The sequence below is a fragment of the Ailuropoda melanoleuca genome, chromosome 8, assembly GCF_002007445.2.
Source record: "Ailuropoda melanoleuca isolate Jingjing chromosome 8, ASM200744v2, whole genome shotgun sequence".
Taxonomy (NCBI): Eukaryota; Metazoa; Chordata; class Mammalia; order Carnivora; family Ursidae; genus Ailuropoda; species Ailuropoda melanoleuca.
In genome coordinates this window covers 57,519,663-57,575,264 of record NC_048225.1, presented here as the reverse complement: position 1 = coordinate 57,575,264, position 55,602 = coordinate 57,519,663, and the positions used below count along the sequence as shown (strand labels likewise).

At 41.6% G+C, this 55,602-nt stretch overlaps 7 protein-coding genes across 7 annotated transcripts; all 7 read left to right on the top strand.

Moving 5' to 3' along the window:
• The first annotated feature begins 3,627 nt into the window (after positions 1-3,627).
• On the top strand, positions 3,628-5,252 carry HBE1 (hemoglobin subunit epsilon 1). The gene is made up of 3 exons (XM_002926084.4): positions 3,628-3,804; positions 3,928-4,150; positions 5,009-5,252. The coding sequence occupies exons 1-3, from the start codon at positions 3,713-3,715 to the stop codon at positions 5,135-5,137; spliced, it is 444 nt and encodes a 147-aa protein (XP_002926130.1). The 5' UTR covers positions 3,628-3,712; the 3' UTR covers positions 5,138-5,252.
• An 8,725-nt stretch (positions 5,253-13,977) lies between these two features.
• Positions 13,978-14,274, top strand: LOC109490681 (hemoglobin subunit epsilon-like). The gene has a single exon (XM_019806770.1). It carries the CDS (start codon positions 13,978-13,980, stop codon positions 14,272-14,274), a length of 297 nt encoding a protein of 98 aa, XP_019662329.1.
• Positions 14,275-19,320: 5,046 nt separating this feature from the next.
• On the top strand, positions 19,321-20,701 carry LOC100482027 (hemoglobin subunit epsilon-2). The gene is made up of 3 exons (XM_011233432.2): positions 19,321-19,412; positions 19,524-19,746; positions 20,573-20,701. The coding sequence occupies exons 1-3, from the start codon at positions 19,321-19,323 to the stop codon at positions 20,699-20,701; spliced, it is 444 nt and encodes a 147-aa protein (XP_011231734.1).
• A 4,378-nt stretch (positions 20,702-25,079) lies between these two features.
• On the top strand, positions 25,080-26,696 carry LOC100499574 (hemoglobin subunit beta). The gene is given in 4 exon segments (NM_001304885.1): positions 25,080-25,221; positions 25,349-25,409; positions 25,411-25,569; positions 26,441-26,696. Coding segments are annotated over 4 exon segments (441 nt in total). The 5' UTR covers positions 25,080-25,129; the 3' UTR covers positions 26,570-26,696.
• Positions 26,697-31,361: 4,665 nt separating this feature from the next.
• LOC100499573 (hemoglobin subunit beta-like) lies at positions 31,362-32,712 on the top strand. The gene is given in 4 exon segments (NM_001304883.1): positions 31,362-31,504; positions 31,632-31,691; positions 31,693-31,852; positions 32,461-32,712. Coding segments are annotated over 4 exon segments (441 nt in total). The 5' UTR covers positions 31,362-31,412; the 3' UTR covers positions 32,590-32,712.
• Positions 32,713-47,750: 15,038 nt separating this feature from the next.
• LOC100472954 (olfactory receptor 52A1) lies at positions 47,751-48,690 on the top strand. The gene is given in 2 exon segments (XM_002926085.4): positions 47,751-48,434; positions 48,436-48,690. Coding segments are annotated over 2 exon segments (939 nt in total).
• A 5,519-nt stretch (positions 48,691-54,209) lies between these two features.
• LOC100475029 (olfactory receptor 52Z1-like) lies at positions 54,210-55,122 on the top strand. The gene is given in 2 exon segments (XM_034665611.1): positions 54,210-54,380; positions 54,382-55,122. Coding segments are annotated over 2 exon segments (858 nt in total). The 5' UTR covers positions 54,210-54,263.
• Positions 55,123-55,602: the final 480 nt, after the last annotated feature.

The following is a 55,602-nucleotide window of genomic DNA, read 5'->3' as shown; positions in this document are numbered from 1 at the left end:
GGAGAAGAGGAAGAAGAAGAAGGGGAAGGAGAGGGGGATGAGGACAAGGAAGAGGAGAATGAAGAGGGGGAGAGGATGAGGAGGAGAAACAAAAACAAAAACAAAACAAAACATGAAAAAATCAATTAGTCAAACAGGGACAGGGAGAGGTTGGTGACCTTAGGGTCTGAATCGGCTGGAATACAGAGAAGTGCAACAGTAGCTCGTTGGTCCAGGAATCTAGGAGAAATTCCTCTCCCTCACAGATGCCTCAAACTCAGTAAAATAGGGGCTGTGGGAACTTTGTTTCAGAAAGAACCCTCCTGGGGGTAGAATTCCTAAGGGCTACAAATGGGTTAGGGGAGGAGTTACCACTAGCTGCCCCCACTAGGTCTACAAAACAAATTGTGCTTGTTTCTCATAATTTCTTGCGGTGGGTGATCTTGTTAATGGATGGGGTCCAACCATAACCATTATCGCTTCCATTTAAGCCCTGCTTACTTATCAAACCTCAAATTTATACTTTTCCAGAGAGATGTAAATTTTCTATTCAGGAAACATGCTATGCCATAGCTTCAATACTGAATACCCAAAGTCCTGAAGATAGTAGCATGCCCAGTTTAAAAAAAAAAAAAAAGTTTAATGTTTCGTAGAATTCAAAAGTCACCAAGTCTAAGACTTCCCAATCTTCTAGTAGCAGACATGGAAGCTTAGCATAAAATTGGATCTTTTCCATCACTTCTATATACAAGACTCTAAGCCCTATACCTAGAAGAGTCCCATTTGAGTCAACCCTAGGTAGAAATCTAAATACTGGGTTTATGCATGCTTCAGAGGTACTCGAACAAAGTTTATTAAATCATTACTCTACTTAGGTCTCAGGTCAGAGCCATGGGATACGGACCAGTAACCCATGGTAGTGCAGTAAACTGAAGGGAAGGAAGATTGGAAAACACTGGCTCTAATAATAGAGTCACTCCTTCACAATATTTTTTCCTGTTTTTCTTAATTCACAGAGTACATTAGGCAATATTATTTGCAATAAACAGGAAAAAAACCCCAAGAATTCCCTGTTTTTGAAAACAAATCACAAAAATAGATGAAGGCAACTTCAGTTAAGGTGAAAAAGCATCAAGGAAAGCAAGAAAATAGACCTACATTTCTGAGGAAATGGGAAATTTATGACTGTCTAAGCTGCCAGATTCAAGTTTTAACCTTCCTGTCTATCATGTAGAAAAGTGTGCAGTAACTGGATGGTTCCGGCTCTCCATTTCCTCTCCCTCTTGCTTAATTAACATTCACACACCTCTTTGGCTATGCCTTAGGCACAGTTATCCCAGAGGCCAGTCAAACTGCTGATGTCCATGTCAGGAGCTGCCAAGTGGGAGGAATCACTCTGAGGAAAAAACCCAGCTCTGGTTGACTAACCTACAGTCTTTGTGAGAGATGGTGCCAAGAAGGTGGCGCGGGACTTAAAAAGCAGCCATATTGCCTGACACCAGTATGGTCTATTCTCTCATTCCTCCCGTGAACAGAAAATGTTCAGCTGGCTTCCTGCATGACAGCCACAAGAATCTCCTGCTATTCATGGTAACCAACTTATTCCAGGCGGATGACAACTCAGGGAACCTTTGATAGATACCATCTTTTTCTGTTATGAGACTGTAAATTCAGATGCATAATGGAAGCAGGCTGATAGCCTCTCTAATAAAGAGTCCTACATAACTTTTGATAGCTTCAGTGGTTTATAAACCCTGTCTATGGTTTTCCACTTTTAAAACTCAAAAATTGAAAAAAAAAACCTCATTTGTGGTAAAGAATAATTTTTGGAGTAATTTTTCTCAGATAATACTATGAAAACCATGTAGTGAGGCCAAAGACCTAGTTTACCTACCAACAGCATGACTTCTATAATCCATAAGAATGGCCTAAAGATACAATATTTGACTCATAGGATTTATACGTGTCATAAATTAACTAGCAAGATTTAAGAAAATATTTTATTCTTCCTTGCCGAAAAGAGACATCTTAAATTTCTTCAAATCCTTCAGAGAGCTTACAAAGGTGCAAATGCCACAGAAACCCTGAGAGGCAGGAATTAATGTTTATCATAATTTGGAATTTCTTTTTAAAAATCCTTTTAATTTAAATACCTCAAGACATAACATGTTTTTTTATCTTATTAATTTTTAATTTTATATATAAAAAAATATTCTTACTGTTTACTTTTTCTGATGAGTTAATCTTTCTGATCTCTCTGGGTAATCATGTCACTTATCTCTACCCTTTGGGTTTTTCCTCCAGGAAAGGGAGATAATAAAGACATTTCATAGAAGAAATAAGTAAAATACTTCAAAATGAGCAGCTAAGATAATTTAGCTTAAATTCAACAAGCACCTAAGCAGTAAGAGACTACACTCAGCCAACCTGACTGACTTCAGAATCAGAATTCATAAGCCTTGCACTGAGCTACAAATACGCTGTCTTTCAACCTTGTAATATATACAGTCTAGCCCAGGGAGGTTTTCCTGACTTTCTTAGGAAGGGAGATGCTAGTCCATTAAAGACTGAAACTTAACTATACAATTATAGAATGCCTCTCCTCCAGCATTCCTTATCACCATACCAACAGGATTCCAGACTAATAACTAGGAATTGCAATTGAAAAAGTTGCAAGGTGCAGACTCTATTTCATGCTGAGTTTTTAGGGAAGCCCAAAGATAAGAGCGGCATCAACAAACAAACGAACACTAGAAGCATTAGAAGCCTCTGGCACCTGTGGTGGCCGTAAACATTAAACATACTCCAGCCTCTAGCCTGATTAACCTAACAGTTCATCTATTTCTCAGCTTGATCACAAGTCCTGGTTTTAAATAATGGCAGACTCCTTGGCTGTCTCGCTGATTAAAGAAGCACAGTGGACAGAAAATCAAAAGGAGAGCTCAGGGAAATCTCCCCAAAGTAGCCAGTTTCCCCCAAAGTCGCAGAGAAATGGACAGAGAGAGGGTTCCAGGGAAGCATAGTATGTAAGTTTATTCTTTGTGTCCTGTCTATGAAATTGCCCTCGGGTATTGTACTTTGGGACTGAGGTCTTAGTCCTTTTGTGGATTGCTTGTCACCCTGTCCAGCTGCCTCAAGGAACCATGTATGTGTTTTGTCTCCTTTGGAAAACTAAGAACCAGAGGCTTGGTTATAATCCACTCCTCAAGTGAGTTAAACCTGGCTGAGAGTCTGTGTCAACAATTGTAATTTTTTTTTTTTTCTTCTTGGCTCTGTTCTTGTCCCTGTCACCATCTTTAACCCAAATATTAAAACTGTTTTGGCTGGAACTCTTGCCCTGTCTTGGGCTTAGCTCCTCTCTACAGGTCTTTCTTGGAGAAGAAGAAAGGGAGACATGGAAATCATCTTGGAGGGACACATGGGGGGAGAAGAGGGTGAAAAGGAGAATGAATGGAAAATTGTGTTGAGGACAGAGGAGGAGCGAACAAAGGAAGGCTGTCTCTGGAACCAACACACATTATCACAAGTTCAGTGAACATTCTTCATTGCTGACCCTTTCCTGACCTGACTCCACCCCTGAGGGACACAGCTCAGCTTGACCAATGACTTCAAAGAACTTGGAGGAACAAGGGGCCAGAAGGTCAGCAGTAAAGGATAAAAGGGGACGGCTTCCCTGCAGCAGCACACACCTGCTTCTCTCTCTGATCGCCTGTAAGCTCCCAGACCTGACATCATGGTGCATTTTAGTCCTGAGGAGAAGGCTGCTATCACTAGCCTGTGGGGCAAAGTGAATGTGGAAGAGGCTGGAGGCGAGGCCCTGGGCAGGTAAGCACTGGGTTTCAAGGCATGGGAAAGGGTGGTGAATAAGAGTCTGGCCAATTGACCAGATAATTCCTCAAGATTTTTGGAAGTCTTTGATTTTCCATCTGCTATGGTCCCATCACATAGGCTCCTGGTCGTTTACCCCTGGACCCAGAGGTTCTTTGACAACTTTGGCAACCTGTCCTCTGCCTCTGCCATATTGGGCAACCCCAAGGTCAAGGCCCATGGCAAGAAGGTGCTGACTTCCTTCGGAGAGGCTATTAAGAACATGGACAACCTCAAGGGCACCTTTGCTAAGCTGAGTGAGCTGCACTGTGACAAGTTGCATGTGGATCCCGAGAACTTCAGGGTGAGTCAGGAAATGCTCATGTGCTCTTTCATTACTTTTCACTTCAGGATAATAATGGAAGTTGAGTCTTTGATTGGAAAGACTAACCAAAATTTCAAAAATTATGGGTCGAACTTGGCGTTAGAAGGACAGACCTCCAATGGGCGTAACCAGGACCACCTTGATTCGGGACTAGTGACGGAAAAGGGCTATTAGCAGCCAGAGTTTGCTTAAAACTTTTCAAGAACTTTTGTCAGAGCTGGATGTTTTCATCCTAGAGAATGATATCAGAGAATAGCAGACTTGTTCAAGGAGGAACGGAACTTGGCATTTGGTAAATAAAGGCCTGTCTCAAGGAAGGAGAAATATTTTATGTGGGTCCTGATGACTGAAGTTTAGGGAGAGACTTGGGGGAAAATATTTTAGACAGACTGTCTCAAAGGAATATACAACAAGTTCTCTAAAATATATTAAATTACCTGTCAGTATTGTTATCAAATAGAGGCTTGTTCTTGCACTGATTGGAGACTTTAAATAAACTCACTCTGAGGACACATGCAGCCCTAAAATCCCATTATTACAGGAATTAGTCAATTGGTAGATAAGAGAGAGAGAGGGAGGAGGGAGAGATGCAAATAAAAACGGTGGACATGGGAGAGAGGATGGGAATATAGGGAGGCAGGGAGTTGAATGGAGAGCTCAGAATCATTACATTGAATTTAGGGACTAGCCGATCTGAGCTTTTTGCAGGCACACCCTTGAGACCAGTTGAAGGTGTGGAGTTGGCAGGGAGTATAGGTATTGAGCCATTTTTTCTGCAATTCTTTTTGAGAACTTCTACTCAACATGCTACTTGTCATTTTGTCTTTCACCTAACAGCTCCTGGGCAACGTATTGGTGATCATTCTGGCTTCTCATTTCGGCAAGGAATTCACCCCCAGTGTGCAGGCCGCTTGGCAGAAGCTGATGGCTGGTGTTGCCACTGCTCTGGCCCACAAGTACCACTGAGTCCTCTTTCCCGTTCAGCAGTAGCCTTCTGTGTCCCCAGTGTCCTCCTTCTGCATATGGGGATTTGGGTTTGGCCTTGAGAGCACAGCTTCTGTTCAATAAAGTTCATTCTATTCAGGAATCAGAAATTAATATTGTGTCTTCTCCATCTTTCGCTCTTATGTTAAAGGAGAGAAGTTTCATTGGCCAAGGGGTGGGGGGAGACTTAGGAAGACATAAGAACTCCTTTGGGAAGACAGACATTATGGGAGGATCCTAGAGGATCTGGGTGGATGCTAGAATGGGGAAGTTTTCTGGGTTGGGGAAAGGGTTAGTTAAGCAGGCAGGGATTTACAGGGCAGTGTGGCAAAAACTTACTGTAGAGGGGAAGGAAGGAGGTGCTAAACAGTGCCTCAGGAAAAACAAGATAGTTTTGTGGTCCATGTCTCAGCTTTAAAACCTTTGCAGGGATCTAAGGTCCAGGGTAGGGTTACTTTTTCATTTGCTTTAATGTACATATTGAATCATCTAACTTATCCTATATCTTGTGAGGCTGAGTTGGACATAAGAGGATAAGTTGAGAGATGGCTGGGAGCTTTCCAGAGAAATCTCCATTAACCAACAATAACCTCTTCTTTCCCAAAGGGTTCCACAGTCTCAATGGGGAGCCACGGCTAAGACACAGGAAACCACTGTGTGTTATTTTATAATCGAATGCAACATGCACTAAAATAAAATTGGAGTTAGGATACTGTATGGATTTGGGGGTGGGGAGAATGAGCAAGACTTCAGGTAGCAGATGAGTACTANATACTAACAAAGGTTCATAGTCTAAAACCAGTAAGCTGGGGCTTAGTGACTTGCAGGAAAATGGTTTTATGGAAACAAAGGAGATAATAAGACATAGTAGANTACTAACAAAGGCTCATAGTCTAAAACTAGTAAGCTGGGGCTTAGTGACTTGCAGGAAAATGGTTTTATGGAAACAAAGGAGATAATAAGACATAGTAGAGCACTAGGGAAGACAAAATAACATTAGGCCTTGAATATAAAAATAAAAACTATTACTATGCTTTTCTCAAGAGTAAACAATAAATATCCTTAGAACTATAATGACTCAAGGAATAGTAGTTAGAGGGTCAGTAATCAATTCACACACAATGAATTCAAAATTGCAGAGACTAGACATGGATGTTATTTCAAAGCAACAGACATAATGGTCTAAACCAGAGAAGAGCAGTGAGATCTGCAAAAACATGAAGGATAAGCAGAGGTAGAGTGAGGAAAAGATGGTATCTGGCGGCTGGAGTGGATGACAAGAAGGAGCTGGGAGTCGATGATGGAAATCTCCCAGCCTGGGGTGGGGGGCTGAGAGGGGTGGAATCTAAGAAGAGGCCTTGCACTGACTTGGGGACACTCATGAGGAAGTGGCATGAAGTGAATCACTCTTGAGGGAGTCATTCCTAGGTTGCTTAGGGAATCTTGACCTCCAGGCCTTGAGTCAAACTCACATCAAGGCTCAAGACCTTCATACTTTATAAGTTAAAGCGTTGTATCTTGGCAAATTCAACTCTCAGGCATTTCATTGTCCCTGCGCTTTGATCAGAATTTGTCCTGTGAATTACCTTGTGATTTGGGCTCATGTTTCCACAATAGCGATGAGAGGCAAATGATTACTTAGTTGCAGGCTGTCCACTACACTGGTCTCTGAGCCCTGTAGCCTCTCTTTACGCCCCTCAGCAAAGGAAACAGAAGCTATTCCCAGCATTACACCTTTTACCCAGTCAGTCAGTCAGTCAGTCAGTCAGTGTCTCAGTCAATAACAAACATGTATTTTTAATAGATCAATCTCATTGCCTCTTTCTTGCCTTCAACTCTGACTCTGGCTCTGCCTATCACGGGGTCAAGGACAGTGTTGATGGAGTGGTGGGCAGAAGATAACATTCTTTATCCCTTAAGGGACTGAATTTCAATGTTACCAGTCCAAGACCATTTAAATGATACCAACTTCATAATTAACACACACAGGTGCATATGCACATGCAGGCACAGGTCTAGATGACTCAAATTATTTTTTTTAAGCTTTATTTATTTAGTTTAGAGAGAGAGTGAGCACAGGAGGGAGGGACAGAGGGAGAAGGAGAAAAAGTCCCAGGGAGACTCCCCAGGGAGTGCAGAGCCCAACACAGGGCTCGGTCTCAAAATCTGAGATCAAGACCTGAGCTGAAACCAAGAGTCACAGACGCTTAACCAGCTGAGTCCCCCAGGAGCTCCTCCAACTTTTAGTAGATGAAAAAAGGACTAATTGTTGTTGATAGGCAATAAGAGCCATGTGAGCAAAATAACGTGCTGATGAACAGGATATTCTTGGAATATTAAGAGTACAGGGGTTTAGAGATGATGTCATTACCAGGATGAAAATCCTGTAATGGCTTCTCACTCTAGCACTGAAGACAAATTGCGAGTTACTAGGTTTCTGCTTCCTGCAGCCACATTTCCTGCCTATCCGCATCCTTACCTTTACATGTCACCCGTATCAGCCCATTATTCGTGTCCCCACCATACCAAGGGTTTGTCATACCTCCCTCAGAGGTGTGGATTCCCTATTCCAGCTTTTAGACCTTTCACCCCAATATCTCTCCATGACAAATTCCTTCCTTTCATTCTCACTCCAGCTCAAATACTACCGCCTGAGAGGGACTAATCCTGATGTGATCATGTCCCTCCCTCATTAAGTCCAGATATTAATTTCTTCATAGCAAATGATAGTAACTGAAGTTATTTTGTAGATTGGCTTAATTTTTCATTTTTGATATGTTCCACGTCCACATTATAAAGGTTAAGAAGAAAGTTTTCTTCTCTGCCTCATTTATCTTAAATCTCTAGTACTTAGAACAATTATCCAACAAATAGATTTTAAATGAGGGTCTCAGAACACATGAGGAGTGTTTAAAAAAAATCTGTGGATGACTTCTGTAATGACATGACTTTAGAGGTGAGGATTTAGGCAACGCCAAAAGCAATGGCTTGGGAGAAAAGGGAAGGATAAAACAGCAATGGACAAGGAGAAATCAATGAACCTTTGGAAGATACTGCCTTCAAAGCATTAAGAGAAAAGCAGGAGTTACAGAGAACTATTGGAAAACTATTTGGGTTTCTGGAAAAGTGGGGAGGCTGTTTACAGACATGAGGGGTCATAGAAATCCATTCGTCTGAGGAAGAATATTTAAACTTTCTCACTTGTTAAAGACTTCAGAGGCTTGGAAACCAGCCTCTGATTCATTCTCTATGGCCAGGTTCTACAAACTGAACCCAAAGGATTATAAAATATAATCAAGGTCTACATACACTCATCTCACAGACTTCCTATCTTACGGACTAAAATCTGGCTCCTTATACCTCCTTCCAATCCAAGCATGCCCTTAAATTAAGACTGATGACAAATTATTATGGCTATAACTGGAAAATAACTACTGATTTCATAACGAATCTCATCTTCCTGGACTTTTAGTTATCCTCATCTATGAGCAGGCTTTATGTGAGGTCACGAAGACTGACAAGATTTCACTTATGCTATTATAATTTCAGGCAACCTGATAAGTTAGAGGATAAATTAATTCGGAGACAGACACATCCTGAAATAAAATGGCTACAGAGGAAAATAATCAAGCCAGGTTTCCAGAGGTTCAGGGATCAGGATTTGGCAAGTATCAGGCTTTGGCTGTGCTCAAAGTTGCCTCTTGTCTTCCTTCATTTCACTGATCTCTGATCTTAAAGAGAATCCTCTTGGTTTTGCCTCAAATTCTTATTCTTCTTTATATTGTCTTCACCATTTCCCCAAGAACAGATATCAGTCTCTCAACAATATCAAGTTGAAAGGATGAATTCTCCAAGGGCAGGAATTCAGCTTTCATGTATTGGATTGAGCTCTTTAAGTTTTAGAGTTTCCTGTAAGTAACACGGAGATGGATTCTCAATGTTATTTTTTTAAGGAGTGATCTCAGGGAGAAACAGACAAGCCCATCTCCTAAAGCTCTAAGTGCAGGAGTAATAGACTCTGACAGAGAAAAAAACAAAGCAAAACAAAAAACAAACCATTCCTCTTCTCCCTGGAAGTGTGTCCTGTCCTGTCCTATAAAAATGCCTGTTTGAGATGCTCAAGACCAAAGTACTGTAGGTGACAGGGACAGTAGTGGGTGGAATACTGTCAGTGAAGATGGCTTCAGCCTGATCAGAAATGAAGTGAAACAGCAAGGGAGTATGGTTCCAACACGTCAGAGACAACTCCCTTAATCTGCAGCCCGTGCCATGGAATCTTCTGCTACTCTCTGGACTGAACATATGCTAGCACCCTTCTCCCCCAACCTGCCAAACACCTGTATTTCTTGAGACAAATTAGTAGATACATGAAATTTGCCAGAGTGTTGTCTGATGACTCTGAGGAAATATCTTTTGCTTAGGTAAATACGCTATTAAGTGGATTAAAAAACACTGAAGGAACATCCACTCCTGCCCTGATTCACTTACTTTGTTCCTTGTGATGTTGAATAGAGGCATTATTACTATTTTAAGATATATTAAATTGTGTGCCCAGTATAATTTTTTTTTAGATTTTAAAATTTATTTTTTAATTTAAATTCAACTAGCCAATATATAGTACAATCTTAACAGAATTGAGAAACAAAAAGGGCTGTGGCTTCTTCCCTATGAAGACTGGCTGAACAACAGAATGATACATTGTCACAACTCCTCACTCAATGCCTAGGACATTTACAATTCTTCCTTTTTACAGTTTCAATCCATGCTTCATCTTTAGTCTTCAAGACATTGCAGGCTGGGGAGTGGGGGGCTTGAATGTGAATTGCATACTGGCTGGGGGATGAGGATGGGTGGGCGCAGGAGGGAAGAGGGGAAAGAAATGGAGTATCAAATTTCACAGGAAGAGCAGAGTCCCTCGGAGGGATGGGTTTTTTAAAAACAGAGAGGTGATATAGTCATTTTGGAAAGCAGTTGGAGAGACCAGATGATGCAGAGAAGGGAGTTAGTGTCATTTTATATGCAGGAAACCAGTCAAAATTACTGTTCAGGAGACTAAATAGGAATAGAATGTTTTAAGAAAATTGATACATATGTGGGTGCAAACCTGATCAGAGAAGGAGTATAGACTTGGGTGTGGTCAAAGCAGCTTGGTGTGATTTTGAAGAAGTGATTGGGAAAAGGACAATTGGGGCAAAGATTCAGCAGGACTTGAAAAATAATTGACAGATAGTGGGGAAGTCACAGATAATAGCCGGTTTCCTGTCTAGTGAGTAAGAAAGAAAGGCATCTACTAACAGAAAAAAATGCCTAGATGTCCCTTACTTTGGAGCTGGGAATGAGCATAACCAGTCTCATGGCAATCATGTCATTGAAAAAGTCTCTAGAATGCTCAAACTGACTCAAGAAATAGTTAATAGGTTTTAAAAGACTGAACCTCCTTTCTAGTCCCATTTCACTGATGTTTACTACTAACACTTCCTCCTCAGAATCTTTCCCATATGTGTCCACACCAAAGAGTTTCCCAAATGCAGTCTTCTTGGGTAGAGCATGTAGGATGATGGCTGCTTTGATTGAACAGCATTTGCGAGTTCCTCAGTCACTTATAACACACTAAGCAGTATAAACAGGAGTCGCTCACACACCATTAGCATGCAGTCGCTCACACACTGTAAACACATTAATTGCGCACCTTCTGTAAACAGTTATAGTAGCCAACACTTTTGAATTCCAAATTTGCCCTATTCTCTGCCTATCTAAGACATCACTCTATTTTCTAAATTAAGGTGGCAGGATTTTTTTTTTCTTTTCCTGTGTTGTTTGTTACTCATTTCTCACCTGAGCAATCTCTTCCTTCCATTGGCCCTTCTCCCATGTTGTCCTCATTGATTATCTATGAACACGCACACACACACACACACACACACACACACACACGCCCTCAGGATCAGAGTATTTAATATTTAAATAGGCTCTAATATTTCTCAATAGTTGATAAAAGCCACTTGAGCAAAATAGTTTCGTAATGAACAAGATATTCTTGCAATATTAATCTAGACAAGAGTACAAATGGATTAGAAATGGTGTCATTATCACAGTTAAAACTCTGTAATGGCTTCTTACTCAAGATAATGAAGATAATCCTGAAGAGATTTAAGCAGGTGCTACCTCCACCGTCCTCTTTGATCACCCTCTTCTTTACTATTTCCATATCAACCGCAGTGATCCAGTGTTTGTCTGTCTACATACCTGTATGTGCAGGCTGTATATGTGTGTGAGTGTGTGCGTTTGCCTGCCTTGGAGCTTTAAATTTGCTATTCCAACTTCCAGAACTTTCTTTCTTAATATTTTTCCATGGGAACCTCTTCATGTCATTATGGTCTCAGCTCAAATACTGTCCGTCTCAAGAGATCATTGCTAACATAATTGTATATTGCTCACATCAAGATATGAATTTTCCTCATAGCAAATAATAATATATGAAATGGTTTTGCTGTTTGATTAATTTACTTATTCTATGTATGTTCCCCTTTATAGAATAAAGTTCCAAGAAAGCAGTTTTCCTCTCTGAATTGTTTATCTTAGATCACCAGTACATAGAACGATCAATGGTGCATAGAAGTTCAAAGTATTCATCAAAAGGATATTTGAAAACTCCTTAGGGGGCTTTTGTGAAAAACCAGCTTCATAGGTGAGAACTTAGGCAATGTCAGCAGGAGTGACACGGGGCACCTGGGTGGCTTTGTTGGTGGAACATGCACCTCTTGATTTTGTGGTTGTGAGTTCGAGTCTCATGTAGGGTGTAGAGATTACTTGAAAAAATAAACTCTTGAAAAACAACAACAAAAAGAAAGAAATGGGAAGGTTGGAAGTGTGGAAGAGCTGCGGACAGGGAGGAGTCAGCAAGCCTTGGAAAGCGGTTGCCCTGAAAACAAAGAGAGAAGCCGTGGTACCAGATGACTGTTGGACTCACTGTCTGTGTTTCTGGGAGCACGGGGCGGCTGTTCACAGACATGAGGGATCACAGAAATGCACCAGCCTGAAGGAGAGTGACTGAGAATCACATTCACTTCTTAAGGCTTTCAGAGGCTTGAACACCAGCCTTTAAGTCGTGCTTCTAAGAGAGGCTCTGCACTGAATACATCAGATGTGGTCAAATATCTGCCCACACTCAACCCACAAAGTTGGGTTGAAGAGTTTGAAGAGCTTGAAGAGCTTCTAATCTGAGTTTCCCTTAGACTCTGTGCACTAAACATTTATTCCAACAGAAAAGTTCCCATCTCATCAATAGGGTGTGAGAATTCACAAATTTTTGCTTATTGCTCTAAAGCAGCTATTGAGTTGTGGATAAATTTCATTCTCCTGGCCTTTAAACGTTTCCTGAGTCTCCATCAATGAACAGATATAGGCTTTGCATGAGATCATCAGGACTGTAAAGATTTTACAATTTTATAATAATACAATTTCAGGCGATCTGTTATGTTAGGAGAAAAATAATTCAAAGATAGAGATTTTCTCAAATCCAATTCACAGGTAACTTTTGATCTGCATTTTTATTCCATCAGCAGGTATCTAGTCTCAGGGGTAAATAATCAAGCCAGATTTACGAAGTTTCAAGACTCCTGATCAGATAGCATCTGAGGTCATGCATCACTTTCAGAGAATAAACAATTAGGATGAACTCTGTCACGTTGGAAGTGTGTCCTGTCAAAAACTGGAGTGAATTAGAAATAAAATTATCTAAAGTGCAGTGATGTCTGGGACTATTAGAGAAAAAAGAATTTCTGCCCTTTTAGAGGTTTTTTAAATTAAATTAAATTTATTTATTTGACAGAGAGAGAGAGAACACAAGTAGAGGGAGCGGCAGAGGAAGAGGGAGAAGCAGACTTCCTGCTGAGCAGGGAGCCTGATGTGGGGCTCGATGCCAGGACCCCCGGATCATGGCCCAAGTGGAAGGAGGATGCTTAACCAACTGAGCCACCCAGGTGCCCCTACAGTAGTTTTACAACACATGAGAGAAAGCAAAGGAAGTGCTTCCTGATGTAAATTCTCAGACTAACACCAGCTGAAAAGTGGACCCAACATTTATCAGAATTGGCTCTTTAAAATCAGCGTGACCTGCCAGTGAACCTTCTACCATTATTTTCACCGAGATGGAAGAGCTACACCAAACCAAAACCCTGGGCCCCCAGCCAGAACACACCCTTGCGCTGTGGGAAATATACATAGTCCGTTGTAGACACAAATACAGAGGTAAACCATTTTTCCAGACAAGCAGACACGCTTTACTTTAAATGGGCACATAGATAATAAGATGTGTGGTCCAATAGATCACTATGCCTGTGGCAGTCACTCCTAACTGAAGGAGACTTCCACTGAAACCGTCACAGCTCCTGTACTGGTAACCAAAGAAATCTAAACTCTCCGAACTTTCCAGATTCGTGCCCGTGCTTCATCTTTAATCGAAGGACATGTCTGGGAGAGTGACAAGAATTTCAGGGAAGACTGGCAAAGACCACTGAAATTTTCTGTCATGGGGTGGAGAAAGAACAGCTAAAAGAAAAAGTGAATAGAGAAATTTTTCATAACTGAGTTGAACAAGGAACAACACATATTCAGTGGTGTGGGGGGACTCCAAGACGCTTCTGTGCCTAGATACCCCAACTGTATTCAGAGTCTAGGCTTAATCCATAGCCTCGTGGAATCAGGGGAAGCAAGGGGACAATAACTCATGCATGGAGAATAAAAGGCCACACATTCTAGCAGCAGGAAATAGTTACTTTTGACACATCTGTGATTACCAGTAAGCTCCCATACCAGACACCATGGTTCATGCTGCGGCTGAGGAGAAGGATATCTTTGCAAGCCCATGGGGCAAGGTGCATGTGGAAGAGGTTGGGCAGACGTGTTCTCGGGAACATTTGCTCTGCCTCTGCCATCATGAGAAACTCCAAGTGAAGTTCCGTGGCAAGGTGTTGACTTCCTTCGGAGAAGCTACAAGGAACCTGGACGATCTCAAGGCCACTTTTGTCCAGTTGAGTGGGCTACCCTGGGATATGCTACAGGCGGACCCTGAGACCTTCAGGATGAATCCAGGAGATGCTCAGATCCTCTTGTTCTGAACCTCGGGGCGCCTCAGACAGCTGAGCACCGACCTGACTGCAGCCAAGGATGGCTGTGGGAGGGGGGATATTTGAAAATACTGGCGTTGAGAGGATGGAAGTAAGACCAAAGGGCCTAAGGAGTGCTTCTCAAGAATCTAGAGGGACTCGTTTGAACTCTTTTGGCTTTTAGAAGAGACTTGTATAGACTATTGGTAAGTGCAATGGTCTGGAAGGAACTTCAACTTTACTTTTTATTTTTCACTTTTTTCCCTCCGGGAGGCAGAAAAAAACAAAACCAAGGAGAAATATCTATGCAGGCATATGCTGGCTGCATATAAAGAAGGAACCTAGGGTTCACGAATCTATTGCTAAGGTTATTCACATATTGGCTGGATATTGGTACAAAATTGCCCCCAGAGACCCATTTCAACCTTACATCCTATAAATCCTGAAGTGGGGCAGAGTGTCCCTGAAGGAGGGAAATGGCAAGAACATGGGGCTTGGAGTGCATATGGAAAGAAACCCGTGAATTTTTGCTTTTTAGCCCACAAAATACGAGGTTGGTGGTGGTGAGAAGAAAGAAAAAATGAAATCATGGCCACGTACTAATCTTGCAGGGCGAACACACTTGTGTTAGTGACCACGCAAGATGCCAGGCTTGAGGGAAATTGACATTGGTGCGGTTCTGAATGGGAGCTGGGTGGCCGTGGGGCACTCTGTTCATTGTACCCATCTATGTCCTCTTGCCGCCTCCACAGCTCCTGGGAAACACGCTCGTGACTGTTTTGTCAGACTATTTTGGTGAGGAATTCACCCCCTAGGTGCAGGCTGCCTGGCAGAAGATGGTGACTGGAGCAGCTAATGCCCTGGCCCATAGAGATCCAATGGTGTAGAGTCACCAGGAACAGCTTTATTTTTAAACAATAGCAATGGCAGTGGTAGTACTAGTAACAGTAATAATCATAATGGTAATAATAGTGCTCTGCTAAAGAATTCTTCAGTAATCGTTTTCAGTTCTACTTTTCCCATTGCTGTTAAACTTGTAGGAACCCCAGGAATTATATGTTGAATTCTAAGTGTGAGTGTGTGTGTGTGTGTGTGTGTGTGTGCAATTTCCCCATTCAATTTTTGTATGAAGTAAAGATTTTGGCAAGAAAATAAAAAACAACAAGGCAATGAAAGGAACATGTGCCTGGGACATAAACCTGGGGAGAACATACACTTGGGGGCTCTGATGAGAGAGGCCTGGTGTCATGGGACAAGAACTCCTCCAAACCAGATGATTATATGGGCCTGAGTGAAGATGCCAGTGAAAACCAAGGACGTGGATGGAGGTTGAGTACCAGTGTGGGGATTCTTCGGAGGAAAATTAACCCAGGTCTGAAAAGGGCAGGGTCCAGGCAAGGACTGTAATTCCATTCTCCTGATAAGAGGGAAGCGTTTTCTAAAAGCAGCTGGTTTGTCACAAGCCCTTGTGAGGGTAGATTAGGGATGGGAGGGGTTGGAGGTCCGAGCAGGGGGTGACTCTTTTTGAAATCATCCCTAAAGAACTGGCCTTGGGCTTTACGGAAGAACTTCGTGGTGTACGTGGTCAGAGCTGCTGGGGAACGGTATATTGCTTACGTGTCATCAGGAGAGACCGTGTCCCAGGGGCCAGATTTGCTGCAGNTGGTATATTGCTTACGTGTCATCAAGAGAGACTGTGTCCCAGGGGGCAGATTTGCTGCAGTGTTTCAGAGAAGGGACTTCCCTGTGAAGCACTCAGAGAGGAGGGGGTTTAGGTGGGAAGATGAGCCGGAAGAGGCTGAGAAGGCAGCTCAGTGAAGCAGATGAGCTCTTCAAGATCAAAAGGAAAAGGAAAGGAATTGCATAGAGCCACTGGGGCGGCTAGATCACAGGCATATCCGATGGGCTGGAGGTTAATTCGGGGTTATAAGCAAGGCTGTAGCGTGGTAAGCCTCGCTGTGGGTGCTGAGTAGATTAGCGATCATGCTCACATTTACAAATATCTACTGGTTTCCATGCCTTCGTGTAAAATACCCACTCCACCCGCATGTGCCCAAACAGCGAGGCCAGGGCCAGTCGCTCCAACTCTGCTCCCTCCCACTCTTCCCTTAACACCTCTCTCTCAGACCTTGTAATGTCTTTCTCTAAAGGACATTTTTTTTTCTCCTTCTTTCTTTTTCCTTTTCTCTCCAGCCTTCGAGTTTTGCACCTGCCCTTCCCCGCTTCTGGGAGCTTGTTTCACCAAACGACGTATGCCTGGCTCCCTCTTGTCATTAAGGTCCCTCTTCAAATGTAACTTCCTTTAGAACTGCTATCCTTATATTATTTTTCTCTAGTCACTTGCTACCATGTCATCAGATGCATTTTTTTCTTGTCATATAACACACATCTGAAATTCTCTTCTTCGCTGATTTAATTCTCAGTGTCAGTCTCCTCTGCCCCCTAGAATGTGAGCATGACACTATATACACTTTTTATTTTTCAAGATCCCCAGTTTTTAGAACAATCCATGGCATGATTGGACTCAGTAGATATTTGGTTTTTATTTCTTTTTACGTTTTTATTTTTAGATTTTATTTATTTGTTGGAGAAGGAGAGAGTGAGAGAGAGAACGTGAGCCCGGGAGGAGGGGCAGCAGGTGAGGGAGAAGCAGGCCCCCCGCTGAGCAGGGACTCCCCACCCCCCATGCAAGACTCAATCCCAGGACCCTGAGATCGTGAACCGAGCTGAAGGCAGACACTTAACCAAATGAACCATCCAGGTGCCCCAATATTTGCTTTTTAAATATGTGATAAATGACTGTAAAACTGTTAGATGACCATGATGATGGGTTAACATTGATGTGATAAGCTTCTACTCAACAGTGGGAACAGTGAGCGTGGAAGTCAAGTGAAAGTGTGGAACAGCCATGAAGGAGAGAAATCAAAAAGTCTTGGAAAGTAATTGTCTAGAGAAGATGAGAAAAAAACAAGAGTTAGAGGTAATTGCCAGAATCACTGTCTGGTTTGCTGGGAAGATGGGAGGCTGTTTGCCAACATTCAGAGTTGCAAATGTCCCTGAGTCTAAGGGGTTGCAGTGTGTGCACACTGGGGAGACAAGCACCAGGGCCATGGGAGAGTGGGGACCCTGAGACCATTCCCTCAGACCATGCCCATGGCTGAGGGGAGGTGGGATTCCTGGCTGTGGCCAAAGTTTCCTTGTTTTTCTTTCATTTCATTGACTTCTCCCCTTGAAGAAATCTTTTTGGGATTGAGTCACACTTTTTTTTTTTTTTTAATATCTCTGTACCAAAGTGTTCACATCATCATAGTTTGGGACTGAGANAGTGTTCACATCATCATAGTTTGGGACTGAGAGCAATCCTGTCATGGTAAACTAGCTCTGGCACCTTACCAATTCTTATCCAGATTGTATTACTTTTGTTTTGTTTTGTTTTTCTACATTTTATTCTTTTGATCATTTTGCTACTTTTAAAAGATATTTTTCAAAGGCATTTCTCAAATGCTGCAAATTCAATTAGCCCTTTATGAATGACATAGGTGGTGGTAATAAGAAAAACCCTGTATTTCAGAAGGCACCACAGTAAACTGCCAAGCATGGTGAGGGCAGAACAATCCACATTTTAAGTGTAAGTTTTTTCCAAGATGAATTGATAAAAATTCTCACTGTCTCAAAGGATTTCTTTTTTTTCTTTTTTTTAGAGATTTTATTTATTTATTCGACAGAGATAGAGACAGCCAGCAAGCGGGGAGTGGGAGAGGAAGAAGCAGGCTCATAACGGAGGAGCCTGATGTGGGGCTCGATCCCATAACACCGAGATCACACCCTGAGCTGAAGGCAGATGCTTAACGACTGCACCACCAAGGCGCCCCAAAGGATTTCTTTTCTAATAGCTGAAATTCAACACTAATACATTGAGTTGAACTTTTTAAATTTTAGAGTACCTTTGTAAATACACATGGAGATTATTTCTTAAACTGGCTTTTTTTGGTGAAATTGGTCTTGGGGAGAAACAAACCAGCTTCCTGGAGCTCAAAATGTGGGAGTAATAAACTCTGAGAGAGAAAAAACAAAAAACAAAAAACAAAAAACAAGCCATTCTCTCTCCCTCTGGAAGTGTGCCTCGTTTAGACCGATAAATGCTTGTCTGAGATGCACGAGACCAAAGCACCTTAGGTGACAGGGACAGCAGTGTGTGGAATACTGTCAGTGAAGTTTGCCTCTGCCTCATTAGATATGAGGAACAGTTAAGCACAACAAGGGAGTGTGGATCCAGCAAAGACACCTGCCTTAATCAATCACTATTGCCAGAGTCAATATTCCCTCCACTGAACAAGCAATTTTCCCCAGTACTCAATTGTGTATTTTCTGACATAGATGAGTGGATACATGGTATCGGCCAGAGACACTGCTGTGTAGTCAGAGTGAAAAAATGTACTCAAACAAGTACATATATTTTAATAGAACTCAACGACAATAGTGCAATACTAGTTCTCTAAATTACCCAGTTTTTACCTGTCTTGTATCTGAACTGAGGCTAGATTGGAATCTTTTCTTCTTACAAACACTATAAAACTATGAGCCTTGTCTAAGTTTTAGAAAAAAAATGATGACCAAGAAAAGCTGTGGCTTCCTTTATACCCAAGGTGAACAATGAATGGTATCTTGTAATCATCCGATATAATGCCCAACAGATTTCTAATTCTTACTCCTTTTAATTCTAGTTGTCCCTCATGGTCAGCCAACAAGGTCACCTCAGGGATAATGGGGTGGGGAGCTTGAGATAGGAAATGCCTAGTAGACAGTGGGGAAAGGACAGCAGAATCCCCCTGATAGAGCCACCCAGTGCTATCAGAGACCCAGATGTCCATCCTGCTGACCCTCCCTTGTCCAAACCCCACCCCTGGTGTGACAACCCACCCTTGACCAATGGTCTCATTTCATTGGGAGAAGCGAGGGCCTAGAAACTAGAAATGAGGAATAAAAGGCCACACAGAGAAGTAACAACACAGACTCGCTTCTGGCACATTACTGGTCACCAGTAAGCTACCAGACACCATGGTGCATTTTACTGCCGAGGAGAAGGCTGCTGTTGTTAGCCTGTGGGCCAGGGTGAATGTGGAGTTGGTTGGAGGCGAGGTCCTGGGAAGGTAGGCGCTGGAGGGGGGCAGAAAGGCAGAAAGTATTCCTGAAGGGGTATTGGTCAGGTCTCTTACCTGCTCTGACTTCCCATCTCGTCTGTGACTGTGATCGTCCCATAGGCTCCTGGTTGTTTATCCATGGACCCAGAGGTTCTTTGACAGTTTTGGGAACTTGTCCTCTGAGTCTGCAATAATGGGCAACCCCAAGGTCAAGGCCCATGGAAAGAAGGTGCTGACCTCCTTTGGAAATGCTGTTAAACATATGGATGACCTCAAGGACACGTTTGCTGAGCTGAGCGAGCTGCACTGTGACAAGCTGCACGTGGATCCCGAGAACTTCAAGGTGAGTTCTGGGCATGCCTGAGCTTTGTCCTTTCATCCTAGATATTCGCAGTGTGGATATGTTAGAAAACACAGGTAGTTAAGTCTGATCCCATATTTTGGGACATTCTATTTCAAGGAGGGGCTTGATTTTGGTAGGTAGGTTGTTCCAAAGGTCATAGGTAAGACCGATTAGGGTAAATACCATGACCAGTGGAGGCCACTAGCCATCTTACATTTCTGAAAAAATGCATGCGTGAAGAACACTGGCCAAATCGAGTTAAATGTTTTTGGCTGGGACAGTGCAATTATAGCAAGAACATCTTACTTTTGGTAACTGACATTTTCTCTAAAAATGATGAATACATTTCTGCATGATTCTTGAGTTTAGAACCAGGACTAAGCAAGACAAAATAAGAGCAATCTTTTCAATGGACAATCTGACCCCTCGTCCCCTTTAGCAGTGATGAAATGCGCTTGTGTACTTGGCTCAGGATTCTTTGTCATCTGAGTGTCCAAACGATTTGAAAGAATGTATTATCTGGGGACGGAGACTATACATATTAAGGCCCCTTGCAGTCCTATAATCCCTCTAGAAAAGAGAAGCCGTCCATGGCAATGTTTTGGGCTCAGAAGTTGACAGGGCAAAGGAGAGAAGGATAGAACACAATGGGAGGTACAGGGCTGGGAGTCATATTGACTCCAGTGTCCAGCATATGATGGTAAACTTTTGTGGGAGCATGGCCCCGAACGTTGCTCAACTTCCTATCAGGAAGAAAATCGATGTGGCCAGCTTGAGGTTTTCTGTTCACTCGGCACTATTTCTTTGTATCCTACTCTTTCTCCAGCTTCTAGGCAACATGATATTGATTGTCTTGGCGACCCACTTTACCAAGGAGTTCACCCCCCAGGTGCAGGCTGCTTGGCAGAAGCTGACAACTGCCGTGGCTAACGCTCTGACCCGCAAGTACCACTGAGGTGCCTGCCGGAGGGACCTGTGTTCCAAGAGTCCCTCTCCTGAAGATGGGCAGGGTGCCCTGCCTCCACACCTAACTGCTATATAATCAAGTAAAATAAAAATTGTGCTCTGTAATGAATATCCTTATCTCCTCTCTTGGTTTTTATCTTTTACGTCGATTCAGCTAAAAGAAAGCACTTCTTCAGGGAAGGAGGCTATTTGGGGAGAATAGAGAAGAGCTGCATAAGATTCTGCAAGATAAGAGTGGCTTCAGGGGCGCCTGGGTGGCGTAGTCGTTAAGTGTCTGCCTTTGGCTCAGGGCGTGATCCCAGGGTCCTGAGATCGAGCCCCGCATCGGGCTCCTCTGCTGGGAGGCTGCTTCTTCCTCTCCCACTCCCCCTGCTTGTGTTCCCTCTCTCGCTGGCTGTTCTCTCTCTCTGTCATCTAAATAAATAAAATCTTAAAAAAAAAAAAGAGTGGCTTCAAGGGGCAGTTACTTCTAGGAAGGGAAAGTGGACTCTTGAGCTGAATAGTGGCTCCAGAGCAAGGGAGNTCTAAATAAATAAAATCTTAAAAAAAAAAGAGTGCCTTCAAGGGGCAGTTACTTCTAGGAAGGGAAAGTGGACTCTTGAGCTGAATAGTGGCTCCAGAGCAAGGGAGCAAATGGAGGTTTTCTTGGGAAATGCAAGAAGACTGTTGATATAGTGAGTAGAGGCACATTAGAGCTCCAAGTAGGGGACCTGTCTAGGCTGCTATTTTTATAATCTCCGAGTTTTTTGATGCTATATTTATTTCACTTAGATTAAATAATATAAGAAACATGTTTTTATCAGCTGTAACAGTGTGGAGATGGAGCTTCCCAGAGACCCAGGCAAGGGCCATGCTCTAGACTTTCCCTAGTGTCTTCAGTGGTATTAATGGAGGAACTGTTCCTAAAACACAGGGACTAACTGCCTTGGTTTGACTCTGTACCTTATCTGCTAGCACTGTGACCTGGAACATGTTTCCAATTCCATTAAGCCTTTGGTGGAGATAAAAGGCCATTTATGTGGGAAAATGACAAATTTGGGAATTAGCATGCTGGGTCTAAGTGACAGAGGAGAAATTAGCCCCTTAAAAGCAGTGCAGTGGGGATGCCTGGGTGGCTCAGTTGGTTAAGCATCTGCCTTCAACTCAGGAGGGATCCCAGGGTCCTGCATTGGCTCCTTGCTCAGCGGGGAGGCTGCTTCTCCCTCTGCCTACCCCTCCGCCTGCTCGTGCTCGCTCCCTCTGACAAATAAAAAAGTAAAACCTTAAAAAAAAAAGCAGTGGGGTGATACAGAATTAGGAACACTACTGCCATGAAAGGCAGGAATAGAAGCTATTATTATAAGCAAAGTACCAGTTAAATTTCTTGCACACAAGAGTAACATAGTGAATGGGGAATTTTAGGGAAACTGATCCATGTATGGGTATAGAACCGACAAGGCAGGGTCTCACTCAGATGTAGTCACAGGAATGTGCTGTGATTATAATAAGGGCAAAGGACTGAACTTCACAGAAGCAATGAAACTAAGAACAGCTCAAGTAAGAGACCACTGTGGCCAAGATACCACAGGACTTGGAATGGAACGCAGTAGAAAGTGGTGAAGTCACCGAGGACAGCTGGGTTCCCTGCCCGTGAATGAAAAGAGGAAAGTCTATTCTCAGGACAGAAAATGCCAAAAGTCTCTTGTTCGGAGCTGGCAGTTGAGCACGTCCACTTTTGTGGCCATCACTTCAAATTCTGTGCCCAATTCCCTGGCATAGAAGTGAAAAGCCAGGGCTTTGGGATTAGCAGTAAAAGATCAAATCCAGCCCCATCACCTTGAAAAGTTTGGTGAACATTTTCCAGCATGAATTTCCTTGTTTGTAAAATGGAATAAAAATTCCTACCTCACAACTGTGTTCCAGGGTTTTAAGGAGGTCACTGTAAAGTGCTTTGGCTGTCATTATTGAGAAGGTAGTGGTAGCATTTTACGCAATACACGCTGCTCTGTTCCTCTGTGCCCTGTTCCGTCGTGTATTTTCGAAACGACTGTATTGTTTATGAGCTCCAGACCCATATATCTGACTATTTGTTTGGTGGTCCATATCTCATTGCTCAAGAGTGCATCGAATACAGTGCATCCAAAAAAACTCCCAACAGTTTCCTAATCTATTCCTGCTGATCTGTTCTCCATCTAGGGACTAGCACATCATCCATTGCTTAAGCCTGAAAATAGAGATGACATTCTTACCACCCCCACCAGCTATAATATCATCCTAACTATTTGTTTCTCATTTATTTTACCCCGTAAATCCAGTTATATTTGGAAGCCAGAATAATTTTTTTAAAAATACAAACCAAACCATGTCACCCAGGTCCTTGAAGTTTTCCATAGTTTTTCTTCCCTTTCAGGTTAAAGGCAGATAATCTGTAACATAGTTTTAAGATCACTCATGGCTCCTTTGCACCTTCCTATCATATAACACTCCCCCTTGTGATTTAAATTACAGTTACATCGTCCTGCTTTTTGCATATAAATCATATACATTGAATCATTGTCTCTAGTTCCTTTTTTTTTTTTTTTTTTAGACAGTGCGACAGAGTGCCTGTGCATGCAGGTGGGTAAGCTGCAGCGAGGGAGAGAGAGAATCTCCGGCAGGTTCCATGCTCAGCGCAGAGCTCACCATGGGGCTCGATCTCACAACCATCATGAGCTGAGCCGAAATCAAGAGCCACCCAGGAACCCCTCTGTTACTTTTATTTTTTATTTTTAAATATTTTATTTGTTTATTCGACAGAGATAGAGACAGCCAGTGAGAGAGGGAACACAAGCAGGGGGAGTGGGAGAGGAAGAAGCAGGCTCATAGCGGAGGAGCCTGATGTGGGGCTCGATCCCATAACGCCAGGATCACGCCCTGAGCTGAAAGCAGATGCTTAACCGCTGTGCCACCCAGGTGTCCCCCCTCTGTTACTTTTAATTGACGCGATGTTGTACGGTCATCTGTATTTCTGCAAGGGAAGCAGTGGTTGATTCTTTTCATTGTTGTGTAATATTTCATTCTTTCTCTATATCACGATTTATCTCTTCTGCTGAATGAGGAACATTTAAGTTGCTAGCAGTTTGGGATCGTCGTGCATACTGATGTCACAGTCTTTGGACTCACACAAGCATGCATTTCTGCATTTCTAGAAGAGTGATTGCTAGCTCGTAGGCTTTGCATATATTCTGCGTTAGTAGCTACTGTCAGATATTTCTAAAGCAGGTATAGCATTTTACACTGTCCCAGCAGAGCCTGAGAGTTTTACTGATCCACATCCTTGCTAAATTTTGAAATTGCTTATCTCTCTCCTCCTCTTCTTTATATTCTTTGCCTTCTGATTTCCATCCCAGTCCATTCTCTTCCTTTCTGTTGGTTGGTCCCGCCCTCGCTCCCTCGCTCCCTCGCTCCCTCGCTCCCTCCCTCCCTCCCTCCCTCTGTCTAGCTGTGCTACAGGGTATGTATCTGTAGGTCAATGTAATACTATTTTGCATTCAGAAAAGACTAAAATTCCCTTTGAATCTTCATTTCCAGATCTAACTCTACTTTTTTCCTGAGGACACAACTGGAAATTTCTGCACCTGCATTTTCCCAGAAACCTTGCCAGACTTAATCTGGTTGAATAAGGTAAATCTTCATTGCAAATCCTCTGCATTCTTTCTTGAATCATACCATAGTTTTAAATAATCACGTTATAGGTCTCCGATATCTTTTTCTTTATCACTCATTAAATTGTTTCCGTTAAATCCATGCTCCCCAGATGTATTTCAGTAACTGGTAGAGAAACAATATTCATTACTTCTCATTCTTTCAAAGGATATTTATTTCAGTGAAGGAATGAGAAGAGTTTTGTTACTAGAAGTATTTATCCAAGGAAGGAGAAAGAAAGCAAGTTAAAAGTATGGCAAAGCATTTATTCATTCCAACCACTTTCAAATATCTCTAGAGACAAAGAGAAGTACCACATAGAGTCAACTTGATAACATTTCTGTTCTCTAGGGCTTAGTGTCCTTATCTACGAAGTGAAAGGACTAGATGAGTTAAACTCTGAGGAACATTTCACTGTATCAGTCTACATCATATGCACATGAATGAGAGCTGTCATGTATTCATGGAAGCCGCTGCTGAAGGGAATGAACTGGGAAGAGATAGAGCAGGGATTCTGAGTCAAGACACGCAACACCGAGAACGCCACCCTCAGGGCAACTGAAGGGAACTGGGGAATGAGGACGCAACCCACATTCTCACAAACCAATAAGCTTCTGCTGTGTTCTGGGCCAATCTGCTCACAGCAGCAGGGAGGGCAAGATCAGGGCTGGGCATAAAAGGAAGAGCAGGGCCAGCTGCTGCTTATACTTGCTTCTGACACAACCGTGTTCACTAGCAACCACAAAGAGACACCATGGTGCATCTGACTGGTGAGGAGAAGGCTGCCGTCACCGGCCTGTGGAGCAAGGTGAACGTGGATGAAGTTGGTGGTGAGGCCCTGGGCAGGTAGGTATCCAGGTGGCAAGGCAGGCTTACGGAGAGTGAATGGAAGCTGGGCAGGTCAAATGCTCAGTCCCCTGGGCTTCTGACAGGCTCTGACTCCTCTGCCCTCTGTGCTGTTTTCACCCCTCAGGCTGCTGGTTGTCTACCCCTGGACTCAGAGGTTCTTTGACTCCTTTGGGGACCTGTCCACTCGATGCTGTTATGAACAACCCCAAGGTCAAGGCCCATGGCAAGAAGGTGCTGAACTCCTTTAGTGAAGGCCTGAAGAATCTGGACAACCTCAAGGGCACCTTTGCTAAGCTGAGTGAGCTGCACTGTGACAAGCTGCACGTGGATCCCGAGAACTTCAAGGTGAGTCTACGACATGCTCTGTTTTTTCCTTTTCACTTTGTAGTCTTTCACTCTGATTCTTTTCCCTACCTGTTCTCCCCCCCCCTTCCTTTTCACTTCAGTATGTATCATCTTTGAATGCTTTTCAGAATTTACATAATTTCATGTTACCCTTCAGTATTCCATAGTTTCCTTTCTCACAAGCTTTTATTTCATCAAGCTCTTTACTTAATTACTTATCTTTTGCCCCTCTCTTTTTCTTACTAACTTTTTCCCCTACTCAATACCCAACTTATACACACTAGTTCTCATCTTCTCCTTCTGCACTTGGAAAAGTCTTTCTGTCTTTCCGTATGGGGATTGGAAGGGCTCTTCAAAGAGTTGACACTCTAGAGGCTACAAATCATCTCAAAATTAAAGAATAATTGGGCATGTGATGTGATGAGCATAGGGTGTTATATGCAATTAATGAATCATTGAAAATTAAGTCAAAAACTAATGATGTATTATATGTCGGTTAATTGAATTTAAATAAAAAAGAAAAAAGAAAAATTGCATGTCTATCGCGTCAAGACTCAATGGAAAGGAAAAGAAAAAAAAATCTGAGGATGATAGACCAGAAGTAGAGAAGTAGGGCAGCAGTAGCTGCTAAGAGACAGCCCAGCATCATTCTAATTAACCAACTAATTGTTAAGTATATGCATAATAAAAATATACGGTATACATACATATATATTTACTTGTTTATGCTGATGGAGATAATGTGAAGGTCAGTGTGGGCTGGAGTGTGGTCAGGAAAAAAAAAAAAAAGATCGTTGGCTCAGTTTCTCAGCAGCCTAGCTTGATTTCTCTCTGAATCATGCATGCACGTCTATCTCTGTCTTCCCCGCAGCTCCTGGGCAACGTGCTGGTGTGTGTGCTGGCTCACCACTTCGGCAAAGAGTTCACCCCTCAGGTGCAGGCTGCCTATCAGAAGGTGGTGGCTGGTGTGGCCAACGCCCTGGCCCACAAGTACCACTGAGCTCCTGGCCTGTTTCCTGGTGATGCCTGGAAGACCCTGTTCCCCTAAATTCTATCTTCTGAACTGGGGGAAATAATGTCCACCATCAAGGGTATGGTTTCTGTCTAATAAAGAACCTTCAGCTCAACTTCCTGATTCATTTCATTTATTTTATTTTCTTGTCTGGGGGTATGGAACATCCCTGGGGGTCTACAGATCGGAAGCTCTTGTGTCTTAGTCAAAGAGGTCAAGGGAAATGAGAAAGGAAGGGGATCATACATACCACTAGTGATTGACACTTCTCCCTCCAAAGCACAGGCATGGTCAATGTATAAATCTACAGAGAACACTGGCATTACAGGGGCTCTAGGGAAGACTTACAACTGAAGACACAGCCCTCAGCTAATTCTTTGACCTATTTCCTACAATTAGTAGAAACTACGGTGCTCAGTTAGAGACATAATGAATGATCAAGACACTGCTGTGTTTCCTTTTTCCCTACCTCCCTTGCCTGCAGTGTAGCCGGCAACATCACGCTCCATCAAGCATGCCCGCTCTAAGGAACTACCTCCCTTTTACTTGCCCCAAACATGTCCCTCAATAATTCCTGCTCCCACCCTCCCATTTCAGACAAACTGCATGTTTGCTTATCACTTGTGATGCCTTTGCACCCTAGCCTCAACGCACTTTCCAATATTGCCTAAGAAAATCTTTCCAAAGCCTTCCCCTCTTCCTATTCTTCACATTTCTTCTTATCCCTCACACTCACACTCTATGCTGTATAAACATTTCTGCCTATTTTGTACTGTCCCACATGACCACCGTGCCTTTGACTTTCCTTTATAGGCAGGAGGTCAATATTTATTAATTAAGGTGGTTGGTGACTGAATGAATGAGTGAATGATTATTGCCTTAGAACTGCTGGAACTAGAGGATACTCTGAACCAGGGACCTGGAGAGAGGTCCTTTGGTGTCGATGTGCCAGTATAGAATGAGGGAAGGGAAACACTGATCAGACATTTGCTTTCTGCTCAGAGCCTCCTGGACACTTGGCCTTATGAACTAATACCTTGTATATTTGTAAAGGGGCCCAGACTGAAGCCACGACTGTGCTCCTAGGATGTTCACTTTCAAATTTAACTTGGGAAAAATCACCCCTTTGCTTTTCATAAATCAACACCCTGGCCCACTTCGTGTTGTCAACAAAATCTAATTCTGAATTACCGTCTGAACCCAATGGAGGAGATATTTGCGTGGTCACTACAGACTGAGACATTGATTGTTTGTAATAACTAGCACAAACTTTATCAATCTCATCGCTAGATTGGCTTTTATTGTTTTTCATACAGAAATATGACTTTTAAAATGTATGTCCATCATTTCTGTGAGTTCTGATCTTCTTGGAATATTTTTATTTTGTTTAATTTTATGAATTTAATTTAATTTTTGGAAGGATGCTTAACTGAGGTAACCAAGAGTTTGTGCATCTGGGAGAGAAGAGTGAAAACTAAATGTGCCTGACCCAGGAAAATAAGGGCTATGCTGTAGACATGCCAAAATGACTGGACGGAATTTAAAACTAAACACTACTGTATGTCCAACAGTGTTCTAGTTGGGTGTCATTTTTTTTTAAAGATTTTATTTTTATTTATTTGACAGAGAGAGACAGCCAGCGAGAGAGGGAACACAAGCAGGGGGAGTGGGAGAGGAAGAAGCAGGCTCCTAGCGGAGGAGCCTGATGTGGGGCTCGATCCCAGAACGCCGGGATCATGCCCTGAGCTGAAGGCAGATGTTTAATGACTGTGCCACCCAGGCGCCCCTAGTTGAGTGTCATTTTTGAACCAAATCAAACCACACACCTCTGGATGGCAGGCATGAATCTCTCAATGCTTGTCCTCTTGATTATACTCAGACCAGGTCCATCCTGGTTCAAAACATTGAAGTATGCAAATTTGACAAACTGGAGAAAAGGGAAAAGATGTCTTTCTGTCTCTCTTTTGGGGACATAGGGTGTATGCGTATGTGTGTGCGTGCACACGTGTGTGTATGTGTGTCTGTTCATATGCATGGACATGCATGGGTTTAGTGGTCACTGGGGCTGGGATCAACGTAAGTACACACCCTGTGCTACCCTTCACAGGGTAGAAATAAGCTTAAAATGGTGAAGATGGCAGTGGGTCGAGAACCTTTCTAGAATCTTTGAATGCTGATCGCGATGTGAGCCTGAGGCTCAGAACATAATCACATTTATCAGTTTATTCTTATTTTCATGTGATATGTCTGCGCTTTTGATGTCTTATTACAACTTGCAGCCTTGTCCCTGCATGGTAGTGGGTAAGAAAAGGAGAAGTCTGCCTCCCTCTGCAGTCATGCCAAGTAGCAGCCGTGATCTGAGCAAGAACAGCAGCTTCTGTCCTGAAGCCAGGAACGAGGTGGCTCCAGCAGTCGCCAGTACAAAAGCTTAGTCCACGGGTCATTCATGGCAAAGAAGGCTGAGGAAGAAGACATAAGAGAACTTAGGGGAACACTTTCTGAGTACAGGAAATGGTAGGGGAAGTCCAAGTAGACGCTAATTTCAGTCAGTCAAGATGGCAAAGCTGTGGCCTCGACAATTTGGCTCTTTACAGGAAAGTATAAACATATGCAATACTGTTATTTAGTAAGGGCTGTGAATTTCTCATGACAGAGAGTTCCTGCAGAAGGCATGCCCAAACTTCCCTAGAAGACCTCCCTTCGCACACTTATACCAGAACTCTGACATCAGGGGTGTGGAATAGAGTCTTGAAAACAGTCTGAATGTAAAACAATGGTAAAGGTAATGAAGTTATAAATTTAGTAAGATGAAATTCAAAGCCTACAGCTCAATGTGTGTGTGTGTGCGTGCACGTGTGTGTGTGTGCGTGTGTGTGTGTGTGTGTGTGTGTGTGTTTGTTTGTTATTTAAACATTTAGAACACTGGATGGTCCTCTTTCCCTGTAAGTCAACATGTGGAATCTTGCCCCAGGAATAGACCAATAGTAAGAACATCTTTGCTTAAGCGTTTTAGAGAAGAATGAATATAAATAGAGAATGCTGGAATTTTATCTCTTTAACCCCTATAATCTTTTGGGGCACGTAATTCTGACCTAACCTCCAGATTACCAGACAAGAACCAAGCCTTTCCTACATCGCCTGAGAATAATCAGAAAGAGGTTGTTCACAAGTACTTGATGGGCTTGGGCCAAGTAAAAGGAGAAAGGAATCCTTACTTACCTAGCAAAGATGGAAAAAGTAGTTTAGGAAATGGAGCAATGGAAGTGGGGATTTTAGGAGTTCATTTGAAATGGGTAGAAATAGAGAAGTCCTTTTCTTCTGGTTCACCTAGAAATGTTTTTGTAGTTGGGGTTTCTTAGTGTTAGAGCTGAGAGGATGAGAAATTTCTGTTAAATATTTGTTGCCAGTGATGGCAATGGAGAGAGAAAGGTGATTCTAGACATTGGGGTGCCTGGATCGAAAGGAGATTCTAAGGTGGGAAAAACAATGTAAGTCAAAAAATTCATGGCCCTTTCCTTGCTTAAAGGAAATGGGAATTCAGTAGCAGGCTCAGATGCAGGAGACACAGATGATGGGAAATTAGAAAAAGAACCAGCAGGGCTCTTCGGGAATACCGAGAGCCGATGCTGAACTCAGAAATGCTCACAGCCTTTGATTTTTTTATGGTATCTTTTAATGGTAAGGAGCAGAATTCTCCACTTCAGGTTTTCTTCACCTAAGAAGTTAGTCATCAGAACTCATGACATGGGGGAGAGAAACGTGAGGGGAAGGATATTGGAAAAACTGTAGAGATAGAAGGATATATGCTAGTAAAAAAGATTGAAGCGAACAGAAATATGTAGAGAAAATGGAATTATGGGTGATGAATTTCAATAAAAGAAATGGTTATACAGACAGCATTCTTAGTTGTCTAGGGGGGAAAAATTTGGGCCAAAGCCAGAGGGCCTTTCCATTTTCCTGTCCCTCATTTCTAGTCACAGAAAAGCTTCTCTAACAGACCAGGAAGAAACCATTTTTTATGTCTCAGGTTAATGAAAGACATTGCTTCCCTCAGTGTTACCAACAATTTTGGTTTATAATCGATTTTTTGGTTGTTTTTATTTCTTGGTATGTCGAGAAATCTCTATGTTTTCATCTGTGGGTCCACAAAACTGAATAGAGTTGTTACTTCACAGGACACTCCTGATTCATATGTAATTCCACTTTCAAATCATCATTTGTTTGGTTATATGACTAAATTAAGAAAAAAAAATGAATGAATGAGTGAATGGATGGATGGATGTTTGGTTTCTTCCTAGGACGATTTAATCCAAACCGAGAGAAGAGATATAGTTAGAACCGAGGCAGCGGTTCCACCCATGCTGTCCTTGTAATTATGTTGCCCAGTCTGAGGACAGGAGGAGAACCATCCATATGCTTTTAGGTAGAACCACAGTGGATAAAGGCTTTGTACTTTCTGGACCTGGGATTCTTCGTTTGTGTAATAAGAAAATGGAAGAGGCCCTCTCTGAGAGATTGCCATGTTGTGATTCTCAAAGTTGCAGGATTATTCTAGTAGCGAGTTGTATTGCTAGGATGGGACCTAGAGATCCGTAGAGAGAAGACCAGGGTCTGAAGTCAGACTCACAAGCAGGTGTCAAAACTGTCAAGGAGAGGGATGGCAGTCACCATTCAGGCCTCACCCTGCAGAACCACACCCAGGCCTGGGCCAATCTCACAGCCCCAGGGAGGGCAAGATCAGGGCTGGGCATAAAAGGAAGAGCAGGGCCAGCTGCTGCTTATACTTGCTTCTGACACAACTGTGTTCACTAGCAACCACAAAGAGACCACCATGGTGCATCTGACTGGTGAGGAGAAGGCTGCCGTCACCGGCCTGTGGAGCAAGGTGAACGTGGATGAAGTTGGTGGTGAGGCCCTGGGCAGGTAGGTATCCAGGTGGCAAGGCAGGCTTACGGAGAGTGAATGGAAGCTGGGCAGGTCGAATGCTCAGTCCCCTGGGCTTCTGACAGGCTCTGACTCCTCTGCCCTCTGTGCTGTTTTCACCCCTCAGGCTGCTGGTTGTCTACCCCTGGACTCAGAGGTTCTTTGACTCCTTTGGGGACCTGTCCACTTGATGCTGTTATGAACAACCCCAAGGTCAAGGCCCATGGCAAGAAGGTGCTGAACTCCTTTAGTGAAGGCCTGAAGAATCTGGACAACCTCAAGGGTACCTTTGCTAAGCTGAGCGAGCTGCACTGTGACAAGCTGCACGTGGATCCCGAGAACTTCAAGGTGAGTCTGTGGGACCCTTGGTGTTCTCCTTTTTCTTTTTTTAAGATTAAGTTCATGGTGTCCAGAAAGGGTATGAGCCTTGAGTGCTGTTTAGAGTGGAAAGGAGGTATTCCAACAGCATCAGTATGGACTCCTCAGGACTGTTTTTTTTTTTTTTTCTTTTTCTTTTACCCTCTTGCTCACAGTTGTTTCCTCTTGTTCTCTTTTTGTTTCCTGCAAATTATTTTCTTTATTGTTTTGATTGAACTTTTGAGTGTTTGAAAAGTGCTTTTAATCCATTCAAAATCATTTTTTTTCCTAATACTGTTTTCCCTTGTCTTTTCCTTTGAAAGCAAAGAGGATAAAATCTGATTGCTTCTTTGCCTAGTTGGAAAGAATTACCATGGTAACTTAAGTTCTGGATTAAGGCAGGAGGAAAGAAACATTTGTAAATGTAAAATCAGTCTGATATGTTTGGAGTCACAAGGGTAGTAACATCTGAGATCCAGCTATCTTTCTGCTTATATTCTAGGGGCACAGCTTGGGGCTGTGGATGGTGCTGGAATACGTTGAGTCTTGGCTGGGTCTGTCTGCTAATCATGCACATGTCTCTTGTCTCTTCCCCGCAGCTCCTGGGCAACGTGCTGGTGTGTGTGCTGGCTCACCACTTTGGCAAGGAGTTCACCCCTCAGGTGCAGGCTGCCTATCAGAAGGTGGTGGCTGGTGTGGCCAATGCCCTGGCCCACAAGTACCACTGAGTTCCCTTCCTGCTTTCCAGGAAAAGTCCCCTGGTCCCTAGAACCCAACACCTGAACTTGGGGAAATTGTGAAGTGCTTTGAGCACCTGGCTCCTGCCTAATAAAGAACACTTCTTTTCATTGCACTGGTGTATTTTAATTATTCCTGCGTCTCTCACTGGAATTGTTACAGGACATGGGAGGGCAAGGAGTTTAAGACATAAAGAAATGAGGGGCTAGTTCAGTTCTTGGGAAAATATATCTATATTTCAGACTCCACGATAGGAGAGGTTGAAAATAGCCAAATGTGTGGGAAACAGACTCTGCTGTCAATTTTAACTTTCCCTTAGAAAAGAATTCAAGCTGAGGCTTGATTTGGGGTCTAGATTTTTCCTATGCTTTATTTAAATCAAGTCTTTATTTAGTTTTCCTTATAAATGTCCTCCCTCTCCCCTGTTGTCCAGAACCTCGCAGCCCTCAATCCACTAAGTTCTTCTGTCTGAAGACATCACTGTTCCTCTCCGATTTTCTTTTATGTTTTGCTGTCTCATTACTCGCCCTCCCCATCACTCTTATCCTGGTTCCCTCCATCCTCTTACAACAGAAACCAGCATGAAGTTCCCAAAGCAGGAGAGGAAGTTTCACTGCCTCTTCCCTAGTGCCTTTCATGGTCTGAATTGGAAGGAAGGAACTGGTGATATTTTGTCCATACACGACCAAGGCAAATGTGAAAAGGAACTTTTGGTGGCTTGATATACCCTGCTGTCTTGCAATCTTATTATGAGTTCACACCAAATTGCATCCTCTTCTGAGGAAGCTTTAGCATGCATAACCAGGAGGTGATTGGAGGTCTGCTCTCACCTCCTCCTCTTTCTGATGCCTCTGATGCCTTCTCTGCCTCTCTAGTTATTAGCACAGTGTTGCAAACTGCAACATACCCTGATTTCATTATGTCAGTCAATGGCCACTTATGTGGATGCTAGATGCCAGAAATAAAATGACTTTGAAATGGTCCTTGTCCCCTCACACATTGTAATTCTGAATAAAGTTAGGAAGACCATGGAAGTATCACCACTAATAAGTAAACTAATTGATTAATTATATTAATATGCAAACAATCTTCATCTAAACACAGAAAGGAGATGAATACAACGTGTCTTTATAAATACATAAATGAGAATTCTCTAAGCCTTCAGGATCAGAGGGGAGCCAGAAGTGTGCCTTCGTGACAATTTTGGTCATCCACTGAAGGGGTCCTCGTGTTTGATATTGACCTGAGTGTTAGGACTTTGCATGCAGAGAGACCGTAGGACAGCAGAGGTCCTGTAGATCTAGATACAATGAGGATTGGTACTGATAGGTGAAGACATAAATTAAAAGCGGAAGGAAGAGTCAGGCAAGCATCTAAGAGAAAGCAGACTACGCATGCCTGCTGGGCATGAGAATGAGGTGGGCGAGTGGGTAGGCGGGGGTGTGGTGGTCCAGGAGGTCAATGAAGGACCTGGGGAAGGATGGGAAACACTAATAATATTAAATGGCCCAGATTCTATAACTTGGTGAGGACTCTATTAGCAGAGCACTCTTTTTAAGCAGAATTGTGCAAAATTCTTTAAGCTAAAGATGGATTTATTATGGAAACAACCTCCATCAGATATGTAACTCCAGCTTTCACTTGTATTGCTAGGTTTTGCCTCTTACCATCCAAATTCTCAAGAGTCCCCTTCCTGATTCTGATTCTTTTAATTATTAGTATTATAAAAAATGTAACCTCAAGATTGGGAAAGGGTCAGAAGACATTACTAATTAACAAGTCAATAAGCACCACTTTATAGCTATTAGGCCAGAGGTATAATGTCTCCAAGAGATAAATGCTCAGCTCTGACACAACTTGGTACGATCTGGCTGCTGTTCTATTCCAGTACCAACATTAGCTGGAGGTAGAGAAGGATGAAAGAGAGGGACAGAGTACACAGCATGTGTAAATCATATGTTGAGATTATTATTCTTGTTTGAAAGTCATGTAGCCTCATGGAAATCAGTCTCTCACTTGAATAGCCATCAAACAGTACAAAACAATCTCAGGTATTCACATTCATAACTGGGTAAGGGCTGGAGTTGGTCCAAAATTACTCTTCCTTCTGCAATTTGCTTTATAAAGTTACTGATTTCTCTTCTAGGACTGATTTTATTTTCCGATTATCTCTGGGTGCTATTAAAATGAATACATTTACTATGTTCTTATAACTAAATGAGAAAGGGGATTCTCACATAGATGTGAAGGATTGACATTAGAGCTGAACAGGACCTGAGATTTTGTCACAACTAGTCCAGTTGAAGGGGAATTAACTGGCTGAGAACACACAAGATTTCTATCCATTTCAAAGAGAACACCTTGATAGTCGTTCAGTGGATCCAGTAGGTCTTGACGGTATAAATGATGGGGTTCATCAGTGGTAGAAAGAGGATGGATACCTTCCCGTGATGATATGGATGAAGGAGGAGGAATGCCTTGCACACTTGTGAACAATGGAAGACCCTAGCACAGGGCCATAAAATTACAGGTCAGTCAGAATATAAGACATACACACTGGTGTGAGAGCTTTGAGTGGCTCCCTGTAGGAAGCAATGGCCACTGCAGATCTGAGAATCAGAATATAAGAAAGGACTATTACAAGGAAGCCTGGACCCATGGCAAGCAAGATGACCAACAAAGCATAGAGGCTGTTGATCCACAAGCCAGAGCAGGGGTGTTGGATCATATCCTGGTGTAGACAGTAGGAGTGAGAAAGGATATTGTCATGATAGTGATAGAAACCAAGGAGGTGCAGGCCATGAAGGATGGTGGAGGATGTACACGGAATCCACCAAACACTCCAGTCTTCACTACCTGGAGGCTGAGGAGCACTGAGGGATATCTCAGAGGGTTAGTGATGGCCACAAAGCAATCATATGTCATGATGACAGGCATAAATGATACAATGAAAGAAAGATATGGACACCATGGAAGTGGAAAAAAACAGGCATATAAATGATACTTAACAAAATTCAGCCATAGTTGTCCCCTAACTGTGGGCAGTATTGTGACTGACAGAGACTCAGGTCAGTTTCTGTCAGCATAACCAGAAAGTAGCACATGGGCTGGTTCAGGGATGAGTCTGTGTGGACAATGCGAATGACAGGGGCTTTGCCCAGGACTGCTCCAGGTACACCTAGAAAACAGGGATGGAGATCCAGCAGTGGGCCCATTCAATCCTGGAAATCTTGTCAGTGGGAACTTGAGAGGTCTACTATGGAATATGGAAGACCAGACATGATGCCAGGCACCACCTGACAGAGAAGAATTATAAAATATGTTTTCCTTATTTTTATTTTTCACAAAAATACATGCCAGGTAATAATTCACAAAGAGTGCGTTGACTCATTTGTCTCTTCCTAAATCCCAAAGGTCTCAGGCTGGGAGAGAAATATTGAGCACTGGGGAATTTTTGAGACTTATTTTTAAGGACCTGAATAATATCAAGGAAGCAATGTTAATAGGAGTCAGGTCCAGAAGAAAGTTGGATTGTTACATGCATCTGGAATCAAAAAGGTAGGGAAACATCTGTCATTTGCATGTCAAAGTTTTGAGAACTGATAAGTCAAAGTAGAAGTGAAAAAATAGTTGAAGATGAAAGGGTTTGAAAAAAGCCCTGTTGAAATAAAACAAAACAGAAACAAAAATAGAGACATCAATAATCAATACAAAAATGCAAGTCAATTGGCTGATGGATAGATCAGCTGATGATCTCCTTTATACTTTACCGTTGCTTAGTATTGCAACAGTGATAGAAATAAAAGAAAGTAAGAGCATAGAAGCAGTGCTACTGATGTACTTGAATAGATGTCTACACTCCCCTGAGTGCCCAGAAGCAGTTTCCCAATGGATTCTTGGGTCTTTCATAACTTCTCAAATTTTGAAATGACACACACCTAAAGATCTTGTCTACCTTCTTCAGACTTCGGACGATCTACCTTGTTTGTTGGGGACTCCACAGAACCATATATCCAGCTATACCTCAGTGTGCAAGGAACCAAAGGAGCTCTCTACCAAAGGGGCTTTGGAAGCCAAGGAGTATTCTGGAAACAAACAAACAACTGAGGTTGTGAAAAGGTAGGGATTGATAGGATTCTCCCCTAAGTGTTCTCAGATAAAGAATGATGACTTTTGTGGAAAAAGAATGATCTGCCCATCTTCAGGGATGATATTTCCTGTCTTACCAAGGTGACTTAGAGCCTCCGCCAAAGTTTAATCAGGTGTTTCCTGGAGATGCCCTTGAGAGGAGTTGCCTTTGTATTTCTCTCATCGTGTGCCTACTGGGGCCACGTCCCTTCCCACAACTGTCTTTATCATACAATTTCCAGTCAAATAAGGGCAAGAATATGTGTGCTTGTTTTTGTTGTTCCAAAATGTAGCCACCAAAACTGTAACTTTGCTGGAACTTGGTTTCTTCAGTGGAAAACTAAACTGTTCAACAGCACATGCTAAAGATGACCATATGCACATTCTGTGACCCAACAATTTCCAGAGATCTGTGTGTGTATGTGTGAACAAAATTTTTACAAGAACCTTCATAGCAAGATTCTTCATGAAAGTCAAAGGTACAAAGGACCCAAATGCCCATCAATAGTGGTATCAATAGAGATTTCTTTGTGGTATATACGTGAAATGGAATACCATGAACCATTCTAGTTATATCACCCATGTGAATGCAATTCATAAATATCAGGTTGCATAAATAAGTCAGACATTATGAAAATGAAATCATACAATACACAAGCATTTTTAAAAGAAGGAAATAAATCAATCACAATAGATAAAAAGAGACAAACCAGGATAGTGATTAACTTTGAGGAGAATGAGGCTAATGACAGAGAGGTAGCACCTGCAGCATGCATGTGCTTTTCCTCTTAGACACTTACTCGTGCTACCTCCCCATCCTGGATCACCACTGCTGCTATTTTGACAGATATAGAAGGCATTTCTGGTGCTGGATGTTCCTCTCTATTGTGTGTGTGTGTGTGTGTGTGTGTGTATATACATATACACACACACACACACACACATATATCTATACACACACACCATATATACACATATATATGTATATATATANTTTGACAGATATAGAAGGCATTTCTGGTGCTGGATGTTCCTCTCTATTGTGTGTGTGTGTGTGTGTGTGTGTATATACATATATACACACACACACACACACATATATCTATACACACACACATATATACACATATATATGTATATATATTTTTTTTCTAGCCCTTTTATCCTTCTGAAACTCTTTAGTGTGACCTTCATTTATGTTTCCATGTGTTTCCATAGATATGCATTAAGTGGTACAACAGATACACATCAGACTCTATTACTCACATTCTATAATCTATAATATACACTCTATGTGATCCTGGGTTTTCTCTATTTTTTTTTAAATAAAGAGACTGGACCCAGGTGCCTGTACATAGTGTAGTCTCAAAAATAAAATAAAACAACAACAACGGAAAGAACTAAAGGAAGGAAAAAAATATTAAGATGATGAAGGATTGAATGAACAAACCATTTCTATGGTACCAGTGTTTTCCTGGGAATTTTGTCCCATTTTAGGACAATGGGTCCTTCCGAATAGTTACCATGTCCATTCTGAGAGATATTCCTGGCTCATACCTGATTTGTAAGGCCATAGATCCTGAGACACTAAAAAATTCCTAGCTCTGGAGTTTCAGGTAATGAGCCTTTAGCACCTCCGGGGCATTCTAGAAATCCAAGGATCTAGGAACTGTAGGAGTCTAAGCAATTAAAATGTTACATCTTCTACAAGTTCACAAAATAACAATGTCCGATAAACACATACATAAAAGTGATCTATTCTCACACAGTGCAAGAACCCATTGTCAAAGTCCACAGCAAGAGCAGTCTTCCAGCACTGCCTCTATCAGAGCAGATGAATGTTGGACAGGGGAGGCAAGAGGCCAGGTTCATCACCCATGGCTTCTCAAAAGCCCTCCAGGGAAGTCTACCCATCTGTACTCCACCATATTTTTCCCCCAGTAACAACACATCCTAGCAATAACATCCTGGTGAAGTCTTTGAGTAACTCCCTTCCCTGAGATAACCATGACTACATTCATAGGTTAAAATTTCACTGGGTGAGTTGATTTTTGCCCCTCACCAAACTGACCGTCCTAAGATATGGCCAGCATTACAGGTACTGCAGCTAATATCCCCACCTGTGTGGCAAAAGTAGGGCTAGAAGGCAAGGCATGTTATCTAGGGATGACCTGGAGGCCCCTTTTGCCCTTCGGGATGTGGGATCCCACTGATTGGGAAGGTGTCTTGAACAATCATTGGGGATTCCCCCAGTTCCAGTCTTGTCTACAGTACCCTTCTCTTCTATGCTCCGGGGACACAGTAACCAGTCATCTGGGCCTAGAGTCTACTCTCAGCAAAGTAGGGCTCTCTCCGTTGAGATGAAGCAGGAACAATGAGAGGTACTAGTTTACTTCTTATGTCCTCTTCCTGTGCAGGAGAATGGAACTGGAAATTAACACTAGCATATGAATAACATTTCTGTCAAACATATAGATATGATTATGGACATAAACTTCCATGAATGAATCTTAATTCTAGATGTAACTGTAAGTCTATGTCATATCCAGCAGTTTTCTAGGTCTCTTTCTGAAGGCCTTACTGATTTAATATGACACTATACTGTTTATTGCTGAGCAAGCTTTTCTTCTCCACAAGAGAGGATGAGAGAACAGAGCAGTAATGAAGAGGGTGATTCTGGGGGCCACGCTGAAGCCATCCAAGTGCCTTGGAGAACAGCAGGAGCCTTTCAGTGTGTATCCCAGTCCTGCGTCTCCTAGAAAGACCCTGCAAGTTTCTTTTTCTTGAAAAGGAGGGGGCTGAAAGAGATTGTCTTGGCCTAGCCTGCAATTTTCGGCGGACAGTTGAAAATATGTGAAACACTTCAAGTATTTATCCTCAAAGCTTTAGCTCCTTATTTTAGTATCATTAAAGAGGGATTTACTTCCCATTTGTACTTTTCTTCTTGCTTTTCATCTTTCATTCAGTGTCGGACGTCTTATTATGTCTGGTTTTTACATTAATTGTCTGACTTTGTCTAAAATGTAGAAAAGGTGATAAAACATAAATTTCCTTGATGGAGATCATTTAGGCCATAGTGAAGTCAAACAATACAAATCCTGATGGAGACTTCTAGATACAAATGACTACAGTTACACAGATGTAATGTGTAATAGAACTTGTTATCATGATTCTAAATTATGAATAATCATTTTTCAATATTTCAGTCATGATGGGAGTATTATTTATAGACACCTTACATAATGTAATAAACAAAATAAGAGCAAGACTAGATGGACCAATAATACTTAATAAAGAGAACACAGACAAAATTAATAATGGTAACCCTTCCTGTAACCTGGTTTGTGGTGAAAAAGTTGCCACCAATGCTAACATCCTGAGAAACCCTGAACACCCAGTTCCTTGGACTAAGTTGTAGAAGGTTCTTATCTCTTCAGCCATGCCAAGACTCTGAAGGGCTTGGCCTCACTTGCACTTACCCAATTGTAACGCAAACCTGCTTATGCATCTGAAGGAGGAGAAATTCAATGGGCTGCTTCTGCCCCCTGCTGGTGACCGGATGGGACCATTAGAGGAGCTACCTGGGAAAGAGTGAGATCTTCCAATTTCTTGTCCAAAGCAGGTTGTGTGTGGGTGTCACTAAGTAATGATACCCATAAACTAGCAAAAACCTGGACTCTTCTAGCAAAGAGAGATATTTTGTATTCAATATAATGATAAAGACTCTGACTTTTAGAGCCAACACTCCTCCTCTCTGCCTTTAAGGTCAATAAAGACTATTGGTCCATATGCTATGTAATCTGAAAAAGGCAGCAGGTAGTCCCATAGAGGATCGTTTCCGAAGAATGGAAGAAAAGACAGAGACGCGTGAGCATGCAGGTCAGTTTGAACGGGAGGGTATAAGGCAAGACTCCTCTGCGAGAATGATCTGTTTAATTTGAAACTGAAACTAATGATGTACTCTATTTTGTCTAAATTGAATTTAAATTAAAAAAATCCAAATAAATATCTCTATAGTAGCTAATGGCATTTTTGACCCTTCGGATGCTAATTCTACCCTCAACACATGTGCTTCGCACATCTGTGTCAACCTTATGTTCTATGCCCCAGCATTCTTTCATTTTTCGCCCATCGTTTTGGGGGGAAAACCATCCCTCACCATGTGCACATCCTCGTAGCCAACCTCTATGTGGTGGTGCCCCCTATGCTAAATCCCATCATTTATGGGGTCAAGACCAAACAGATCCAAGACCGAGCAATTTTGCTTTTCTCCCGCATCAGCATGTGTTGTTAAAATGAAGATTAATGCCTGCCTAATGCTGGATATTTCTGAAGAAAACACACAGACTCATACACATACACACACACTATTTGAATGGGTAAGGGGGATAATGAAATCCTTAAATAATCCTCAATACACTTAAAAGGACAGTAAATGCCAAAGTACCAATGCATTTTCCTAAAGCAATAAGACTGAAAAAATAATGATATTCTCAATTCTCCTAGATATGCTATTATCTTGCATTGTAACTTCTTCTTAAGCAAACATAATTGAACTATGAGGAAAAAGAAATACATCTTAGAGTTCAACCCAAGTGGAATTTTCTTGGGTAGAGCTGGGAAGTGAGACTGGTCAGTTTTTGAGCTTTTATACAGACATTTAAAATTTTGCTGAAATATGAAACACTCCCACTGCAATCAGGGAACACTTGGGCCAGTAGCATGAAGCCACTAAACTATAATTATCTTCACCTTTTTTGTAAATTAAAATGTGAGTTCTAAAGTGAGATATTTTCTGATTCACTGATATAAAGTCTACTGTATGGAATAGGCACAGAGCATAGGTTTATTGTATGAGCAGATAATTCTGAATTAAAGCAAATGATAAATTATATTAACCCATTTGACACCACGTAGACACCTTAACAGTCACTACTTTTTCCCCCATAAACTGGGGACTTCTGGCCCAAATATCAATGAAGCATCCTGTTAGCAGAGACTTCACTGAGGGAGGGAGTAAAAGATGAAAAATGCCATACCCAGGCCAAAATTTAAAGGCAGTAAAAGATTACATAGGATGCTTACACAAAATCTTACATTAAAATGTCTCTAATCACACCAAATGCAATTTTTTATAAACTTGTCTTCAGATTGTACCTTAATTTCTTCATTCAAGAAAATACTTTGACAATCTTTTCTTCCTCAAGGCCTAGCACATGCTATGAGAATGTGAAATCTGACCTTATTGATGCTTGAAGAAAGCAAAAATGAGCCTGGAGGCAGTACTTTGAACATTTGCAAATTTTTCTTTGTTTCTATTATGTATATATCATGTATGTGTGCATATACATATTAATGTATATACAATGTAATATATTTATATGACATATATTCAATTTCATATACTCAATTTCATATTGAATTAAAAGGCTGTTTCCTTGATCCTTGGAATCCTGAAAAACTACCTTGGCTTGAAATATATGATGTATTCACTTGAATTTCAGCAAATTAATCTATTTTAGAAGTTTAAAAAAAAAACCAAAACCTGTGTTATTAGAAATCCTTGTTTGCCTGTCCCCCACTAACTGTATTAAATTATCCTTTGTGTAACTACTGGTTCTCGCCTGGTAAAATGGAATCATTTTATTACCTTCTTCATTGGCTTGATAATTAAATGAAATATGCTTAGGATGTATTTGGCATTTAATAAAAATAAATTTTATTTTGGTGATGGTAATTTTTATGAACAGAGTCGCTAAAGAACCCAACTCAGCAAACTGAACCTAGCCAGGAATCCAGTTGTTTCAGCACTATTTGCAGAGAAGACTATTCTTTCTCTATTGAACAATCTTGACATTGTTTTTACGAATCAATTGACCTCATAGGTAGACATTAATTTCTTCATTCTGTATTCCATATGATATCAGTGATTCGGCAATATGAGTCTCTTAATGACTGTAGCCTTCTTAAAATAAAAGATGGGTAGGAAATTGGTGCAATTGATTTTACTCTACTAAAAATGAGAATTGGCATTTTTTTTGAAAAAAATTAATGATGATCGTTAAAAGATGATTCATTAGTCTATCCCCCCCAAACTCTACAAAATTCAGGGGAAAAAAGGAAAACATATAGGTATTGATCTGTTTGTGAAGGTATTTCCTGGTGTACAATAAAGTGGAAAAAAGTTGTTTATCCATTCTACAGGCAAAAAAAAATGGTCAGGACCATCTTTCAAAGTATATTCAAGATGAACCGAAATTTGCCAAACAAGGAACAGAATCAGGATATGTGCTGAAAATAGTGTTATAAGAGTTGGCATAATAAAATTGATACCTCAGTTATTTTGAAAGGATAATGTTACTAACAATAATGTGTAATTTGAGGGTGAAAGGGATTCAGGATAGAAGATTGGAGGACAACAAAATTTAAATAAAATCCATAGAAGAGAAGAAGAAGAGGGAAAGAAAATGATAAGGGAGTCTAAATTGTTCCTTGGTGACTCGAGACTGAGCTAATGATTAAGTAACACGTGCCAGTCTTACCTCTGAATCAATTCTATTCAACATGAATCGGTACCATTGTGTCTGTCTCCTTCACAGACAAAATTCTAGAAAGAACATTTAAGGTCCCTTGCCCTTTTATCTCTATCTCTGTTTCTGCCTGAAATCTCTTGTGAATGCTGCCACCATCCTACTGAAAGGATTCTTCCTAAATTCGCCAGCATCTCAACATTACCTTGAGTACCTCTTAAGTTAGCAACATACAAGAAAGTCTAGAAACCAGGTGAATCATGTCAAGGAGAAAGGCACTATGTGCGTAAGTATTTCTTAAAAGTCATCATTTGTTCTAATGATAAAAGATATATGAATTCTTACCATATTTCTAAAAATTTGAAAGCATATATGATATCTTTTTGCTTGCATTAAGATCAGATGACATGATTCCTCCAAATCTATGAGACATAAAACACCTGCGTTTTGAGGGAAGAATGGTAGAAAAGTGGAAGAAAGGTATAAAGGGGAGGAATGGAGAGAAATTTCACCAGACGGTCAACACCTGGCTCAGGATTCTGTATGGTAGGATTTATTTATTTATTTATTTATTTATTTATTTATTTATTTAATTTCAATTAGCCAATTTATACTACATCATTAGGCAGACGTAGTGTTCAATAACTTATGAGCTGCGTATGACACCCAGTGATCATCACATCACATGCCCTCCTCAATGTCCATAACCCAATTACCTCATCCTCCCACCCTACTCCCCTCCAGCAACCCTCAGTTTGCTTCCTATGGTTAAGAGTCTCTCCTGGTTTTTCTCCCTTTCTGATAACTTCCCATTCAGTTTTCCCTCCTTTGCCCTATGGTCCTTTGCACTGTTTCTTATATTACACATATGAGTGAAACCATACGATACTTGTCTTTCTCTGATTGACTTATTTCGCTTGTCACAATACCCTCCAGTTCCATCCACATCAATAGAGGGAACATACCTCAATATCACAAAAGCCTTCTATGGAAATCCCACAGCAAACATCATTCTCAATGGGGAAAAACTGAGAACTTTTTCTCCTAAAGTCAGGAACAAGACAGGGGTGCCCACTCTCAACACTATTGTTCAACACAGTACTAGAAGTCCTAGCCTCAGCAGACAACAAAAAGAAGTTAAAGGCATTCAAATTGGCAAAGAAGTCAAACTCTCACTCTTCTCAGATGACAGGATACTTCATGTGTAAAACCCAAAAGATTCCAACCCAAAATTGCTAGAACTCATAAAGGAATTCAGCGACATGGCAGGATATAAAATCTATGCACAGAACTCAGTTGCGTATAATGCACTAACAATGAGACAGAAGAAAGAGAAATGAAGGAATCAACCCCATTTCCAATTGCACCAAAAACCATGATATCTAGGAACAAACCTAACCAAAGTGTTAAAGGATCTGTACTCTAAAAACTACAGAACACGTATGAAAGAAATTGAGAAGACAGAGATAAATGGAAAGCTATTCCCTGCTCATGGATTGGAAGAATAAATACTGGCAAAATGTCTATGCTACCCAGAGCAATCTACACATTGAATGTAATCCCTATCAAAATACCTTCAACATTTACCACAGAGTTGGAACAAATAGTCCTGAAATTAGTGTGGTAGGATTTAGAAACGTACATCTGAACTGGTCGTTGTAAGATTGCTAATAAATTTATAAAAATAGCTACAATAAAATAAAAATCTGAGAACTGAGACTGCAGGAGAATGACAGTAAATGTGTGATAAACAGCTATTGTGGATACAGACTGTTCTTTCCAGAAGTGCCTCAGGGAATGAAGGGTCATAAGGATATTTCCAGAGTTCATGGCAAAGGAACATGCCCACGTCTCTGTGATATTTTGAAGTTTTTCCAAATGAGGACAGCAGAAAAGGGACTGAACTCCTAAAAATACAACTGGTATACATTCATTGCTCTATATTTACCCTGTGCGGAAAGAGAAAAGAGAAGAGCAATGAGATTCTGCAAGTTACAGAAATGATTTCAGAGACATGAGCTGTGGGTGGACCCAAAAAGGTATCATTCTGAGCAGCTGGGCCCCTCCGGGACCGGGCTAGTGGTGAGGAAATCTCTCAGTTCATATTCAGACCTCCTCCTTCTCCACATTCACTGGGGAACATTTTAATTGGTAGTCAGCAGCTCTCCTCTACAATTCAAGTTCAATAAATTTGTGCTGCTGCCCCAGCATGACACAGACCTTGCTGTGAGTTTTGTGGGAGGATGAACCCTTGTACGTGATCTCAGATAGACGTTTACAGAATAGGGTCAAATTTGTTTTTCAGGAACAGAAGAAAAGCAGGAAAGGCTATCCCAGAGATGCCCACATATTGGATATGGACCCAGCAGCAAATGGATGAGAGTTCGTGCCATTGAGGAGGGCTGTTAGTGAGAGTGCAGACAGAAAGAAGAGGCCCTGCCCAGCACATGATACCAGGGAATGAGACCAGAATCTCAGGAAGAAGAAACATAGATGAGAGGTAAGCAATGAGGGATAGTGCTATGAAGACTGAGGATGCTTCCCTACTGGCTGTTCCAATGATAAGCACTCCTTCCCACCTGCCCTGTACTCACTTATGTCCTCTCCCACCTGCCTTCCCACAGTCAGTAAGGACCATACCTGTCAGGTAATGCTCCCATGGCAGCTGCTTTCTCTTGAGTAAGTCAGACAATGGTATTGTTACTAAGATTCCTATTCTAATTCTGATTAACTCTGAGGAAGGAAAAAGTCAAGCCTCTGAGAAACAATCTGTGACCTATGGATTTGTAGAATGAAGCAGCGGAGAGCATAGCTGTGGAAACCCAGGCCTTAGCTGACTGACTGACTAGTCTATCCTAAATGCATGTTGGCGGAATACAGCCTTTCTTCATAAATGATCCCTCGGACTATGATCCTTCCCTAGAGTTTTGGCTGCATAAACCACAGCTGTTCTTGACTTACTGGCATATTTGGTGACATTCAGTTCACGGTTAGGTGATCGTGAGCTTGCTGACGCAAAGCAACAGCGCTGGAGAGTCTAGGAAGTTATGACATAACTGATCCCTGTTTTCTACAAGATAGCAACTATTTTTCTATTGTACATCTTGAGAATTTCATGATTCTAGATATGCGATTTTTGAAAGCAAAGATCCTTATCAGAGAGGAACTCTCATATGGGGACTAAGAGCTCAAGTTTTTACAAAAATCACTCATCAGTGAATTGTGGTGGTCAAATGATCATTACTTGCTCTACAGCCCTCTCCTGAATCATTTCTGGTGTCCCAAGTTCTGCCCTCTGTCTTCCATTTCTCCTTTTAGATTGGATTCCATTTAAAGAACCTATGTTTTCACCCCTTTATTTTCTATTCACTTTTGATGCTTGAGCTCCAAGATGATCAAAGCATTCACGTGATGTGTATTTTTTTAAACATGAACTAGTCTAAATTTACTAATTTTTTCTAATGATACCTCTGAACACCTTAAACCCTAGAAACTAACCTCTATTCTGGCTACGTCACCCATTCACCTATGTCTTGTAGTAAGCAGAATGAGTCCACCTTCCTCTGTATTGTTGCTCAGGATTTCCTTGCCTCCTAGATATTTCTTGCGTCTAGAAATTCTGAAAAGTGTATTATAGCATTTCTGCTATTTTAAGCATGTAACTCATTTCAAGTATTTCCATGTTAGTAATAGAGACAAAAATAAAATACAGTTTTACTAATAATGTAAAATATAGCATGGAACTTTGATCCAGATTGCGTAAATTATATGGATTTAAGTCATCTTTTCTCAACATTTTTTAATATAATTTTTATGTTGTTATATTAATCACCATATAGTACGTTACCTCACATTCTTTTGAAAGGACATACATTCCTATGTAGATATGTAATATATAGATAAAGTTATCTAAATATATTATGTTCTTGGGGGGAGCTGTGTCTACTATTCTTCTCTTTCATAAGAAGCTTTTGATGCCGTTATATAGGTTAGAGTCTGATAAGTTGCTTGTCTAAACTAACAGTGCCTGACTCAGGGACAGTGGGGGAAAAATAGAGCACTAAGGATTAGCTGCAATTTGGGATAGGGAGAGATTGATGAAAATCTGATTAATGTACAATTTCCAAGCAAGATAAACAAGCATTTATTTTGTCTACAGGTCCAGAAGGACCTAACAGAAAAGTCAGCTGTTGATTTCCTTACTCAGATGATCTGGTGGTTCTAATGCATTTGGCCTGCCAGGCACATAACCTCTTATTATGGACCACTGCTTGGGGATGTCCTCCCTCAAAACAGTGATGTGCATCAATGGGTCCGTCTTTTTCCATCAATAATATACATGAGATGGTTCATATGATCTTAGACTTCAGCCAGAACCAGAGAGACTCACTACGATGACTCTGGATTTAAAAAAAAACAAAAAATGAGTAGAGGAGAATAGTACCGCTGACTGAGATACTTCTTTCATTCACTTCTGGAGACTCAAAGACATTATGTCCATCTCCAACATGACAGTCTTCATGCCTTCTGTGTTGACACTAATAGGGATCCCAGGCCTAGAGTCTGTGCAGTGCTGGATCGGGATTCCATTCTGTGCCATGTATCTCTTTGCTTTGTTTGGAAATTCCTTACTTCTGATCATCATCGTTTCAGAGCGCAGCCTCCATGAGCCCATGTACATGTTCCTAGGCATGCTTGGAGTCACAGATATTGTACTTGGCACAAGCATCGTGCCCAAGATGCTTGGCATATTCTGGTTCGATATACCAGAGATTTATTTTGATTCTTGCTTGCTTCAAATGGGGTTCATCCACACGTTTGAGTGCGTAGAGTCAGGTATCCTCCTGGCCATGGCCCTGGACCGTTATGTGGCCATCTGTTATCCCCTAAGATATACTGCTATCCTCACCAACCAGCTGGTCACTCAAATAGGGGCTGTGGTAACACTCAGGGCTGCCATTCTGGTAGCCCCATCTTTAGCACTAATAAAGTGCCGGTTGCAATTTTACCGTACAACCATCATCTCCCACTCCTACTGTGAGCATATGGCCATCGTGAAGCTGGCTGCAGAAGATGTGCGGGTCAACAAAATCTATGGCTTGTTTGTGGCATTTGCTGTTGCAGGATTTGACCTGATATTCATCACTTTGTCCTACATACAGATATTTATCACAGTTTTTTCGTTTGCCCCAGAAGGAGGCTCGGTGGAAAGCATTCAACACCTGCATCGCCCACATCTGTGTCTTCCTCCAGCTCTACCTCCTCGCCTTCTTCTCCTTCTTCACACATAGGTTTGGTGCTCATGTTCCCCCTTATATCCATATCCTCTTTTCTAGCCTCTACTTGCTGGTCCCCCCATTTCTCAATCCACTTGTCTATGGTGCCAAGACCAAGCAGATCCGCATTCATGTGGTGAAGATATTGTGTTCCTAAAATCCACTGTGATTAACACCTGCAGCCTTCCCCTTTATGCAACGGTAACAATTGCTCAAAACTAAATAAAACAACTAAAGTGCATGCTAACTGTGATGCTTGAATTTTCTGTTTAATTATTTCATGAAATTTGCTTGCCATTTAGTTGGTTGTCACATCCCAGCCCATGACACCTATTGGTCATGGGATTTAGATCTTACTGTGTAATTAGAATGAGAAATGTAGAAAGAACAAAATGTAAACATATATCCTTTTCTCTTTTCTTATTTTTTAGTTCCTGATTGTACTTTCTCCTTTAAGTATCCTTTCCAGAAGCATTCACAAATATGTATCTCAATAAATTTTAATGCACCCAAGGCTCATTGGTTTGATTGTCCAGGTACTCACCGGTAACAGGTTGTTGATTCAGTTGTTTCTGGATCATCTTGATTATCTGTAAAAAATGAGAGGAAGTTTGTTTGTTTGTTTGTTTGTTTTACTTGAACAATAGCAACAAAGAACTCCAACAGAAAAACAAAATACTGCATGTATCCGATGAGACATAATCTTCAATTTTCAACATGCCTCTGTGGTTTAGGGCATTAAGACATAAAAATCATCAGAAATCCAGTGTTTCATGTTACACATCGCTACGTTTTCTGCTGCCTCTCCATTTACTTCTTTGTTCACTGATCAAGTGTTATACAAAAAAAACCACAACCCTACAATTTTATATATAAATGCTATAATAAAGAACAGATGCACAATGTGAAATCTGATACAGAGTTTATATTTTTTGAGTTTATAGACATTATGGCTTTATGTTTCTGGGAGAAAGGGGGGAAGGGAAAGGAGAGACGTAGTAGAGATAGCCATGGAATGTGGGTTAGCAGAGACAGTGAAGCACTGAAATTCAACTGAAAGAAGCAGTCTGTAGAGTTATTTTTCTCTTCTTTTTTATTTTTTTAACTAAGGAGCCTGATCTGTTTCAAATTTTTATATTAAATTCATATATATATATATATACATATATATATATGTGTATATATATATATATATATACACACATATATATATATGTTAGTTTCTGGTGTGCAATGTAGTGATTTCAACACTTCCATGCATCACCCTGTACTCCTCAGGACATGTGCACTCCTTACTGCCCATCACCAGTTTCACCGAACCCCTCACCCACCTCCCCTCTGGTATCAGTTTGTTCTCATGGTTAAGAGTCTTTTTCTTAGTTTGTCTCTCTCTCTCATTTTTCCCTTTACTCTATTTTTTTTGAAGATTTTATTTATTTATTTATTTATTTATTTATTTATTTATCAGAGAGCGAGAGAGAGAGAAGAGGAGCTGGGTGAGGCGCAGAAGGGCAGGGGAGGGACAGAAAGAGAATCTCAAGCAGACTCCATGCTGAGCGCAGAGCCCAGTGCAGGGCTCTCTCTCACAACCCTGAGATCATGACCTGAGCCGAAACCAAGAGTCCAAGGCTTAACCAACTGAGCCGCCCAGGTGCCCCTCCCCATTGTTCTTTTGTTTTGTTTCTTAAGGTCCACATGTTTTGTGAAATCATATGGTGTTTGTCTTTCTCTATTGGGAGTCTGACTCTTAAGGAAGGACAAAGGAATGGCTAGGAAGTAACGACATACCATCCCAGGTAGATGATATTGGAGATTAAATAGAGAATGAAAACACTGTGTGGTGGTGCTTTCTCTGTTGGGTATGAAGCAGGAACAATTAGAGGCAATAATTTACTTCTCCTTATAGCCTCTTCCTGTAGAGGAAGGTGGAACTGGAAATCAACATTAGTATATGAATTCAAAATTTCATTAGTAATAACATTTCTGTCAAACATAAACATGATCATGGACATAAACTTCAATGAATGAATCTTAATTTTAGATGTAACTGTTAAGTCTATGTCATATCCAGCAGTTTTCTAGGTCTCTTCTGAAGGCCTTACTGATTTAATATGACAGTATACTTTTTATTGCTGAACAAGCTGTTCTCTACCACAAGAGAGGACGAGAGAACAGAGCACTAATGAAGAGGGTGATTCTGGGGGCCACGCTGAAGCCATACAAGTGCCTTGGAGAACAGCAGGAGCCTTGCAGTGTGTATCCCAGTTCTGCATCTCCTAGAAAGACCCTGCAAGTTTCTTTTTCTTGAAAAGGAGGGGACTGAAAGAGATTGTCTTGGCCTAGCCTGTAATTTTCGGGGGACAGCTGAAAATCTGTGTAACACTTCAAGTATTTATCCTCAAAGCCTTAGCTCCTTATTTTTGTATCTTTAAGGTGGGATTTACTTCCCATTTATACTTTTCTGCTTGCTTTTCATCTTTCATTCAGTGTCCGACGTCTTATTATGTCTGGTTTTTACATTAATTATCTGACTTTGTCTAAAATGTAGAAAAGGTAATAAAACATAAATTTCCTTGATGGACATCATTTAGGCCATAGTGCAATCAAGCAATGCAAATCCTGATGGAGACTTCTAGATACAAATGACTACAGTTACACAGATGTAATGTGTAATAGAACTTGTTATCATGGTTCTAAATTATGAATAATCATTTTTCAATATTTTAGTCATGATGGGAGTATTATTTATGGACATGTTATGTAATAAGCAAAATAGAGAGCAAGACTAGATGCACCAATAATACTTAATAAAGAGAATACTTACAAATTAATAATAGTAACCCTTCCTGTAACCTGGGATTTTAAGCCTATACTGTGTTTGTGGTGGAAAAGTTGCCACCAAGACTAACATCCTGAGAACCCCTGAACACCCAGTTTTTTGGACTAGAGTTGTAGAAGGTTCTTATCTCTTCAGCCATGGCAAGACTCCTAGGGCTTGGCCTCACTTACACTTACCAAGTACCTGGGAAAGAGTGAGATCTTCTAATTTCTTGTCCAAAGCAGGTCGTGTGTGGGTGTCATTAAGTAATGACACCAATAAACAAGCAAAAACCTGGACTCTTCCAGCAAAGAGAGAGATTTTTTATTCAATATAATGATAAAGACTCTGACTTTTAGAGCCAACATTCTTCCTCTTTGCCTTTAAGGTCAATAAGGACTATTGGTCCATATGCTATGTCATCTGAAAAAAGCAGCAGGTAGTCCCATAGAGGATGGTTTCCGAAGAATAGAAGAAAAGACAGAGATGCCGGAACATGCAGGTCAGTTTGAATTGGAGGATGTAAGGGGAGACTCCTCTGCGAGAATGATCTGTTTAATTTGAAACTGAAACTAACGATGTACTCTATTTTGTCTAAATTGAATTTAAATAAAAAAAAATCCAAATAAATATCTCTATAGTAGCTAATGGCATTTTTGACCCTTCGGATGCTAATTCTACCATGTGACCAATGGAAGAGAGACAAAGCCAAGGAGCCTTAAAAAGTCAAGCTGTATAAGAACCCAGGACGCAGCCTTCTAGAGAGCATACAGTGCTTCCCCAGGTGGCCTTGACCATCTCCATTTGCAGATGCCTCCGTGGGAACAGGCCATGCACGCACTAGCAGGAGTCTCTGCCACACGAAGGAGACGTGCATGTTTAACGGCAAGTGTGTGTTAACCTGGGTGTGCGAGTGCTGTGCAGAGGACAAGCTGCACACGCGGTACCTGGAGAGCATGTGGGGGCGCTTCTCCCCGAAGTTAGCTGTGACGCCTCTGCTCCCACGAGTGAATCAGTCCTCTGTGGACGGAGGGTCTTGGGCCCAAGAGATGCCCAGAGGACGTATAAATAGCCAGCTCCACATTTCCTCACCGTGTTGTGAACATCGTCTGGCTGTTCTTTTTTCCCTCTCAACTAGTTAAACATCTTCAAGATCCTAGAAAAGAGTGGTAAGAAGCTGATCTTGGTTCAGCAAGCACACGTGGAAAAAGACACCTGAAAAAAAAAAAAAGGAAGAAAGAAAGAAAAAAAGAAATAAAGAAAAGGATAGGAGAGGACAGGAAAGGAAGGACACGGATGGAAAGGAAGAAAATCTCAGGAAACCACAGAAGCTGCTCAGTGTTCCTAGAACTTGATCATCCTGCATTCTCTCACCCTGACCTCCGAGGTGCTGTGTGTGGCTGTGATCGGACTGCTGGGCAATTGTAGTGACTCTTTGGGCTCTTTTCCTAAATGGGTCTTCTGCAAAGAGCACAAATGTATTTTTTTCTTTCTGAGTATATTTATGCACTGGTTGTTTACCTTTGCTATGTGGCTCTGAATTGGGCATAAATGCAGTGAATTTATAATCAGTTCCAGTAATAAGAATAAGGCTCAGGGGATAAACAAGCCTAGCAGTGAAAGGCCATGTACACGTGCGTGTACACAAATCCATGCACGCACTTCTTCCATAGAGTTTACTGGGTATTCACCAGATAGCAGGTGCTGGGCTCAGCCCAGAGGAAGCAGCTGCGGCTCAGATTTGGACTCCCCTCCCTATACAACAAGGATGTTACCCTGGTGCTGGGGCAAGAATAAAGCTCCATTTCTAAGCCCACTAAGTTCACCGTGCTGAGCCGCCTGCACCCTATAAATGTCACATGACAGAACTGGGGTGAGAATTACAGTTGGTCTCATGTGTCTAACATGCGAAAGTAAGTCTTGTCCTGTGTGGCTACTCTAACCCAGTTCAATCTCTGCCCAGGGGATATAAGCCTGTTGTCCAAAAAACTGAACTTAGTTCACAGTAACAATGTTTTTGATCTTAATGATGGCAATGTTGGAAGTGCCCTGATTTCATCTGTGGCTGGGATAAAAATGTGTCTGATTCATCTAGCAACCATCCTAAAATACTAAAATCAGAATTGACTCACATTTGCAATTGATGCTTATTTTAGGTATTTTATATATGAAAACTAAGCTTCAAATTATGTAACTGCTAAAGGTAATGTAGGCAGAGTATGACTTAGTATTGAAATCCAATCTATGGACCCCAGACTTACACTGTTCCTATTAGCCACACACAGCCCCCATGCATATATTCATGATTCAGTCATTTGATGACATATTTTCCTATATAGTTTTACTTCTGTAGTAAGCATTGGATCGTTGCTGAGATCAGATCTCTCAAATTTATGCTGTTTGACTCTGAATCCAATGGAATCTAGGAAAAGAAGCTGAAAGTTTGTGGAATTTTTATCATCTATATGAATAAAAATAATATCCATGTCAAGGATTATTGTAAAGGTCTTTTCAACAGTCTATTGTGAATATTTGATGAGCTATATTTGGAAAGTACTATGAGATATATTAAGCACTTACTAAATGATAACTACTTTTCTCAAGACACATTTTAATTCTTCCATAGACAGAGTGAGAGTACAATTTTGGCTACTTAATACATTTCCCTGGTCTTCCACAGAGAAGAACATATTGGAGGGAAAATCTGATCAGACGTCATTCAGCCTACGGTGGTGCTTCTCAAACCTCAGTCAGCCCTGTGGTTTTTATTCAGGCACTAGGTATGGAATATGCTGCCACAGATGCCTCCTTCCTCTTACAATCACACCAGTCCCCAGGATGTGTGGTATGTCCTGACTGCAATCCCAGGGCTGGAAGATTCTCACACCTGGATCTCCATCCCTATCTGTTGGATGTATGTGTTGGCTGTCGTAGGCAATGTGTTCTTGATCTTCATGATTGTGACTGAGCGCAGCCTCCATGAGCCCATGTGTATCTTCCTTTCCATGCTGGCCTCGACAGATGTGCCGAGATGTGCTGCTCTCCATGGCCACAGCACCCAAGATGCTGGCCATCCTCTGGTTCCAGTCCATGGATATATCCTTTGGTTGCTGCATGTCCCAGATGTTCTTCCTACATTTCATCTTTGTGGCAGAATCTGCTATTCTCCTGGCCATGGCATTTGACCGCTATGTGGCCAATTGTCACCCTCTGAGATACACCACAAACTTAACCTTGTCAGTCACCAGGAAGATGGGCCTAGCAGCTGTGGTCAGGTGTTTTATCATCCGCCTCCCATTCGTCTTCCTGGTATACCTCCTTAGGTACTGTGGGAGAAACATCATTCCCCATTCCTACTGTGAGCACATGGGCATTGCCAGATTGGCATGTGACAATATCAGGGGGAACATCATCTATGGTCTGACTGTGGCCCTGCTGTCTACAGGACTGGATGTTGTGTTCATCATCATGCCGTACAGCATGATCCTTTGCACGGTGTTTCTGATGCCTTCCTGGGCTGCCCGACTCAAGGCCCTCAACACATGTGCTTCGCACATCTGTGTCAACCTTATATTCTATGCCCCAGCATTCTTTTCATTTTTCACCCATCGTTTTGGGCAGAAAACCATCCCTCACTATGTGCACATCCTCGTAACCAACCTCTATGTGGTGGTGCCCCCTATGCTAACCCCCATCATTTATGGGGTTAAGACCAAACAGATCCAAGACCGAGCAATTTGGCTTTTCTCCTGCATCAGCACATGCTGTTAAAATGAAGATTAATGCCTGCCTAATGCTGGATATTTCTGAAGAAAACACACAGACTCATACACACACACACACACACATACACACACACACACTATCTGAATGGGTAATGGGGATAAATGAAATCCATAAAAAAATCCTCAATACACTTAAAAGGACGGTAAATGCCAAAGTACCAATGCATTTTTCCTAAAGCAATAAGACTCTGAAAAATATAATGATATTCTCAATTCTCCTAGACCAGCTGTAATCTTGCACTTTAACTTATTCTAAAACAAAGATGATTGAACTGTGAGTAAAGTGGAATATATATTAGGGTTCAACCCAAATGGAACTTTTGGGTGGAGCTGGGAAGTGAGACTGGTGAGTTGTTGAGCTTTTACACTGAGAATTAAAATTTTGCTGAAATATGAAACACTCCCACTGCAATCAGGGAACACTTGGGCCAGTAGCATGAAGCCACTAAACTATAATCATCTTCAC

Bases quoted from the DNA above. Each gene is read 5' to 3' on its own strand.
- HBE1 (XM_002926084.4), top strand. From the start codon at position 3,713: ATGGTGCATTTTAGTCCTGAGGAGAAGGCTGCTATCACTAGCCTGTGG. The intron at 3,805-3,927 runs GTAAGCACTGGG...CCCATCACATAG, and splicing joins GGAGGCGAGGCCCTGGGCAG to GCTCCTGGTCGTTTACCCCT. The intron at 4,151-5,008 runs GTGAGTCAGGAA...TTCACCTAACAG, and splicing joins TGGATCCCGAGAACTTCAGG to CTCCTGGGCAACGTATTGGT.
- LOC109490681 (XM_019806770.1), top strand. From the start codon at position 13,978: ATGGTTCATGCTGCGGCTGAGGAGAAGGATATCTTTGCAAGCCCATGG.
- LOC100482027 (XM_011233432.2), top strand. From the start codon at position 19,321: ATGGTGCATTTTACTGCCGAGGAGAAGGCTGCTGTTGTTAGCCTGTGG. The intron at 19,413-19,523 runs GTAGGCGCTGGA...ATCGTCCCATAG, and splicing joins GGAGGCGAGGTCCTGGGAAG to GCTCCTGGTTGTTTATCCAT. The intron at 19,747-20,572 runs GTGAGTTCTGGG...CTCTTTCTCCAG, and splicing joins TGGATCCCGAGAACTTCAAG to CTTCTAGGCAACATGATATT.